Source organism: Pinus tabuliformis, chromosome 3_2 (genome assembly GCF_031772625.1).
Source record: "Pinus tabuliformis cultivar Carrire ecotype Pingquan chromosome 3_2, CPIR1, whole genome shotgun sequence".
Classification (NCBI taxonomy): Eukaryota; Viridiplantae; Streptophyta; class Pinopsida; order Pinales; family Pinaceae; genus Pinus; species Pinus tabuliformis.
This window is the reverse complement of record NC_142302.1, coordinates 455,997,574-456,069,662: the sequence shown is the minus strand read 5'-3', so window position 1 is coordinate 456,069,662 and position 72,089 is coordinate 455,997,574.

The following is a 72,089-nucleotide window of genomic DNA, read 5'->3' as shown; positions in this document are numbered from 1 at the left end:
AAATAATGGTTTTTTCAATCCACAAAATAATTTATATGGTCTTCGTGATTTTTTCACTTCAAATAAAGTTAAAACATAACATCAATTAATGAAGCACATCACTTTCCGGAGGATCATACCAGGGAACCGCATCATACCAAAAGAAAGCAAAGGATTCGCGGTCACTCTCAGATTTGCAGAGAATTGTTTTTTGTATTGACTTTTTAACTTCTTCATGTACATATCTTTGAAAATTCAAATTTCAAGTCATATATCTTTGAATCTTATCCACAACGTGAGCCCATGTTTGATTCACAGTTTGTTTGTATTGGCATGAAGGTATTTAAATAAATTAACCTTTAGCCAAAGAAAATGGGAGTGTCCATGTTATGAGAATTGTCAATAGCTAGAGTGGTGGGGAGTGTCTATGTTATGAGAATTGTCAATAAAAGTTAGAGTGATGGGGAGTGGTGGGGAGTGTCTATGTTATGAGAATTGTCAATAAAAGTTAGAGTGGTGGCGAGTGTTTGGTGGTGGGGAGTGTTTATGTTATGAGAATTGTCGATAGCTAGAGTGGTTAGGTGAATTGATTCTTTTTTTCTAGTTTTATTGGAGAACACGAGTGGGATTATCTTAATTGATTTTAAACACCAAAATTTCAAGGCTGGAGTTGGTGATGGGACATGGAGATGAATTCCTATAACTCATATGTTGACATGTTGTAATAAGGTTCTTGAAAAGATAAACATCAATAAGATAAAAAATCACATAGATGTGTTTTTTAAACATAATATTGTCTTAAAAATTATTTCAATTTCTTCGTTTTATGGCAATTTGATTTTTTTAATATAACACTTAAAAATATTTAATTATTAAAATTAATAAATCTTTACCAAGATAATTCATTACTTAAATTTATATGGTTGGTATAAATAAGAATATAAAGATAATTGTTTATTATTTCATAGATGTATTTATTTTGGAATAATGTTTTTTATATTTTAATTTAATTATTAATAATGGTGAGGTTGAAGGCAAGGTTTTATCTCTAAAGTTTTTAGTAATAATTAAGATAGAATGTTGATATTTATTTGAAAGGAAATTCAATTTAAGTTAAAAAATATAAGAAACATGAGGTATACAAGTGTTATTGAGGTCTTATTGCTTATTATTGTTTAATTATATTTTTCTTGTTAAATATTTTTAAGAAAGAATATAGTTATCGCCTCGCCATCCAAGTCCATTGACCCTCTATTAGTTTGCCGAGTTTTTGTAACTTTAACCAAATTTTCCATAAAATGTTGAATATTTCTATTTTTCCATAAATACAAAAATAATTTTCTAATTTCTAGAAATCTCATTTCTATTTTTCATTGGCTAACTGAGCCTTCATGTGACATAATTCCCTTCGTGGAGGGTGATTAATTTTTGGTATTTTTCCTAACAAATCATTTTTAAAAAAAATACTAATTTTCTAAATGGATAGTATATTGTTGAGTACTCTAACTATGACATTGGCACTATTAACCTGACACTCTCACTGAAACTATTAGCCTAACACTACGCTAATAGTGCTCTTCCTAGGTCCTTTACGTAAGTGAAGGGTGGGGGAAGAGGGGGGATGCAGTGGGGGGCATCCTCAAGTTGTATTATTTCATTTTAAACAATCCCTATGCTCCTAATTTCAAATGTGTGGAAGGAAGTTTACGGTCCTTGCTTTGAAAATGTAGAAGTGCTGAGGTGTGGGAGTGCGAAGAAGTACTTCGTGATATAATTTCATATTTTCCAATGATATTTATTTCTCCTTTTTATTTCACAATACTTGTATAGATATGGTTGGTGTGTCATGTGCAAGTGTGGGTTGTATTATTTATGATGTTCATGTGCCCATTCCATTGTTACAAGAATCTTTCTTATTACAAATGTAGGGCTATGGTTGAAATTTATTAAGTAATCCCTCCATTATATGACACGAATCTATTTTTCGTTGAATAGACTTTAGACTAATATATAAATAGGATTGAAAGGTCTAAACATTTCACTAGTTGAATTCTCGTCTATCATCATGTGTGTAGTTGTTTTGCAGAGACAAATTGTAGTGTAGTCTCTTGTATTCTCTTATGTTCTTCAAAGTATCATAACCTCTGCGGACAATAAGTTACCGTTTCCACATTAGTTTTACTTGTGATGATCACATTTGGTCCAAATAGACATGTTATCTTATGTAAATTAATTCAGTAATGAAGATATGTGTTATGATTATCTTACTATTTCTTGTAGCCCCATTATATTATTTCATTTTAAAGAATCCCATATGCTCCTAATTTCACATGTGAGGAAGGAATTTTGTGTGCCTTGCTCCACAAATCCATTCCCCCACAGACCCTTTCTTCCATACATACACATTTTCTCTTTGGAAGGGTGTTGTTGACACTACTACAACACCCTCCAAAATTTCGCTACATTTGAATTTTCGAGCCTACTATCACTATAGAATCTAGAGTAATTTGATCACCAAATGTTGTTTCATGTTATTTTATATGTTTCAAGTGTCTTTTAATGGTCTCAACTATCATCACATTGATCAAAACATATTTTGATGCATTTCGTACTCATAACATCTTTGTTGTAGTAAAACGACACTTTTGGGTCATAGTCACACACACTACACTCCTTGCACTTGGGGAATGTATAAAAAGTGGTGTTTTGATGTATATTCATAATTGTTCAAGTTTGTTTAAGTTTTCTTGATGAGTTGGTATGTGTTTCACATGGTTCAATTTCTAAACTCATCTTGTTTGCCCCTTGACTCATATTCTAGACTTAGACAAATCTTTGGTTTCAAAGCGAACTCATTAAGGCTAAGAGCACACAAGCACACTTCAAAGCCTTGATGGAGACTAGTTTTTTGATTGGAAGTCTGCCATGTGCCCTCCAAGAGTGCAAGGCACACTCCTTAACCATCTTCCCCCTTCCTTACTCTAAATTGTGCCCTCCTAGAGATTAATCCTTCCTTGAGTGCACTCCTTTGAATCAATGAAATGTGCCCTCCTACAGTGCATAGGCACACCTTGAAGGCCTTAAGCTTCACCCTTCATCCTTCCTTAATTCACCATACACCCTCTTGGACCCTTTGAGTGCATCAGATCACTCTGAAGGCACGAAGCATCAGCCTCTAGGAGTGCACCATGTTCCCTCCTGGGCCTTTTGAGCTCATCAACGCACCTTGAAGGCCTAAAGCCTTCACTCTTCAACCTTTAGGAGTGTGCCATGTGCCCTCCATCTCTCCCTTGAGTGAAAAACGTACTGGGGAAGCCCAAATCCTTCCCCTTCGTACTTCGGACTTGTTCCATGCACCTTGCCTTGACTGTCACCCTCTCTTGAGTGCATGAGTGCATGCTAAAGCCCCAAAGCCTTCCATCTTTAGCCCTTCAACCTTTCAAAGTACACCCATGCACCTTGAAGCCCCTTTTGTCCCTCTTGAGCATGCCCAAAAGGTATGAACAAAAAGTATGCATGAAACATAGTAAAATAGGAGATTTTTAGGCTAATGGTTGCTCGTCATGAGTGATTTGAAAATATAGGCATTCCAAAAACATCGTGGCAAGCACACATGAGGAATATCGAGCAAGGAGAAAAAACAAAGGAAACTCAAAAGAATGAAGAACATGCTTGAATCATGATAATCAAAGCACCTCGAAGACTCCATTTGATCAAAGAACCTTTGGAGTGTAAAGGACATCAATGATTGAAGTTGCATGAAGAATGAAGATACACTTGGCAAGTTGGCAGCCATGTCAACACTAGAGAAATTCCATGTCATTAGTCACTATTAGTCCTAATCATCAAAGATAGTGACATGTCAATTCTCATCACACGATGATGTGGAAGTCATGGTGTATTGTTGTACTCATTTTAAAATACAAATAAGTGGAAGTACAAGAGTCATGTATGAACTAAAGAGTCATGGAAGTCCAAAATACATGTAATACCAAAAGTCACATGTAATTCCAAAGGTCATTTGGAATTCCAAAGTTTGTAGAAGTCCAAAGGTCACTAGAAGTTAGAAAGTCAAGAGTCATGAGGATGTGAAAGGTCATTCCTCAAGTTATAAATAGATCCTCATTTCTCATGTAAAGGAATTTTAACCTCATCTTCTCCCACAAGGCATTAAAGAGACATAGTGAGTACTTTTGGGGAGTAAGAAGTGGCTCTAATGCTCCACTATTGGAGCTAGTGGTGTTCATTGTATTTATGTGCCTTGGGACTTTTTCTTAAAATTGAAGCCTTCTAGGGCAACACATTTCCACACATGGATTGTGAATGTTTCTAATACTATTCTTTGAATGTTTATGGTTCATATTTGCTTTCATTAGTACTGGAGTAATGGAACTATTTTAGTGACTTTGGTGTTTCTTGTTTGAAATGTGTTGTTATGTTTATAATGATCATTGCATCATTCTGAACTATTTTGCTTGATGTTAGACAAACCTTTCTATTTTACGTGTGTTTGTACTATTACTTCTCTCTTAGAGGCTCACTTCTTTTTCCCCTCCATAGTAAGAGAACCTTCATACATCTGCAATTGAACATGCACATGGTGTGCTAGCTTTCTCATTCAAAAGGGAATTTTCACTTTTATCTCGCGCCGATAGCTAAACCCAAGGCATATCTTTAAGTAAATGGAAGTCGGGTTGTATTTCAAATGGGACTCCTACACCAATCAGTGTAAGGTCTAATTAGGACCTTATATCAGGGAGATCCTCTGTATGTTGGCAGTTTCTACCTCCATCAACATTTTGACGCTAGAAAAGGTATCAACATTCCTAGCACCATTCTAAATTTGATTCCTCAAGTAGGGGGATCTTCTTAACCTAACCCAAAATCAACTTTCAAGGTTACCTATGAACAAATTCGGGCAATTCAACCTATAACTTGTTAGTTCACAAAGGCTATTAGATTAATTCTTGGAGGAAAAATCTTCCACATTTTCCAAAAAAGAAAGAAACAACTAGTACCAATATCTTGGTTTATATAGTGGAACATTTCGCCTTTTCCACTCTTGAAGATTTGGCAGAATCTGTGGATGATATAGAACATCAATATCATCTTCCACCTCTCAATGAAGGGTAAAAGTATGATACAATTGTTCTTTCCAATGACCTCTTTGATGGATTAGATGGGAAAAGATTCTTCATATTTTGATAAGGAGGAAGAACACAAAGATGAGAACATGCCTAACCAAGATTTGGATTGGGTGGCCCACTGGCCTCTTGCTCTTTCAGAAAATCTACATAATATGCAATGACATCTGGAAAAGACTCTTTCAAATTATGAACCAGATAAGAATACAAAGGAAGAAAATCAACTCAATTATTTTTACATGCATCTATAGATGTTGGAGGTGAGGTATGATGATGTTGCCTACAATTTTTTCCCTTATACACTAGAAGGAAGAGTAGCAACATGGTACCACAATATGCCCGTCATTTCAATCCACACTTGGAGGGAGTTTAAAATGTTATTTCTCGAGAAGTTTTATGATGAAAATACTCCCGCAATGTTACTCAAAGATCTCAGAAGTATAAATATGGAAGAAAAAGAGAACGTGACAAGAACGTAATCACATGATTCAATCACAATTAATTATTACATATTTTCCTTCCCCACTAGCATTTTCCAATTCATGAAGAGAGCTGCAAAGGTGACATTGACATTAAATTTCACAAAAGCGATTTCCATTGAGAATGACTTGTGCATGGTTGGAGGTATCGTGGACGATGATGAATCAAGGGAATCCAAATAAACTAATAGGAAGTCACAACCTTCTTATACTAAGGCTAAAGAAAAGGAATCATAAAACATCCAAAGATTAACTAGGATGGTGAAGATACTCACCAATGAAATCTCATAGCTAAATAACAAGTCAAGAGATATTTCCATTAGCAGCAAGCCTCCCAAGTCCTTCGCTTTTTGAAGGAGTAATAATAATAGCAACAATTAGCGCACCAAGTCTGCAAAGAGCTCAAATGTTGTGATGAACATAGAAACTATCGACATGGATAATTATTGTTCCTTCCATTAGGAAATGCTCTTAGTGGAATCACAACATCAATTCTCTGGCTACACACATTGTGGATACTTTATTAGTAGATGAGCAGACAAAACAAAGAGAAGAAACATAAGAACCTGTGGTAGCTGAAGAAAGAAAAAGTGTTGGACATGAAGTGAATGCATATCATTGTATCTACAGTGTTGAAAAGAAGAATGTTAACGAACAACCACATAATGAGGCCCCCCCCTTAAAATAAAAATGGTCGATACAATCTGAGTAAAGGGCCTGTCTCTGATAGGAATTAACAATATAAAAAATTAAAGAGAAGTTGCTAAGAATAATCTCACCATCGGTCAATCCTAATCAGAATGCTCAGAGTAAGTCAAGAGATGAAACTAAGTCCAAGAACACTTCCTCCAATAGTAAGGGTAAGTTCAGCACTCTGGAAGTGTTAAATAAAGCCACTCCTCCATACACTTCAACCTTTCCCGTTATAGGTGAAACAATTGATTATAATATATAGAAGATATGAAGAAGACTTGAGCCAACATTTTAATCTATGAGATCACAAATATTGTAGGCCAACATGAACTTATTGTCTAGACATTTGCACAAGTTTTAACAAGTGTTAAAGATTCCTCTTCTCAAAAGGTGTCAGGTAGCCCTTCCAATTCCGTTGAATCTGTAGTGAATGCTTTAACATTAGAAGTTAATACTCTCTTCCCTTTTTTTTTATTATTGTTTGAAATTTTCAATTATAATGTCTATAATTGTTTAGTTGACTCTAGTGCATCTGTAAATATAATTCCATTATCTGTAGCAAAGAAAATAAATGAAAAATGGGAGAAAACCAATGCACAAATTATTTAGCTGGACAGGTCTCTTGTATAGGTTATTGTTGAGCTTAAGAATGTGCTTATTAGACTATCAAAAGAAGATCAAGTCCACCAATGTATAAATATTATAATTTTTGACATACCATAAGCCTATGGTGTTTCCTTAGCAACGAAAAACCTAGTAAATTTCAATGGTAATTTGCAATGAACTAGTCACAGTTGTGGCTTCCGTATAAGGGAAGGAATAATTAGATTTGAGTGAACAATGAGCAGTACATGAAACACACCATGACACCACTTGAGGGTCGTAACAAGCCTCTCGCTTTTGTTGATATGATTTTTGGGAATTGTTTCCTTGAGATCGACCTCGGGTTTTATCAGGTGCAACCATCACTCGTTCCACCAGATACACAGCTGGAGCTCCTTCCTTATTCTCCAGCTAGTGCAAATGAAACATGTAATATAGATGTACATAACAGTAGTAATAATAGCAATAATATTATAGGAAGTACCTTAGTAGCTTATGATATTTAGACTTTATATTTTTATGTTTCAAAGATGTAGGATGGTTCAGGAGTTGGTTGTGTTCTTACAAACCCATGCAATAAGAATCAATATTATTTCATGGTGCCTGGAGTTCGAGTGTTCCAATAATACCATCGAAAATGAAGTGCTAGTACAGGGATTAAATAAATCTATTAACCTTAAGGTAATTGGTGACTCATAGGTACTGGTCACTTGTCAGGTATGAGATAATATACAATGTGTTTCACTGCATCTTAAAAACTATTAGCAAGAGGTATGGTGTTTGATCAATCATTTGAAATATTTCAATCTTTTTTTTGTTCCTAGAGTTAGAAATTCTATAGTAGATGCATTAGCAAATGTAGCTGACAGGATGTTGCCATTGAAAAATGGTTTTTCAATTGAAATTACATATAAACCATATCTGCCAAACAATATCACTAAGTTACATGTTTTCAATGATGACCAACATAAACTGCACTTTATGGCTAATACTAACATATTCAAAGATGCTGCCATAGAGGAGGATGAGCACAATCAGGCTTTACTTGAGGCATATAATGCAACGAAAGGAAACACAATGCCAAAAGGTGTAGTGTCCCTAAATAATTTATATGACCTAAAAAATCGATTTAGAGAGCCAACCAAGATAAGGACTCTGAGTTCAAAGTTATCATCTAAACAAGTCAATTTGGGAACTCCCGAAGATCCAAAATATGTGAACCTCGGTACTTGTTGTTCTCCACAATAATAGTAGGCATTTATCTTCTTATTAAAAAATTATCGTGATTGTGTTCACATGGAAATACGATGATTTAAAGACTTATGACACTCTTATTATCCAGCATGTCATCCCTATAAAATAAGAGGTGAAACCATTCCTATAATGACCTTGGTGAAAATTCCATGTAATAAAGTTAATAAAGTAAAAATAAGACCTTGGTCATGGTAAACGTATTCCAAGCTAAATGTTGCAAAAAAACATAGTGATGGGGATCACTTGTGATTAATTAATGGCTAAGGAAATTGGCAAAGGTAATGGAAATGGATTTGGAAAGGCATGAGGCATTAATTGGCATTTTATTTATGAGAATAAAGAAAATTAGGAGAAAAGGAAGGTGGAAGATCATAGGTTGCATGTGAGGAGGAAAATGAAGGAAACTAATGGAAAATTGAAGAAAATAGAGGCCTCATTAATAAAAAGTCTTATGAGGATTAGTTGATAGAATTTTTTTAGTTCATTTTTGGAGTTCTCTCTATTCTCTCTCTCATACTCTTGGACACTTAGAGTTTTCTTGGAGCACTCTTGGAGGAGTGTGTTATACATGGGATTTGGAGCAAGAAGGCAAAGGAAAATCAGGGAAGCATGAGAGAACATCGGGATGAGCAACTACAATGGATTTTTCATGCAGGTATCGAGTTCCATGTATGATTTCCTTGCTAGTTTTGGCATGCATGTCATATGCATGTGGTTATTTGGTTATGATCTGTCATTGGCTTGGAGGATTGTCTGGATTTACAATGGTTTTTCCTAGCCTTGGCATTTCCTGGATAGCCATGGTGTTGTGCATTTTAATTTTGTTCTCTGGTTGGTTTTCTTGTGCCTTTGGTTGTTGGTTGAGTTATTATTTCTTAGAAGCATTGGTTGGACAAACACTCTGGAATCCCGATGATAGTTGTGGGTTGAGTTACTAGTCCTGGAAGCCTTGGTTGGATAAACGCTCTGGAATCCCGATGACAGTTGTGGGTTGAGTTACTAGTCCTGGAAGCCTTGGTTGGAACAAATGCTATGTAGCCATAGGAAACTTGGGTAGAGACCAATTTGGTGTTGGTTAGTGATGTATGACTGTGAGGTGGAATCACTAGTTGAGGGTTGAGGTGGTTTGCCCTCTGGAAGCCTTGGATGGTTTTGATTGATTTTTTTATGAGATCCCAAATTCATGCTTGGAATATGGTATAGGGGTGAATGATTGAAAAAAATATTTAGTTTAGCCTATTCTATGGTCGAGTGGTTCATGGAAGTCTCATACCTGGTCAGCTTATGCAATCATCAATAAGATCACTTCCTCCTTGGTATTTTATCGATAAATATACTTGTTTATATGTGGTTTATATGGTTATTTATATTGGTTATATGTTGGTTATGAGTGAGTTTTATGGCAGGGAAAATGTATGGCTCTCAACATATTTTGGTAAATAACTGAATGTATAATGAATATATGGCTTAATAGATGGTAATGTAGTTATTGTGATGAGGCAACAATGCTTCTTAGTGATTCTTAGATAAGCTTGAGACTCCTATGCTCAGATATGTTGTTTAAACCTATAGAATGCATATTTGTGACATGTTTGACAAAATTTCTATCATGGCTAGTAGGGCTCTAGTCAAGTCCTTGTTCAAGTATTTGCATTTGTATCATTGTTTTGATGTTACTTTTCATTTCTTGAAGTTTCACGGAGTTATGGAAAATGGCCTGAGTCCTGGCTCTGAAAAAGTGGCACAAAATCCAAAGTCACTGGCACGAAACTACTTGGAAAATTCTTCAATTGTAGGCATGCCTTGCTTTGGGAGCGACTCGAGGTTCCTAGTTGCATGCATGCCCATGTCAAGGGAGTGACTGAAGCTTTAATGCAACAAAACGTCATTTTGTCTTAGGGGATGGTCACCTGGATGGGTTGGATGGCTCCTACAGGTTTTGTTGCATGTGTAGAAGGTCATGTTGGTTATGTTCTATTGGTTCCACTTCCTTAACTGATACATAGGGAGCTGAATCATATCATAGTAACTCTTCGTCACATGTTTGCCCCAATTTTCCAGTTACTTGGGTAGATGTGGGAGGAGGGTGTTATAGTTCCAGCAGAAACTATGGAAATTTCATTCAACACTAGAACCCCTTATACAAAAGGAATTGAGAAATATGTTTGATGCTCAGACCATCCTTAAATTCAAACATTCCATGTGGGTTTCCAATCTGGTCCCTATCAAAAAGAAGTCTGGAGAGTTAATATTATGTGTAGATTTCAACAACCTTAATTGGGCTTCTCAGAAATATAATTAACCAGTGCCATCCATGGAGCAGATATTCGAGACATTATTTGGGTATGAAATGTTTTCACAACTAGATGGTTTCTCTAGTTATAATTAAGTGCTAGTAGTGGAATTAGACATATTAAAAACTACCAACTGGACCAAATGGGGGAACTTTTATTTCAAGAGGATTACATTTTATTGTCTATTTGGATGATGTTACTTTGTTCTCCAAGAAAATATCATATCATGTTTGTCATCTGAAACATATTTTCAAGTAGTGTCGAAAGTATGGGATTTTTATAAATATAAAGAATATCATCTTCAGTGTGTCCAAAGAGATTCTACTAGGGCACATCATCACAAAGAGTAGAAATAAGATTGATCCCGAGAGGGTGAAAGCCATCATGCAAATCCCATTCTTAGTGAATAAGAAAGATATGCAGTCTTTCTTAGGAAAAAAAATCCTGAGAAATTTCATCTCTTATTATGCTCTGATAGTCAAACCCATACAGGAGATGATCATGTAATATGCAGCATGTAAATGGGATAAATGGGAAAGGGATGTTTTCTCTCAGATTAAGCAAGCTATTTCCGATGCAACCATGTTTTTCAGTCCAAACTGTGAAAAATATTTCTTGCTCTATATGTTTGCTTTAGATTCGTCAATTGCGGCCATATTGACTGAGAAAGATGTTCAAGGAAATGATCGACCTATCTCTTTTATGAGTGCTAGTTTACAAGGGCTCCAGTTAAATTATCCTGTCGTTGACAAAAAAAAAACATATGCAATATATAAGCCATTTAATTACTTCATTCCCTACATATTAAAATCTCACACAATCATATTTTTACCTCATCCAAAAGTAAGAACATTGTTCATGCAACAAGAGTTGGGTGAGAAGAGGGCTAACTGGATGACCTATCTTCAAGAATATGACCTGGAATTCAAACCAGTTCATACCATAAAAGGTCATGGCCTATGTAATCTACTCATTGAAGCAAGAGATGCTCCCAAACAATATCTTTCAGGATGGGAGCATGTTAAAATTATGCAATTGCTATCAAAATCCACTTTGGAAAAATTAGATTATGAAGATAATAATCGCAATATATTCCTCTTTTTGAGAGGACCAAAATTGGCCTAAATATCACCTCATTTGGACAAGAAGAAGTTGGTTTCTGAATTTATTTTATCCACTCATGTATATTGGAATAGGTCAGCCCTAAGTACATGTACAATTGGACAGGTCAGCCTCAACATCAAGTGGAATCTAATGGAAGCCTATAAATAGAAGAGAGCTCAAGCTCATTTGAAAAAGTTGACCAAGCCATATTATATTCTCTTCTATTATCTTGGTTTACACAGGTTTGACAGAGAAAGTTCACACAAGGGTCCGAAACTACAAGGTTGAAGCTCACATGAATCTAGGGTTTCTATTTTTTCTCAGTCGCGCGCACATAATTGAGGATTTTTTTCCCCAAAACCATACATAGAGTAGTCAAGGGTGCATCTGGGATGTCTCAGACACTTGCACATAAGCCTGAAGGGAGAGTTTGGGGTTTCAGAAACAGATTGGGGAGTTTCATCCACAGACGCATGCACAAAGTGGTCAAGGGTGCATTTGGGATGTCTTAGGGACTCATACATAAACATGAAGGGAGTGTCTAGCATTTCTAAAGTATATCAGACTTTTTTGTCCCCAGACACACACAGAGTGGTCAAGGGTGCATCTTGGCAGCCTCAGGGGCTCACACAATGTCCTGAAGGGTGTGTCTGGGGGTTTGAGGTAGATCTGGGTGTATTTGTCCCCAATCACATGCATATGGTTCACCAGGGAGAGTCTAGGATTGCCATAGTTGCTTGTACAACTCCTCCACGCATCTGGGACTAAAAGATTAAATTTATGCATTTCAAAGATTTCACTCAGTGACAACAATGTTCAACAGTTGACTACAAAAAATGATAGTACATTACAATCCTTTTGAGTATAAGCATGATTAGGTTCATTTCATGGATGCCATAGTTGTTTTACTGGTTAGTTTCTTAGATGAAGATATGGATCATTGTACTCTCTTTTATTGGATCATTTGATGATGATCTAATAAGAAGAATTTGCAATGGTTTTCCCCATAGTGGGTTTTGCCCTAGTCTCGGACCAATCCCAGTGTCTCTATGTGTGCATGCTTTTCTTCTATTATTCCTTTATGTTCTACTACATTGATGATAAATATGTTGTTCTTTCAACATAGTTGCATATGCTGATGAATAATGATTAAAATATGAATAATGTAATGATGATATGGGATGAACTTAATGTGTTAATGAAGAAATGCAATTATCTAAACAAAGAACAATGTAGTTCTCAGAAAAATTAACAGAGTAGGAGATCGAAATGTATAATATTGAACATGTTCCTTAGTCATTCCATGGTATGAAAATCGATGGCAATTTCTAGAGCATGGCACATTTCTCTCACACTTATCAAACAAGAAGAAAAGGGAAATCCGACTAAAAGCTCTATCTTACCAATTGATTCATGGAGTGAATTTTTGGAAGCACCACAATGATGTCCTACTGAGGTTCCTTGAGCCATAAGATACAGATAAAGTCTTGAAATATTTATATGATGGTCCATTCAGTGGCCACTATGCAAGCGACAATACAACACATAAGGTTATAAGGGTCGGATATTATTGGCCCACTCTATTTAAGGATGCTCACGCTTATGTGTACAAGTGCTAAGCATGTCAGATATGCATCAATCGTGATCAGAGTTCAGCCAGCTCACTACTAATAGTAGCAGTTGACAAACCATTCCAACCATGGTGCCTTGGTGATATTAGAGATATTTTTTCTCATTCGTTAAAGAAACAATGGTATATCTTAACAACGAAAAGTTACTTCACTCAATGATTAGAATAAATTCCTCTCAAATAAGTAAATGACCAATACATCATCCACTTCTTGCAACAAAATATTATAACTAGGTTTGGAGTTCCTACCTTACTAGTCTTCGATAATGCGACATATTTTTCATCATTAAAACTTTATGAATTTGCATTATAAAATGGAATTGTATTGAAACATGCATATAATTATTATCTATAAGGAAATGGTTTGGTTGAATCCATGAATAATAATATTATCCACATAATAAAGAAAACCATCTCCTGTGAAGAAAGGAATTGGCATAAATCTTTGACCAATGCTCTTTGGGCTGACCGTGTAACTCCAAAGCCTTCCCTAGGAACCTCACCATACTTTCTTGTTTACGATAAAGAATTTGTCTTGCCCTCGAACCTGTATCTTCCAAATTGGAAACTCTCTTAAGAGTCAAGAGGTAGACCTTACCTTCTAATTCAGAGCAGGATAAATATTCTACTTAAAAATTGAGGAAGAAAGGTGCAAGGGCAAAGACCGATTTGCTATACATCAAAACCATGTAAAGTGATAAGAAGTACACAGGGGAAAAGAAGTTTGATGTGGGTGACCTAGTCCTAAAGTGGGATAAACACCATGAAGAAAAGGGGAAACACATAAAGTTCTAACCTTTGTGGATTCGACCATTTATTGTTAATGAAAATCTCAACAACAATTATTTCCAGCTGAAATCATTAGATAGGAGGATTTATCCTCTCCCCATAAGTGGGAGAGATCTAAAGCATTACTTTCGATAGAAACTGCAAGCTGCACTTCCTATACAATTTGTTATTTCTCTTTGTTTTATTTTTATTCATTATTTGTATGTGATGCAAATCATGTCTTGTTGTTAGGTCAGTGTACATAAATAAGAACCTTGTGTAAAGTGCATGGGTCAAAAGGCTTTGTAGTGTAAGAAAAAAGGAGTGTGACAACCATAACGCTTGGATTTCTATTGTTCTCCTTCTTCATTTGGGAAACTTCCATAGGTTGAGCTAAGTTTAGATGGAAAATATGACTTTTCCAATAGGATAACCTTCAGGCAACCTATTAGATTCATGCCTATGGTGGTATCTACAATGCTCAACTTGGTGTAAATCTACTTGTGTGTTAACCCATTTCCAATCTAGTAGAGAAGGAATAAGTGGAAAATCTAAAGTAAGAAAATCAATATCAAAGGTCTTAAAAATAATTCTCTAAAGGGGAAACCTCCTCTGCTCTCTATAAGTTGGGATCCCTCTTCTGCCCATTGAAAATAATAAGTGTGAATGCACAATTTTATTAAATAAATAAATAAACTGTGATAGAAGAGAAAGGCTTCTTATGCAAGGAGGTGAAGCAATCGACTTCATCGGGGTACTGACTAGGCTTGCTAATAGCAAAGAAACATTTATGCTTCTGAGGTGACTCCACAAGGGTACTTTCCAAGACTACTGGTAGCGGAGCAATACTAGAGATGAAAACTACTATGAATATCATAAACTTGTCATGCACATTACCCTTTCCTATATTGAAACAATTGTGATATGGTGTATCTTTTGTGTGTGTTTTATACAATTTGAGAAAAGTGAGATGTTATGTGTAAAATTGGGTTGAAAAAGGGAAATCGAGGTAATTAATACTTCTTGAAGGTATAACCCTTAACTAAAAGTTATTCCTAGACAGAGAAGTTGAAGTCCACCCAGTGTGTCACCAAGTGTTATCGTTGCTACAACACCCTCCAAAATTTCGCTACATTTGAATTTTGGAGCCTACTATCACTGTCAAATCTAGAGTCGCTTTGATCACAAAATGTTGTTTCATGTTATTTTATGTGTTTCAAGTGGCATTGAATGGTATCAAGTGTTGTTGCATTGATCAATACATATTTTGAAACTTTTTGTGGTCGTAACATCTTTGTTGTCATAAAATGATAATGTTGGGTCTTAGTCACACTCACTACACTCGTTGCACTTGGGGGATATGTATAAAGTAGCGTTTTAACATATATTCGTCATTGTTCAACTTTTTACAAGTTTTCTTAATGAGTTGGTATGTGTATCACATGGTTCTATGTCTAAACTCATCTTGTTTTCCCCTCGCCTCATATTCTAGACTTAGACAAATCTTTGGTTTCAAAGAAAACTCATTAAGGATAAGAGCACAAAAGCCAAATCTGAAGTATTAATGGAGAATCTTTTCTTGATCGAAAGTGCACCATGCGCTCTCCAATGGTGCAAGGCACACTCAACCCTCCTCCCCCTTCCTTATTGTGAATTGTGCCCTCCTAGAGACTAAGCCTTCCTTTAGCACACTCCTTTGAATCAGAGAAGTGTGCCATCCTGGAGAGTGTTGGTGCACCCTAAAGGCCTTAATATTCTCCCTTCAGCCTTCCCTAATGCACCACGCACCCTATTGGACCCATTGAGAGCATGAGTGCACTCTGAAGGCATGAAGCAACAACCTTCAACCTTCATGAGTGCGCCCTGTGTCCTCCTAGGCCTCTTGAGTGCATGAGTGCACCATAAAGGACTGCATCCTTCACTCTTAAACCTTCAAGAGTGTGCCTTTCACCTTCCATCTCTTCCTTGACAATGAACTTGGAAGGTCGGAAGGCTTCCCCTTTGTCCTTCGGACTTGTGCCATGTGCCTTGCCTTGATTGTCTCCCTCTCTTAAGCACATGAGCACATGTTGAAGCCTCAAAGATTTCTCTCTTCAGCTGTTTAGCCTTTTAAAGTGTGCCTTGATTGTCTCCCTCTCTTGAGCACATGAGCACATGTTGAAGCCCTTTTTATCCCTCTTGAACGTGCCCGAAAGGCATGAATAGAAAATATGCATCAAACATATTAGAATAGGAATTTTTAGGATGATGGTTTCTCATCATGAGTGATTTACAGATACAAGTATTCTAGAAACATTGTTGCAAGCGCACATGAGGAATATTGGGCAAGGAGAAAACACAAAGGAAGCTCGAAAGAATGAATAACATGCTTGAACCTTTATGATAAAATCAACACGAAGACTCCATTTGATTAGAGACCATTTGGAGGGTAAAGGACATCAATGATTGAAGCTACGTGAATGATGAAAATACACTTGGAAGCCATGTCACCACTGAAGAAATTCCATGTCATCAATCATTATCAATCCACGTCACAAAGATAGTCACATGTCAAGTCTCATCACATGATGATGTGGAAGTCATGGTGTATTTTTGTACTCATTTTAAAATAAAAATATGTTGAAGTCCAAGAGTCATGTATGAAATAAAGTGTCATGGAAGTCCAAAAGACATGTAATACCAAAAGTCACATGTAATTCCAAAGGTCATTTGGAATTAACAAGGTTGTAGAAGTCCAAAGTTCACTAGAAGTTAGAAACTCAAGAGTCACGAAGAAGTGAAAGGTCGTTTCTCAAGTTATAATAGATCCTCATTTCTCATGTAAAGGAGTTTTAACCTTGGCTTCTCCCACAAGGAATTAGAGAGACATAGTGAGTGCTTTTGGGGAGTAAGTATTCGCTCTAACACTCCACTATTGGAGCTATTGGTGTTCATTGTATTTATGTATCTTGGGACCTTTGCTTAAAATTGAAGCCTTCCAAGCCAACACATTTCCACACATGGATTGTGAATGTTTCTAAGACTATTCTTTGAATTCTTATGGTTCATGTTTGCTTTGATTAGTACTGGAGTAATTGAACTATTTCAGTGGCTTCGATGTTTCTTGTTGGAAATGTGTTGTTATGTTTATAATGATCGTCACATCCTTGTGAACTATTTTTCTTGATGTGATACAAACCTTTCTCTTTTCTGTGTGTCTCCATTAGGGTAGTATTATTAATTATCCATTAGAGGCTTACCTCACTTTCCCTTTTGCAGTAAGAGAACCTTGATACATCTACAATCGAGCATCCACAAGGTGCACTAACTTGCTCATTCGAAAGGACATTTACACTTCTCTCTTGCGCTAACAGCTAAATCCAAGGCATATCTTTAAGTAAACGACAGTCGGGTCGTATTCTAGATGGGACTCCTTATACTGGGGAGATCCCTTGTATGTTGGTGGTTTCCAACACTATCAATATGTGTGCAAGGGAATAGGTATGTTGAGAAAAGAATATAAAATTCAAAACAAACCTTAAAAGTGTATTAAGTTTGAAAGGAAATTGAACCATCCAAACCAACCTCTAGTTTAACATTTCATGTGAAAATTGCCATCTAGAACCAATTCAATGAGATTTTGCATTTCACGATATTTTCTCCCATACACTGAAAAATAAGGCATAACCATATAACCTTTCATAAAAACTTTGTTCACTTTCTACAGAGGGAATATATCAAAACAAATAATCAAATTATGCCTATCTTAAAATTTCTCATAATAATCAATATTATCCAAGCAAATTAATTCTTAAAATCAAATTACTAAAATCTTATTCTTCTAAAAATTACGCTAATTTTTCATAATCTTTCACAAACACACTTCATCAAAAAAATTCAAACCATGATATTTTTTAATATTTTATTAAATTTAAAAAAAAATTATTAATTTTTCTTCATTAATAATTATTTAAAAAAACTATAACCATTAAAATTTAAAAAATTAATTAGTAAAAAAAACTTCCTTTTATGACTTCCAAAAACAACACACGTGCGAAATCATCCACTCACAAAAGTTCTTACTCTTGTTCTTCGTCTTACACCATAGAAGATACGAAGAGGCCCAAATTTTCTACCACAATTACTAAACACATAATTCAAAATGCATGGCTATTGACTTGTTCGTTAAATCTTCTTCGTTATCACTTTCAATATACAATTATTCATGATATTTAACGTGTAAGTTTTGTCATTATCATGCATTACTTCCAACTTCCCACTAACTTCTCCAATTCTTACTATGTACGTTGTCAAATTCATTCCTACTCCTCACTTGTCTGTGTTTTATGTGTACCATTTAACTCATTGACATCATCACCACATGATTCCTTTAACTTGTTTTTCACTCATGAATCTTCTTTATGAACATAGCATTCTTCACAATGCAGATCAGTATATCTATGTTTAGTTCATAACATATGGAAAAGCCATTGATTCTAGATTAGTATATCTATGTTTAGTTCAAAATATATGGACAAGCCATTGATTCTAGAAAGTGATGCCATTGATTCTAGAAAGTGATGACATCGTTTTTAAACAAAAGTCAAGCCAAAGGGAGGGTGAACTATAACTATCCTAGGCTTTGATGGTTATGCACATTGATACAAATTTTGAATAAATTTAATTCATCAACTGTTTGTTTCTTGTAGATTTCAACGCACTCCCACACCTCTACACTTTTGCATTTTCAAAAATGTGTAAGTGTGGAGGTGCAAGAGTGCCGAGAAGTGTTTCATCATATAATTTCAAATTTTACTTATTTTGATCTTTTACTTGTGTACATATAGCCAGTGTGTCGTGCACAAGTGTGGGTTGTATTAATTTATTATGTTTGTGTGCCCATTCCATCTTTACAAGAATCTATCTTATTCTAAATGTAAGGTTATGGTTGAAACTTACCAAATAATTCCTCCCTTGCATGAAAGTGATCTATTTTTGACGAATTTGACCTTAGAGCTAAAAAATAAATAATTTCAAATTTTACAATGATATTATTTTGAATTTTTATTTCGTAATACTTGTGTACATATGGTCAGTGTGTCGTGCACAAGTGTGGGTTGTATTAATTTGTGATGTTTATGTGCCCACTCCATCTTTACAAGAATATATCTTATTCTAAATGTAAGGTTATGGTTGAAATTTATTAAATAATTCCTCCATTGCATGAAAGTGATCTATTTTTGACGATTTCATCTTAGAGCTAAAAAATAAATAATTTCAAAATTTACAATGATATTATTTTCACTTTTTATTTCGCAATACTTGTGTACATATGGTCAGCGTGTCGTGAACAAGCGTGGGTTCAGGGAAAATTTTAAGAACCCCCCCTAAATTTATAAATATAATAAATGGGCGAATCTCCATGGTATATAGGAAAAATGGAAGGCGATTTTATCAATAATATAATATGTATATATAATTTTTTGGCAAATCTCTCACCAGGCATGGCGGATATTTTACTCAATTATAAAATCTTGTAAGATCTTGGCGAGTCTTTCACTAAATAATAAAACTTTGTAAAGTCCTAGTGAATCTTACCATAGGGTATATGTTGGTTTAATTCCCCCATTTAAATAGGCTACATTCCAGGTGAATACCATGGGTCAATACCATGTGTCATTTTGGTGAATACCATGGGTCAATACCATGTGCCATTTTTATTTTTATTAATTCTAATATTAGGGTTAATAATGGTTTTTTGCATGGTATTAATAACAATCTAGTCCATGGTATTTGTCCCATAGTATTTTGGCCATAGGTTTCACCTAAATATAACCCATTTTTTGAGTGTTCGTAAATATAAGGTGACTTATGGAGTAAATATAAAAAATGTTTTATTTGTTTACCATACCTCTCGTTTATTTATATTTTTATTAATTTACCATACCTCTTTTACAAATATGGTATTTGGCCCATAGGATTCACTTAAATAAAACCTCTTTCTTGAGCCTTCATAAATAGAACGAGGGTTATGGACTAAATATAAAAAGAGGTTTTATTTATTTACGATACGTCTAGTTTATTTATATTTTTATTTATTTACCATACCTTTTGAGTAAGTATAAAAAGACGTTTTATTTATTTACCATACCTCCACTTTACTTATATTTTTATTTGTTTACATCCTTACATGTATATAAGGTGACTTATGGAGTAAATATAAAAAATGTTTTATTTATTTACCATACCTCTCATTTATTTATATTTTTATTAATTTACCATACCTCTTTTATAAATATGGTATTTGGCCCATAGGATTCACTTAAATAAAACCTATTCTTGAAAATGGGCGAATGGAAGGTTGTAAGTCCTAATTTCAAGGGCTAAATTTACTTTTTTTACCCTCTCCCTTAAAATAAGGTGGGCTATTTGAGGTGATTTGTAAAAATGTACTATGATACAAAATATTCGCCCACTAAAAATTTAAAACCCCTTAATTTCGCCAAAGGGCGAACATTCGCCCCTAAAATTATCCTTGCGTGGGTTGTATTAATTTATGATGTTTGTGTGCCCACTCCATCTTTACAAGAATATATCTTATTTTAAATGTAAGGTTACGATTGAACTCATTAAATATTCCCCATTGCATGAAAGTAATCTATTTTTGACGGATTTGACCTTAGAGCTAAAAAATAAATAGGATGACAAGGTCTAAACATTTCACTAGTTGAATCCTCATCTATGGCCACGTGTGTAGTTATTTTACATATACACATCTCAATGTAGTCTGTTGTATTCTCTTTTGTACTTCTGAGTATCATAACCTCCGTGGAAAATACACCATTCCCTCATTTGTTTGCTTGTGATAATTACATTCGATCTAGATAGACAACTTAAATTAATTCAGCGATGAAGAGCTATGTTATGATTATCATATTGTTGCTTATAGCCTCGTTAGGCTAGGCTGCTCAAATTATCTTCTTCAAGCCATTATCTCTCAATAGAAATTATTAGGTTAAAGCTACCCCTACAAGTAGATTCTGATTATGGCCATATCAGTTGTTGCGAATCGGTTTTCACTATTGTCGATTTTGTTACCATGTAAATATGACCCAAAGCTAGTAGAGCTAATATATGATCACAAAAATGAATCTATTCATACTCATATCAACTTCAAAGGTTTCATGACAACTATCATTGTTATACATCTCAATTCTTAGGTTACAAATAGTCGTGCTCATCATTTTACAATAAATTACTCAAATTTCTCCTAAACTAGCTAAAACAAATTGTTAGAATTTTTACGATTTGCACACCATAGAATATTTTCCCATGCAAAAGTCATGATCAAAGATTATATTTATATAAAAATCATAAATACATTAATTAACGTCATAAACCCTCCTAAAATGGAAACAACCACTTGAAACCTTGTCCCCGTCCTCCAATTTGGCAATCCAAAAGCACAAAAGTAATACATAAAATCTACACACGGAAAGGGGCTAGTGTAAACTTGATACTCATATGGAGTTTTTATCATTTCAATGTAACTGATTAAAGATCCCATGCACAAATCCCTCTATGAGTTAGATTTGGCCTCTTTTATTCTTAATTAATAGATCAATTGAACTAGTTGAAGTTTTGTTCACTTTGACAATGTTTTGTTCTATGCAAAGCCGAACATGTTTTAGCCCAATGATGGGTGGCTAAATAGCAGTGTGTGGTGTCTGGATGAGGTTAGGCCAAAGTAAACTATATTTGTGTGGGGCTTGATTGAGGCCAGGACTGTACAAGAAGAAATCTGGAGGTTTTTGGCATTATGGCTAATGTGTTGTCCTTAATGGAAACTTACTTGATAAAGATGTCAACATGATAGTAGAATGAGTATGTAGGCTAGTACGGATGTGACAGAGAGATTGGACAAGGGAACATAATTTCAAAGATAGAGGAAGGATAAAGGTGATTTTTTAAGAAGCATATGTGGGTCCTATGAATAAATGCCACATACAAATGCGGGTATCATGAAGCAAAGTTGCATACAGTTTCCACAGCAGAGTATTCTCAATACTAGGGGTCCTTACCATGGTATTGGCCCATAGTAATGAGCGCAACAATGGATATTTGATTCCATCAAAGAATACCATCGACATAACTATGGAAATGTCATAAGGTACTGGCTAAGGCCTAAGCTATACAAGGAGATGGAGTTCAAAGCGATAAGTGTGCATGTATTGGGTTATTAATGATTGGTTTTATATGAAATAAGCACGCACCTAGGAGTATGATAATGGATCAGATCTATTAGATATGAAATGACTAAATATATTGAATAATCTGTTTATGGTTTGATATAAATGTGATGATGATTTTATGGTTTGTATTTGTTATGGTGTATGCCGAGATTTAGGTTTGACAGGTGTTCTGGTGTGCATCGAAGCTTTGACTCAGTAATTACATATTTGTACATTACTTTGTTTCACAAAGTTCATGTACATATGTGAATCTTCTTCTGGGTAGTCGTGTATTTATTCTGCAGTATGGACATATTTGTACGTTGGTGTCAAGTATGAAAGGTGAGTATATATGTGGAAGTATTTTTACAAGGGTTGCATGATAATTTGTGTTTAATAGTTCTCGTTGGGTTTAACTGATGATGCTACTATGTGATTATCTGTATGTGGTTTAGAGATGTGTGATGGGGTCAATATGTGTTTCAGTGATTATTTCAATAGTTCAATAATTCAAATTTAGATTTCAATGTTTTGAGATTTGTACACAGGTCATCCTATGGGAAGGTGAGTATATACACGGTATACTTCTAAATAGTAGCATATATATTCTAACATGTGTTTAATTAGGCTTTTCTGTGACATGATATGGTTTATGTGATGAACAATATGTATTCTGGTATTCTGATGAATGGTTATATAATGATATAAGGTTGTCTGGTTGCTTGAATAAGTTATTTCAATATTTGATTTGGTAATCCATTTGTTTCAGTGACTTGACACAATGTTGATTTTAGTATTGCTATATGATATTTGGAATGGATCCATCTTGAAATATCCTGAAAAGTGATACACAAAGAACAAAGGATAAGGGGGTTGTAGCTCCCTTCCAATAGAAATTGGAAAATGAGAGAAGGTTGTAGCCTTTTGTAGGTGGGTGCACGCATACTAGTATGAGTCTGCACTAGTACAATATTGTAAGAAATTTCTATTTATAATAAAAGAAGAAGATAGAGACAAAATCATCGGTGGTTTTTTCCCACATTGGGTTTCCACCTAAAAAATCTTGGTGTTCATGAGTGTTGATGTGTTGCTTATGTGTAATGGTTTATTCTATTCTTATTGCACATGGTTCCTATTTAGTTAATGTCTAACGAAGTACTGATACATTGGTTCAAGTTAAATAATTGATGAATTAAATAAAAGTTAATTAACTGGATATATGCTACTTGTCTTCATTAAAGTCACCTACATATGTAGGTTTACTTCACAGCAGTAGCGTACATAAATCTAAATGTGAAAATAAAATGTTAAGTAGTTTAAAAATACTGATTCACCCCGCCGCTCCCCCCCCCCCCCCCACCCCCCACTATTTTTCCTAATAATTGGGATCAGAGCAATTCCTTTAGAAGAAGCTTGATCGCTTGAAGGAATATTCATCAAGATGAGAAACCAAGAGGGAGTAGCATCTATCATGCCACCATTGCTTAATGGATCCAATTTGTTTTTCTAGAAAATCAGAACAAGAGCTTACCTACAGTCACTTGCAGTGCATGTTTTAGGAATCATTAAAGGAGGCTATCAACATCCATCCTCCATTCTCAAAGATGAGGTAGAAAAGAAAAAGTTTGAGATCAATGAAAACGTTGTCAATTATCTGTTAGGAATCTTGGCAAAATAAAAAAAATTCAAAGTCATGCAATTGAATACCGTAAAGGATATACAGGACAAGATCATCGAAAGTTATGAAGGTGACACAAAGGTAAAAAGTGCCAAAATTCAAACTCTTAGAATTCAATATGAAACTATCAGAATGCATAATCATGAAATTATTGCAAGTTTCTTTCTTAGGGTAGATGAGATTGTTAATTCATGATAAATATTGGTGATGAAATAAAATAATCATCACTGGTTGAGAAAAGTGTAAGATATCTAACCATAAAATTCGATTCAAAAGTCTCTGCCATTGAAGAAATCTAGGATTTGAAGAACCTTACTATTGAACAGCTTCATGGGATTTTAGCAGCCTATGCAATGAGAAAAGCAGGTCCGTTAGATACCAGAGAAGTTTTGTTCAAAGCTACTTCTAAAGGAAAGGAAAATGAGGAGCTCAAGGAATTAGGGTATGTATCAGATGAAGAACGAGCAAACTTCGTAAAGAAACTCCAAGTAGGCACTGTTAGATTTAGAGGTAAGCTTATTTTCAGATGTTTTTCTTGTGGAAGAGTTGCTCACTATGTTTATAAATTCCCTTATAAATAAAACAATGAGAAAGGGAAGAATTAAGAAAAAGGTAATTTTAGAGGAAGGTTCGAAAAAAAGAGGAGATTATACACACACGAAGATAATGATGGTATTTCAAATGGCGAAGAAGGTGAGTCTGATCAAGAATATCAATTACTTATGGAATTTGAAGATAGATGTATTGATGAGTCTGAGGATGTTTTTAAGGATGCCCTTGAAGAAAAGGATAATATCATAGAAGAAATAACTCAACTTAAAATTCATTTAGAAGAAACTAAATTAGCAAAGGAAGATTTGAAGAAACAAATCCTAGAAAAAGAGAGGCATAATGAAACGTTAGATCTAGAAGTTATAAGTCTAAGGAAGGAACTTGAGAAAGAAAAAAGTCTAAACCTTAGATTTGCTAAAGGATCTGAGAACTTAGAAGAAATCATCAAAGTACAACACTCTCCTCTTATAAATTCAGGTCTTAGATACAATGGAGAATCATCAAAGACTAAAATATTCTGAAACAAGTACAAGAATCTATCTCAATGTAGTAAAAGGAAGAATTCAATGAAATTCCATCTCTCAGCAAAGGAATAAGGGATCAAATGTTTATCAGGTGAATCCCCCTTATCAAAATCAAAGGGAAAGCTATACAAGAAGGTACTACACTCCCAAGAACTCTTACTTTAATGGTAATTACTTCATTTCTCATATTTTTGGTCATAAGGTTGCTTAGTGTGTTGATTATAAAACTATCATGACTAGAGAAGAAATAAAACAAAAGAATCAAATTTGGTTAAAGAAATGCTCTTACAATACCTTCTCACCTCTTCAAGATGAGTCTGAATGTTCCTTTTGAAATAATTTTGGGCATAGAGAAACTGAATACAGAAGCGAAATATGATCAACTCTTCAGAATGAACAAAAATAAACAACATCTAAGGTATGGAAAAAGAAAACCATAGAATCTGATAATTGTGGTATAGCTTCATATGTACTTGATCAAGAAAATTTATGGTACACTGAAAGTGGATGTTCAAAACTTATGACAGGTGATAAAGATAAATTTATGTCCTTTAATTAAATAAAGAAAGAAAAGAATATAACATTTAGAAATAATTCACCTACTTCTATCAAAGGAAAAGGAACTATTTTGCTGAAAGAAAAGCTTAAAGTTGGAAATGTTTTCTTTGTTGATGGATTAAAACATAACTTGTTGAGTGCTAGTCAAATGTGTGATCAAGGGCATCAGGTCACTTTTAGATCAGAGAATTGTGTGGTATGAAATCGCAATACAAGTAAGATCATACTAAAGAGAACGAGAACTCTAAGTGATGTCTATGTCTTGGAAGGCGGTTTAGAACATTGTTAGTTGAGAAAATAAGAAGAAATTTGGACCTGGCATAAAATATTGGGACATCTAAGCTTCAGTCAATTACTTAAGTCAAGCAGAATGGGAGTAGTTCGTGACTTGCCTAACATCTCTCTACTAGAAAATACCATATGAAAATCATGTCAATTTGGTAAGAAAACTAGGGTACAGTTTAATGCCAAAGAAGGTACTTCAAGTAACCCACTTGAACTTATTCATATTGATTTGTGTGGGCCTATGACAAAGAAGTATCCTTTCGAGGAACAATAATTCATATTATTCATTGATGATTTTACTCATATGTGTTGGATTAGCTTATTAAAACATAAAGATGAAGCATTCGATAAATTTAAAGTATTCAAAGCTCTAGCAGAGAATGAGTTAGATTTGAAAATCAAAAGTCTTAGATTTGATAGAGGAGGAGAATTTATATCATGTGATTTTTTCTACTTTTGTGAACAACATGGCATCAAGAGGAAGTTTTCTATAGCTAAAACTCCTTAACAAAATGGAGTGGAAGAAAAAATGAACAAAAAATTCTAGCAAATGGCACGTTCCATGCTTGATGGGTCTAGAACACCTCATACCTTTTGGGGGGAAGCAACACATACAATAGTAAATATCCTCAACAAAGCTCATAGCTAGGTAAACAATGACAAAACTCCTGATGAACTATGGTTTGGTAAGCCTCCAATTCTCAAGCATTTTAGATTCTTTGGAAGAAAATGTTACATAAAGAATAATGATGATAAAATTGGAAAGTTTGAAGCTAGAGATGATGAAGGAATTTTCCTTGGATACTCATCTAGAAGAAAAGGATATAAATGCTACAATAAAAGACTTCAAAAGATTGTGGAATGCATTGATAAATCATCCACATGTACCAAAAAGGAAGCACCAACAGATGACGAAGATACTCCTACAACAAGCCAAAAGGATTTAGGAGAGGGAATCAATAAAGCATCAGAAGAAGGAATTGACAATACAAAAGCATAAAAATACTCCATCAAGGTATGTTCAGAAATTATCTAGAATCTCAAATTCTAGGTGATAAGGAAGCTAGAATACAAACTAGAAGAACTATTGTTGGAACTTCTATTTATTAGCCTTACTATCCACAATTGAACCACAAAATGTAAATCAAGATAGAAAAGACAAATGTTGGGTTAAGGCTATGGATGAAGAACTTGACCAAATAGAAAAGAACCATACATGGGAATTAGTCCCAAGAACTCATGATAAAAATGTTATTGGGACAAAATGGGTATTCAAAAATAAACTAAGTGAAAATGGAGAGGTAATTATAAACAAAGAAAGGCTTGTATGCAAAGGCTATGCACAACAAGATGGAATAGAATTTGAAGAAACATTTGCACTTATAGGCAAAGTTGAAGCCATAAGAATGCTCACATTTTCAAGATTTCATAACTTTAAACTATATCAAATGGATGTTAACTCTACATTTCTGAATGTGGACCTAGAAGAAGAAGTTTATATTGAACAACCTGAAGGGTTTATTCTAGGAAATGATAAAATATTGTTTGAAAGCTCAAAAATATATTATATGGGATAAAACAAGCTCCTTGTGCATGGTATTATCACCTTGAAAAGTATCTTCAACAACAAGGTTTCACTAAGGGATCTGCAAATAGAAATATGTATATAAATATGGTTGATGTTAAACTTTTGATAGTTTTTGTTTACGTATATGACCTCATATTTTGAAGCAATGAAGATTCTATGAGTCAAATGTTTTCCTCAGTCATGCAGCAAGAATTTGAAATGTTATTACTTGGTGAACTAACATAATTTCTTGGTCTTCAAGTTCAAAAAGTAAAGAATGGTATATTTTTCTCATAGACTAAGTACCTCAAGCAAATTTTAAAGAAATATGGAACATAAAACTACAATTCTGTATGCACACCAATGGTAACAAGATGTAACCTCAATTCACATGATGATTCTCCCTTAGTAAATCAACGAGAATACAAATCTATGATTCTACCTTACAAGCACAAGGCCAGACATCATGCATGCAGTTGGGATTGTTGGACGATTTCAAGCAAATTATAAAGGAACTCAGCTCCATGTAGTCAAGAGAATATCCAAGCGCTTGCAAGGAACTCACGATTATGGTCTATGGTATCCAAAAGATGTATATTTTTCTCTTCATGCTTACATAGATGCAGATTGGGCTGGTAACATTGATGATTGAAAGAGTACTAGTGGAGGATAATTCTATTTGGGACCTCACTTGGTATCAAGGTTCAACAACAAAAAATTTCCATTACTTTATCTACTGTTGAGGCATAATACGTTGTTGTTGCATCTTGTTGTACTAAACTTCTATGGATAATGCAAACATTACAATATATTCAAATAAATTGTGCTCAACCTATACCTATTTTGTGTGATAATACTAGTGCCATAAGTATTTCTAAAAATCTTGTCATGCACTAAAAAACTAAGCATATTCCAATCAAATATCATTCTCTAAGAGAACAAGTGCTTGAACAAAAGTTCCAACTAGAATATGTTCCCTCAAAGGAACAAGTTGCAGACATATTTACTAAACCACTTCCACGTGATTCCTTTGAATATCTTAGATAGAAACTAGGAGTGGTCTCTGCTTCATCACTTTGTTAATTATTCTGACAAATATTTCATGTTCAGGAGGAGCTGATTCTGAAATTACTACAGTTTACTTTCTGTACGTAGATCCCATGAAGGACAATCACGTATACACACAATTTTGGTTCTTGATAGTAGTGTATGTTTCTTTATGAATAAGAAACTATGAGATAGACTCAAGGAGAGGTTCTGGTATACTTCAGTTAGTGGTTCTTTGGCGCTCTACTTCTGATATTGACTAGTTATGGTTTGTTGCTGCTCAAATGAAACTTAGAAGAGATATTGGCTTATGTTGATTGCTGAAATTGTTTCTTTGATGAATTTATTGATTGATGAAGTTGCTTTGATGACTTTATTGGTGAATATGATTAGTCCTGATAGTGAAGAGATGGCACAGGTTCAGGGGGAGCATTTTCTATATCTATAATAGTTAACATTGTTGACATTTGATTTCTTGAGAATTCCTTGTTGCATAATGATGCTCATATTGATGCTAATAAATGGTCAGTATTATATGCTAAATGATTGTTACTAATGAGTCTCATAGCCTTGCTACCTCATTATTGAGGTATTTCATTTTGGTTATAAATGTCATATTTTTCTCTTGGTGTAAATGCCATATAAAGACTCATGATGTAAAATTACAATATTTAGTCATAATTGAACTACTGGAGTCAGGTTCATTATGCATGTAATCCCATTATTTTGGGCATTGATGTAATGTTGTCTCAAATATGTAACCCCACTATGTTGGGTAATTGATGTAAGCATGAGTCCTTGGTGATAGGAAATGTATGATTTGGTTAAGTCATAGCATCATGTACTTCTTTTTATATCTTCTATAAGTTTCAACATGTGCTCAGGGGGAGCATGGTTAGTGCTCATATTCAGTAGCATCATATCTAATATTCTCATCTCTACACATGAGACCTTCATTCAACATTGGTCATTCCCTTGCCCTTGATGTCAAAGGGGGAGAGAATATTGGTGTTTGGGAATTCTTTGTAACTTGGGAGAGAAGCTTGGTATTTCTACAGATGTGGTTATAGGTATCTGCAGGTGATGGTGACCAAACACCAAAGTCATTGCCATCAAGTCCAAAGGGGGAGATTGTTGGCATTATGACTAATGTGTTATCCTTGATGGAAACCTACTTGATAAATATGTCAACATGATAACAGAATGAGTATACATCCTAATACATATGTGACAGAGAGATTGGACAAAGGAATACCAGTTCAAAGACAGAGGAAGGATAAAGGTGATGCTTTAAGAAGTATACGCGGGTCCTGTGAAAAAACACTGCATACATACATGGGTATGGGGAAGCAAAGTCGCGTATAGCTTCCACACCATAGTATTCTCAATACCAAGGGTCTTTAACATGGTATTGGCCCATATTAATGAGCGCAAAAACAAATATTTGATCCTGTCAAAGAATACCATCGACATAACTACGAAATTGGCCTAAGGTATTGGCTAAGCCATAAGCTATATAAGGAGATGGAGATCAAAGTGCTAAGTGTGCATGTATTAGGTTATTAATGATTGGTTTAATATGAAATTAGTGTGAAGAAGGTAAATCCAATGAATAAGATAACAAAATCACATATAAGTATCTATGTTTTGATTGGTATAAAAATAGTGTCCATTATTTATTATTTATTAGCTGTTTGTCACATCTTGATAGAGTGAAATATAAGGCCCTAATAATGAAAGCGCAAAAATATGTTATAGTAAATGGTTAGCTATACTGGAGGGATCTTGTCGATGTTTTTATGTTGTGTCTAATAGAGGAAGGAATGATTGAAATTTTTAATTAATATCATGGTTGTGCATGTGGGGGTCATTACAGTTGGAGAGTTACAACACACAAAATCCTCAAGGTTGGGTTTTACTAGCCTACTATGTTTTATGATGTATATAAGTTAGTCAAAATTTTCAAATAATGTCATGATTTTGTTTAAAAGAAGAAGTTTGCACCATTACAATCAATTACAGTATTTATAGCAGATCCTTTTAGGAAATGGGGGTTGGATTTCATAGGTGAAATCAATCCACCTTCTAGTGGGCAACACAAATGGATTTTAATAGTCACTAATTATTTTACAAAGTAGGTGGAAGCCATTCTAACCCAGAATGAAGTAGATTCAGTGGTTATCAAATTTCTAGAAGAAGATATATTTGCTAGATTTGGTTGTCCTAAGAAGTTGGTCACAGATAATTCTCAGGTATTTAAATATGTAGGGCTAATGAACTTTTTCTAGAAATATAATTTGATTCTCAATCACTCTACCACCTATTATCTACAAGGGAATGGGTTGGATGAGTCCTCAAATAAAACTATGGTAAGAATTTTGAAGAAGACTATTGCAGTAAACAAAAAGAACTGGGATTTGCAACTTAAGTTTCTTTATGGGAAAACAGGGTGACAACCAAAAGGTCCACTGGGAATTCACCTCTTGAACTGGTATATGGAATGGAAGATTTATTTACTAGTTAATTAGCTAAGCCAGTAGCTACATTGATTCAATATGTTGAAGAAGAACCTAATGCATTAACTAGGAGAATAAACTAGTTGGTGGAATTGAATGAAAGCAGAGAATAAGTGATTGAAAATTTGATCAATTATCAGGAAAAGATGAAAGTTGTTTTTGATAGAAAGGCCAAGGATATATTTTTTTAGGCTAGAGACCTTATTCTGAGGTGGGATGTTAGAAAATAGGACAAGGGGAAGCATGGAAAGTTCAACCCCTTATGGTTTTGGCCTTTCAAAATAGGATAGGTCTGAGGTAACAACACCTTTATTTTAGAAAATCTTGATGGAGAATTACTGTAGTTTCCCATCAGTGGGAAGTATCTGAAACATTACTTCCAATATTGGGCATCATCTATTTTATCATTGTAAATATATTTTTTCCTACTGTAAGTATCTGGTGTGCTTATTCATTGGAATTCCACATCTACAAGATGACTCCATGCCCGAGGCGAAGGCACTAATATGTGGTTATTAGTGTTTTGTTCCAAAAAACTATCCCCAGGTGGAGCCAGTATTGTAGTCAGTTTCTTTTATTAAAAAAAAATGTGTGTGTATATATAGATATATATATATATATATATATATATATATATATATATATATATATATAGAGAGAGAGAGAGAGAGAGAGAGAGAGAGAGAGAGAGAGAGAGAGAAGAAGAAGAAAAAATCAAGGGACTCTTTGTGCAATATTTTTGAATTTCTAATGTTTTTTTTGAAATATGGCACAATACCAGTACATTGGAGAGAACGTTTGGATTGTTAATATGTTTTAGTTGTAAGATGGGCCAGCCTACCATGGTCAGATGGAGTAAGGATTAAATAGTGTACAACTCGTCTAGTACAGTTTCGTTGCATGTATCTAGGATTTTCACACAACGAGCCTGTCAACACAAAGGGATCGACTATTATGCGAGAGAGTTTTGCCACGGGAAGTCTTGGGAAAACCACTTTCAGGGTGATCAATGGTTGTGTTCAAACTTGACATCACTCCTTAGTGAAGTGACTTACCACTAAGTGTGTCCTTGAGAGCAGTATGTCGTTTCTACCATACCACAAATATGCAACAAGCATGCAGGATCATCCAAGTGAGCATCCTTCTCATTGTTCCATGTCACGCCACCTCACACACAATTTTCATATCATCTTCCATGTTGTTTGCCAAGTCATTCATCTGTACTCCTTTGTCCACATTATCATAAATCTGTTTTTCCTTCTCTTTATCTATAAAACCCCATTTTTTCCCAATTTAATAATTTCAGCTATTTTTTCATGGGCAATTAATGTCATCCACAATAAATTTAACTCAGTCACCACATTCCTTGAAAATTCACCGGTATTTAAATAGCCTCAATTAATTTGTATATTTTAAAACAAGTTCAAAATGAATAAGAAAGTTGTTCTCTCTATTTATTGAACTCACATTCCTCTCATGGACATAGAACGTGACATATTGGACCTTGTCTATCCATTTAATTTGATGGAAATTTGTTAGAGTGTCTTTGCTAACCAGACTGAGTCAGAAATATCATCCAAAATGGTTAAGTTAGGTCTACTCTCTACAATTATTCCTCAAACATATATTTTCACATATTTGTCACCTAGTTGAATTTGTCCCTGTATCCATAGAGGTGTTATTTCATGAACTCCCTGGGAGAAAACATTTTGAAATTTTCCTCATTGTTAATTCGATGAGCTCTTGATTTTCCGTAGTCACATAGCTATGCTCCTTTCTCTGATGAAACCCACTTATCATTTTATCAAAACTTGTCAGAAGAGAAAAGAAACAAATTGTATAGCTATATTATGCTTCCAAATACAATCCTACCTTCATAATCAACCCAATCTCTTGTAGCTTGTTTTGCTGAGAGTGCTAGGTCTATTTTGCAAATAATTATGAGAATTTTGAGAAGAGATGAAACTTTAGTAATAGATTGTCAAGCCATAGGGATGTTTCATTTGATGATGCAACCTAATGTGGTGATGGACATCCTGTTATGAAACCAACTCAGAAAAAGATAGAAAAGAGAGATAAACGCCTTAGAATTTAGCCTCTTCGAGGGGGCAACCTCCTTTACATTACACAAATTAACAATTCTTTTATGATACAAATGACAAGACCTCCTTTCTATATATAGGAGTCTAAGGGGTCCTAATATAATCAGAGCTGACGTAACAATAATAATGTAAGGGCACAATAATAACAATAGTGGGCTTCTATGGGGCATGGTAATAACAATATGGGGACTACATGGGCACAACAATATAATAAGGGGGATGCACTAATAACAATAAGGGGTTACACTAGTAGTATAGGGACCTAACATACCCCTCTCCTTCAAAAAGTGTTGTCTTCAATGCTTGAGTAGTTATGGATGCTATTGTATAAAATTCTTGTCCTCCCATGTGGAATCTTCAGTGGGTAAGTTCTTCCACTTGATGAGATACTCTAAAATTGATCGATTTCGTAGCTATCTGGTTCTTGTTTCTATGACTGCTCTAGCTTCCAATATGATTTTTCCTTCCTCGTCAACTTTTGGCAATATTTTTTGAACTAGGATCTTCTCATTATGTAAGTTCACGATTTCTTAAGTGCATGTAGTCTTGCCAACATTTCCTTCTCATAAAGAGCTTTGTGTAAATACTTTCCTTTGATTGGATGAATTTCGAAAGAAATGGGTCTTTCTTCCTACATTAAAACATCACCAATTCCATTTCCTAATGCATCATATTCCACAATAAAGGTTTTTGTGAAGTCTGGCATAGCTAAGATTAGTGCTTCGCACATTACCTCTTTAAGATGTTCAAAGGCCTTCGTTGCTTCTGGAGTCCATGAAAATGCATCTTTATTCAATAATTGTTTTTTTGGAATGTCTTCAGTCTTCATTCTTATTTGATGATATCCTGAATGAAGATCCAACTTGGTGAACTAAATTAATCCATGCAATTCATCAAATACTTCATCAATGATGGGAATGGGAAATTTAACTTTAATAATGAGTTTATTGAGCTCTCTATAATCTGGACACATGCGTCATGACCCATCCTTCTTGTGCATCAATATTACTGGAGCAGAGAAAGAACTTTGACTAGGTTGAATTATACCATCCCCTAGCATTTCTGCAACCGTATGTTCAATTTCACTCTTTTGGGCATAGGGATATCTGCAAGGCCTGATGTTTGGAGGAACACTTCTTGGAATCAAATGAATAGAATGATCATGATCAAAAATAGGTGGGAGGCCTTTGGAAGTCTCTAATACCTTGGCATTATTGTCCAAGACTTTTTGGAGATATGGATAAATAGATGATTTCGACGTGGGAACCTTTAGCAAACATAATTGTGAAATTACACCTCATTTTTCTTTCTTTAGAAGCTCTGTCAATCCATTAGAGCTTATTATCTTTCCCGATTTCCCTGTGATACCCCTTAATTCAAATTCCTTTCCTTCTAAAGAAAATTTCATGAGAATTTCTTGAAAATTAAAAGCTATTGTACCCAAGGATTGTAGCCATTGGACACCTAGTACAACATCAACACCACGCATTGGAATGGAAAGCATTGGGATATTCAATACATATTCTCCCATGGATAACTTGATATTATGGCACTTTCTAGAGCAATTTATGGTTCCTCCACTTGCAACCATCACTTGACACGCTGATGCTAGATATAGGAAGAAATTCAATTCCTTCGCTATCTTACAATGAATAAAATTATGGGTACTGCTCGAATTAATCAACACTATTACCTTTTTCTTCTTGATATGTCCTTCCATCTTGATAGTTTGAGGAGTGGTAATTCTAGCCATTACATTACAAGATATGGTTGGATTCATTTCTTCTTTCTCTGGGGTTGGTTCCTAGTGTATATCCTCTTCTTTTGATGTTTATTGATCCTTTTCTTCCTCCTCTTCATAATCTATGTAAAATAATTTCTTCTTAGCACACTTATGACCTTTAATTTATTTGTTATCACAATTGTAACAAAGCCCTTTTGCTCTTTTTTGTTCCAGTTTTTGCGGTGCCAATCTTGTAGGTTGTGGAAGGCTATGAGAAACAACACTTCCATATTTATAGTTGTGAGGGGTAGACTTCCTTGTTTCCATAATTTTTCTTTCCACTTTTCTTGCCAACTTGAATGCCTTCTCCAATGAATCAAGTTCCCAAAGATGAACCTCATGTTGAATGTTATCCTTTAAAGTCCCTATGGAGACATCAATCCTCTACTTCTCTGGAATATCATTTTCCCTTATATTCAATTTTTGAAATTCCTCAATGTGCTCTTCCATTGAACACTTTTGTTTGAGATTTAGCAATTGGCTAAAGAAGGTGTTGCTCTTTGTATCCTCATAATGTGCTATCATTTCCTCCATGAAAATTGACCATGTAACAAGTGGTTTATGAGAACAAAGCCCTTTATACCATAAAAATTGATTCGATTCTAAATATGAAGATGCAATACGTACCTTTTGTAACAATTTCACCTCATGTAGATCAAAATATTGCTCCATTTGTAGTATCCAATTTACCAGATCCTTGCCATCAAACTTCCTCATATCTCCTTTTCTTGATTTTAGGCACTCGATCTTGAAATGATTATAACTCTATAATTTCAGATCACCAAGTTTTGGAATTACATCCTGCAGTAGCCCTCTGAGCGCTCTTTCTAACCCCACAAGTATGATCAATATTGGATTCTACAAGGAAGTGTTATGTCAAATCTCCCACAATGACTTTATTATAGACTGGTTCAGTAGAGTGCACTTGTACGAAGTTCCACATGTCACAATTTCAACCTTAGGACCTGAAACCGATACATAGAAAGCTCAGTCCATCTCTTTCCGTAACTTCTTATGAAATTTCAATCTGAGGCTCAGAGAGAAAGTTATGACAAGTGTCCCAAGGTCACCTGTTTAGGATGTAATTCGGGAGCCTGTAGAAACCCTAAATGTCTTGGACTGTATCTCCGAAATTACAGTGAAACAAGATCAGAAATTGGGGCCCGAGGTTCAGTAAAAATGCGTATCAAAGGGGTTTTAATTTGAGAGTCTGAACCTTTGCAGAAAAACAATTAGAGCAAAAATTCCACAAGGGCCTCTTTTGAGATGGAAATATGGAGTTTTCCAAAACTCTAACTTCCTCAGATCATATCTCCAAAAATATAGTGAGAGAATATTTGTAATTTTGACTCAAGGTGAAGAGCTATAGCGGCTCAAATGGAATTTTTTTTTTAGCTTCTGAAACTTCCTAGCAAAAACGTTATAGCAAAAATTCCACAATGACCTATTTAGAGCAGCAAAACCCTAGAATCCAAAGCTCTAATACCAAATGTTATGAAACTAGCTCACAAAAATATAGAAAGGAGAGATAAACACCTTGGAATTCAACCTCTTCAAGGGGAAAACCTCCTTTACACTACACAAATTAGCAATTATTTTATGATACAAATGACAAGACCTCCTTTCTAGATATAGGAGTCTAAGGGGTCCTAATATAATCAAAGCTGACATAACAGTAAGAATGTAAGGGCATAATAATAACAATAGTGGGCTTCTATGGGGCATGATAATAACAATATGGGGACTACATGGGCACAAGAATATAATAATGGGGGTGCACTAATAATAATAAGGGGTTACACTAGTAGTATAGGGACCTAACACATCCTAGCCTTTTTGGAGCATTCAATTAATTCACAACTCCTCAATTTCAGTATTACTGGGTGTTTTAGGTTTCCTTCATTGTTAGTATACCTCTTCCTATATGTTCATGTTGAGAATTTTATGGATTGAGGCCTAAATGTTGTTCATGTTAATAGGTAGAAACAAACAGTGGTCAATTGGATTGACCTAATTAGGAGTAAACTAAACAATGAAGGTTTTTCTTATTACATTGCTTCCTTCATGTCCATTGTGTATAGAATTATCAATAATTCTGCCCCTCCTAGGATTTTACGAAAGGTTAAATATTTGTTATGAATGAGAAAGGATTTTAAGGTTGGAGATTGTTTTTTATTTGAAGATTATGTGGAAATAATATTGTACGAGGTAGAGATTCTTGCTTATATTAGGCTCCCTTATTTCATGCCTATGAGGATATTTGCATTGGATTTCATCAAGCAAATCTTGAATGTGGATCAAATACACTTTGTCCCAGCTAAAAAGGGATTTTTATTCAAATTACCTAGGACTATTGGTCCATTCATTGTTAATAATAGACAAGAAACTAAGGAGGCTAAAAAGATTCTACAAGCAATGAATTTCTAGTAAGGAGAAAAATGGTGTTATGATCCACATCAGATCATTTCAAAGAGGAGAGTAGATATTTCTTATGCCCCTTATGTACATGAATCAAATCTTGAATTGGAGAAATTAGCAAATGGTGGCTTGGTTGAAACACAAAGAAGCATGGAAGTGGAAACTCCTCTCCCCATTGAAAAGGGATTGAAAAGAGGGGTTATATATGTCATTGATCTTGAGGGAGAAAGCTCCCATAGTAGAAAAGAGCCAAGAACACAAGAACGAGAATTATAAATGGAACATCTCATAGAGATACCTTCCAGTGAAGTTGGTTTTCAGTTGTGGATAGGAGGAGTGAAGTGTGCACCATCATTTGAGGAAGAACATAGTTCCTTTATTGTTTTGAAGAATTATTATAAGAATATTGAAGAAAGAAATAATAAAATCAAGGAAAATTTTATTACACAGTTGGAAGCTCAATCCATCCCTAGTTATCAAACCAAACTTCTTTTAGTGATGGATTTGGAGAGAAATCAATTGAAACTCTCCTTTATTCATCCTATTTTATAACCAAATTCTTCTTGAGCTAATTTCAGGACAGTCATTTTGTCTATGAATATAAAAGATATTTCATTGCCTGACAAGATAAATTTGCATAGGTAGAGTAAAGAATTAATATACAATGATCTCTTTAAATAATCATTAGCAACAAGAAAAATAGAGACCTTATTGGGAAAGGTAATAAATTAGTTGAAGTTACAGACAACTAATTCCTGAGCTCTTATCTAACAGCCCTGGTGAAAATTCCATGTAATAAAAGTTAATAAAGTCAAAATAATAACCACGGTTTTGGGATACTTGTTCCAAGTTGGATGTTGGGAAAAAACATCCTAGTGTGGGTGTTCATTTGGTTTATTATGGCTAAGGAAACTTACAAAGGCTTTTGAAAGGCTTGAGACATTAATTGGCATTTTATTTATGAAAATAATGGAAATTAGGAGAAAAGGAAGGTGAAAGGTCATAGGTTGCATGTCAGGAGGAAAACGAAGGAAAATAATGGAAAATGAAGAAAATAGAGGACTCATTGATAAAAAGGCTTATAAGGATCAATTGGTAACCTTTTATCAATTTAGTTTTGGAGTGCTCTCTCTCTTTTCTCTCTCTCACACACTCTTGGAAACTATGAGTTTTGTTTTCTGGGAGAACTTCAACATTGGATCACGAAAAGAAAAGAAGGAAAAGAGGAAGAAAATATGAGGCAAGGAAGAGTAGGATCAAGTGGCTATAGCGAGATTTTGTTCAAGTATCGAGTTGCATGTATGATTTCCTTACTGTTTTTGGCAGGCCTGGTTATGCATGTGTGTTCTTAGTTCTCTTTCTATCATTAGAAAGGGTTTTTGTAAGTGTGATAGTGTTATTCAGCCTAGCCTTTCCATTTCTGGATAACCATGGTGTGATGAGGTTATCATGTTTTGGTTGAGTTAGATTGTCGGATGGATTCGAAACTGAGTGAGGTGGGCTCTGAAAGAAAGAATGCATGACCCAGTGATCCTTGAATCAAACTATGGACTCTGGTAAAGCCTTGGCCTAGAGACCCCTAAACCAGACTATGGGTTGCGTAAATATGGATTTTGTGTTACCTTGATGGGCCTTGGAATCCTCGACTTGTGAATGGCGGGATATACGGTAAAGTCTAGAGATGGGTTCCCTCAATCAGGCCTAAGAATCCTTGGTCGGTTATTGGAAGGATATACGGTAAATCTTGGAGGGTGGTGTCTCGATTAGGCCTAGGAATCACGACCGTTGAATGGTGGGATATATGGTAAAGCCTAGAGACTAGGAGACAAGAAAATTCCTCACAGTGTAGGTGGAGAAATATAGTGGCATCCATGATTTTTTAGGGCCTAGTGATCCGGTGGGGATTATGGTAAAGCATGGTTCTATTGATGAGGATGAGGTGGTTTAACCTCGGGAAGCCCTAGTTGATTTTTGTTATGAGTCCCACATTCATGCTTGGAATATGGCACGGGGGTGATTGGCTGAAAGAAATATTTGGTTCAGCTAGTATATGGTCGAATGATTCATGGAAGTCCCATACCTAGTTGGCTTTTGCATTCATTAATGAGAGCTTCTTTTCCTTGGTATTTCATGTGTAAATGTATTGGCTTATATGTGGTTTTTATGGATATTATATCCTTGTTATTTTTGTTGGTTATATGTTGGTTATGATTATGCTTTATGACAGTGATGATGTATGGCTCCCATCATGTTTTAATTAGTAAATGAATGTACAATGAATACATGACCTAATAGATGACAATGCAGCTATTTTGATAAGACAACAATGCTTCTTAGTGATTCTCAGAAAGTATGAGACCCCTATGCTTAGATATGTTATTATGACCTATAGATTACATAACTGTGACATGTTTAACGAAATGTCTGTCATGGTTGGGCTTGGTTAGGTCAAGTCCTTGATCAAGTTTTATGTTAGAAGCTTTTTATTCGTATCATTTGGTCTTTTGGAAAGTCTCATTGAGTTCTGGGCAATGGTCAGAATCCTAGCCCTAAAAATGTGGCTTAAATCTCTCGGTCTCTTGCACAAAACTGGTTAAAAAAGACTGTAGTCTCTCCCTTGTAGGATTATGGGCACAACTAGAGGCCTTTAGTATCATGCATGTATACTTGTGCATGTGACTAGTATTTTTTTTAATGAAAGGGAAATTTGACTCAGGGCTTGGCCACTTGGAAGGGTGGTTTAGATCATGTGGGTCATGTAGCTCTTGAGGAAGGTCAATCAGTTTTTTTGGTGTCGATTCCACTTCCTTAAGGTGATCTAGGAGGTTGAATAATATCTTAGTAACTCTTCATCACATGTTTACCCTGGTAGGCCATAACTTGGGTAAATTTGGGAGGAGGGTGTAGCACTTGGACTAGATGGGTGTAACGTGTTTTTTATTCATGCATGTAGGTTGTATATGTTCTTGTTATATATTCATGGTAGTGGCCATTGTTACAGTTGTGTTTCCATGTAGAATTTGGTGATTTTGTTGTTGGGATGTGTTTGTCATGAATGCATGTCAGATTTATATGCATTTGTTATGTATGCCAGTGTTTGTATTTTGTTATGCATGCATTTTCAAGGTTATAGTTAGGCATGTATAGTTGGATAAACATGAATTGTGAGGTGATTTTATGTAGTTTGTTTCATCATGATGTTGTTAGTTGTTATGATGTTGATGTGTTGGCTGAGCTAGAATAGGAGATGTAGACCACTAGAGCAAGATTGCAACACTAGACTTCAGGGTAAGAGCCAATTGTCATATAGGTTTGTATATTCGGCATGCAAGTATATGGTTGAGGGTTGTTATAAGAATTAGGGTTACTTATATACTTTTCATTTTATTGTTGTTATGGTTACATGTATAATAAATTCTAGTTGATTAGTGTAGTCATATGCACATGTGTCATATAATAATGAATGATAGTAACCTATTTTCGTATGCATTTTGGTCATATGCTTGATGATTATGGTCATTTCCTTTAAGTTCTTGATTTTATATGTATTGTACTAACCTACGTGGGCCTATGCAGATGGTTATGGTTATGGTATTCAGGTATTAACCAACATATTTGTGATATTGTGTTGTATCAATCTAGGCTGATTGTGCATATGTGATTGTTATGCATGAATGACAATTGTTCATGAGCTTATGATATGAACATGTTAGCTAGTTACTGTTGTGGATATAATGACCTTATTTATGTTTGAGTTGATGTGTTGTGAATTTTTATTGTGCTAATATAGATTGATTGTATAGACAGGATAGCCTCCCCTAAGATAGATTAAGGTATGAGTTTTCTTATGTTGTCTACTTAGTGCTTGAATGTTTGATTATGTTGTCTATCTAATGTTTCAATGTTTGGCGAATCTTATGGCATCTCTTTGTTGTTTGAATGTTTTTTTAGTTGCATGATATGAGTATGTGTCTATAATGCTGCATGAATAAATGATCTTGTTTTAAGATGGTTGTACTAACACATATGTGTTGAGACAAGTGATATGCACTTGAGTGTAAGTAGGTCATAGCTACAAAATTATGTATTATGACCAATGAATGTGACTTGATTGTTGATTATGACATCACTGTTCATCTTGGTAAAGGTTGATTTCAAATTAATATACATGATGTATTGATCTTTGGAACATGTGGCTAACATATGTGAATAGTTGCTGGGAAACATGCCTAGTATTAGCATGACAAGATAATATTTGATGTCTTTATATAGCTAATAGATGGGCTATATGACAAAAAATAGTAAGACTCAATCACAACAAGATAAAAGAAAGGAATTGGGTAAGAATTCCTTTGGCAATGTTTGGGAACCACAATTCCAAATGAATGAGAACTTAGATGAATAAAGGAAGTCTTCTTAACCTCAATTTTGTTTGACATTTGTGGATATGTGCTAAATTCATAAACATGTATTTAATAGGTATAACAAATGATTTCCAACAATGGCCATATTCAACAAGGAATTGGAGTTCCTTGAGATGTGTACATGCTCAGTTACAAGGCAGTGTGCTTGGCACAACAAGATACAGTTGTTGGAAAAAGTAATTATGTTCGGTCTTTAATAATATACTTGAGTCATTATGTAATGTACTTGTCAAAAGAATAAAGAAAATAATTTTTATTATTATTGTTGTGACTTATTAAAGCATGGGTTTCATGACTGGGTCACCATGGTTTAGGTCAAATTCCACATTGAGGACTTCTAGGATTTATTCTGAGTCTATATAATTATTGTACATTTAAAGAGACCCTTCTTGGGCTATTGAATCATGTAAAAAGTTTAAGTATTGAGTCAAATATGAATTATGTAACCTCCAACCCATGTCAGACTAAGGAACCATTCAACCCCACAAGAAGCCTACAAAAGGAAGGACTTTGAATTCATTTGTAGCATGACTTCTCATTCTCTCTCTACTGGGTAGAAGTGTGAAAATCTATTTGAAAATTTGTTTGATGGGCAGAAGTGTTAAGTAGGAAGCTGGGAAAATTTATTGTCGGTAAGCTGAAGTGAATGCGAATATGGGGGAGTCTAAGGAGTCAAGGAAAATTGAAATTTTGGTGGTGGTCTCTCTTTATTTCGTGTTCTAGATTGGGAAAATGAAGTAGTCCATGTTGGAGTGCTGCCAGAAGCTCTTAGCTATTGCATGTTTCTGCATAGTCGAAGTTGTTACGAAGAGGTCAATACTTTAGAGGCTGACTTGGTGTGGAGGGAAGTTTTGGTCTTGGTATAGGGTGAAGAGTCTCAAAGGATACTATTGAAAGGAATAATTACTTACTAGGTTTTCCCCTTGTTAGGTTGCTATACCAATAGGAGTCATAATTTTAAATGACCAAGGTTAGGCCTTGTAATATTGTACATACCTTTGCTTTCTACAAATGTTTTCCATAAAATGTAAAGAGGGTATGTCCTAAAAGAAATATCAAAGGACAAAAAGAATAAGAGAATGTCAAAAAATGAATATATATGAACCCCAAAAACAAAAAGAGACCATGAAAGTGTGTAGGTCTAAATGCCACTACTATTTACTTTTATGCATAATAATGATTGTGTGCATCTTGTTATTCATGCCACAATCCATGGTAATCAAACTATTTAATCTCAGTTATTTCATGCTTTTAATTTTATGTTTATAGTTAGAGAATAAAATATGACCAAACAGTTTAATCTTGGCAGATCATTAGATAGGTAGAGAAAATAAAGGAGCTCATCAGTTTAATCTGAGCCCTTGGATGATATAAGGTTAGAATTAGCTTGATTAATTTTCAAAAGAAAAATGATGATAAGGGTTTTCTAGCCTAAATGCACCCAAATAAATGAAGAAAAAATGTTAGGATAAGTAAATGGGTAAGTAGAAGAAAGGTTTCTGAAGTATAAAGCTGGTTGGACCGAAACATATGCATCATGCTTAGGCATGTATTTCTATATGTATGATCAATTGTGGGAGAAAAAACAAAGGTTTGCAAGTTAATATGATTAACTCCCCCTCATTTATTTTTCCCCTTACTTACTAATTTCCTATCCACAAGTATGTTTAGATACTTTAAATCCTTCAAGTCAAAGAGGCTCAGAGTCTAACTTTTGGTGGGACCGGACCCTTGGCTTAATGACTTATCAACATCAAGTGTTAGAATCCCCTTCATAAAGTTCATTTCCCCCTCATTACCCTAATAAAACCCCTTTTCCTAAGGATAAACTTCACTTGCCTAGGAAAAGTAAATAAACCCCATGTAAATCCTATTTCACTCAAAAAACTCATAAAAAGTGTTTTATCCTAAGTGTCAAATGTATGAAATAAAATGCGCATATTTTACATTTATGCTAAGTGTATGCCCACTCTGCTCATTTCATATTAATTTTTTATTTTATTATATAAATCCTCATATACCTTTTCCCGTATGTTAATTAAATACCTAATAAATATCCCAACCTTTAGTTTTAACTATAAACTATAAATTACCCCATATCCTGACAAAACCAATTAATCACGTCTTTAAGCCCCACCCGATTGTTTTAACCCATCATTAACCTATAATTAATCCCATACCACCAAAGTTTAAAGCATTGCCCCCCCCCGAAAACCCATGCTCTTATCGCCCATGCACATCCCTCTCCCGACTGTCGTTCAATCACCATCCCCCTCATCTGAGGATCCACACCCATATCGGTTGCACCAGACAGCCAACCTTTACCCATCCGATAAAGCGGTTTTCCTCCCCCCCCCCGACTGCTACATGTCGATCTCTGAAGTAGATCATGTGACCCCTCCTCAATACCGCCTCCTCCTCATAAGCGGTGTGATGGCTTGGGAAACCACCTCCCTGCTCAACCTGATAAACCATCTACTATTCATTCATAAAATCACCCACCAAAAAATACCATTGCTCCATAAAAAGCCCAAGAAGCCCTTTTCCACTAGTTTTCACTCGTTTTCTCTGTGAACCTCTGCGAACTAGTGCGATACCTACAAACCTGAAAACTACCATTTAACCCCTTTTAGTCCTCAAAGAAGCTGCAGAGACCATCGTCAAAGCTCTCAGAGCCCTTTCAACCTTCCGCCGTCATCCAGAACACTAGTTTGAAGTCAATTCACCCAAAGTATAGGTATTTGTGGACAAATTATCAGCCACCCTTCGAATTTGAAAACGTTCTGTATTTAAAAGTATTTTAATTAAGTAAAATTAATTGGAATTACTTTAAATTCAAACCACATACCCAATCCCTTCTCAAAGTTTCTGAATTTCCTTCCAACCCTTTGATGCAACCCTACACTACCAAATTCAAATCCACAAGAACTGAATTATCGCTGCCCCTGTCGCCATGGATGTCAGAACTGTCACAAATCCCCATTTGGACCTAGAGCACCTTCCCCTGGCAGATAGGGATTTTCAAATCAGAGATACTAGTGCATATGAGGTCCTTCTCAAACTTCATTGTTTGAGTACGGACAAATATTTGAACCATTCTTATGACATTGGTCTTTGGGAATCCAATTTGCCCAAATACCAATTTCCCTAAGTACATGTTTTTCTAGAAATTTTCCATATGTGCCATGCCTGTTACATTCCCAGCCAGAGAGCTATAATGTCCCCTGACCAGAAAGTCATGTTTACCATCATAGCTGAATCAATCAAAGAGATTTTATAGCTCCAACTAGGTCCAAACCTAAATCCACTCTCAATTGGTGATTTTCTAGACCAGTATACCAAGTTGAGTCCATCAAAACTGGCCCAATTGTTTGAAACTTTCATTGTTGAAGACATGCACATACCTAAAGATGTCCCTCCATATGTTTCTACCATTTTCTTTGAAAGGGGAAAGCACATAGTGACTATGATATCATGTGTTTTGGGCTGCACCATTGATGAATTTGTCGATGAGCTTATTCTGACCTTCATGTCCATTTTGACCCTGGGGAAGCCTACTACTACTATATACAATTATTCCCAGTTCATAGCTGAGAGGATGCATGAACAATTTACCAGAATGCACAATGAGATAGTATTCAAATACTCATCTGTATTGAACCACATGTTTCTATATTACCAGTCAGACAGATTTCCCTTTACCCTCCAGAAGCTTGATACCAAAGGCCAGCCTAGGTCTGTCATATTTTGGACACCACTTTTCCACAAGTTTCAATCACCATATACCTATACAAATTTCATTGATTCGTTTGTCCATCTAGTCATGACCATGTTGACAGGAAGCCCTCCACTCAATATAAGTCAGGATATCAAAAGGGTCCTCCAGTTGTCCAAGAAAAGTAAAGTGGGAGATTGGTACCTTTACCAAAACCACATAGAAATAATAATCTATGGGTGCCAACTTGCCCCATACAAACTCCCCAAATACCTCCCCATGAGGTTATTTTCTCTAGAGTAGTATAGGAAAATAATGAATTTTGATGAAGTAATTTTTCTATCAGCCAAGCAAAGAACATAGTTTAGAGTCAAAAACTAGTTAGCCCTTTCATTTATAACTCTAGAGAAGCAGGGCAGTAGGCAGATCTGATTCTGCAACAAATGAAATTTCCAAATAGCTTCATATGGAGATATGACCCTCAAGGGTTTATGACTAGACTTAGACAAAAGGGAAAATTTGGGCCTTACATTCATCATCCCATACCAAAGATTAAAAGATATGCAAATCAATCTAAGTGGCTGGAGAACACTCTTGTAGACAGGGATAGCACAAAGGTAGATGTTGAGAATGCCTTGATTGATTTAGAAAGACAACGTGATGAAAGCTCATTTTTGCAGGTACCTGAACAACAAGAAAGAACCATGAGCACCCCTTCTATTATGCAGACTCCTCAGAATGAGGAAAAGAATCCTAAAAGGAGTAGAGAGGAAGCCTCCAGCTCACCTATAGACACTTCAAATATGCAATATGAAGTTAGTTAGAGCAAGAGACCAAGGCTCAATCCTGTTTCAGAACAGGAAGACACAGAGGACTCAGCACAAGTAACTGATACTCAGCTAGGCAGAACCAAAGGCACAGATCCATCTGAGGAAACATAGGAGCCATCCACATCTCAGACTCAGATGTTGGAAAGACAACTCAGTGTAGAAGTTTCATCCTTCAGTAGGCCTACTGATAAAGACAAAGACATTAAGGATAGATTTAAAGAAATCAAGATGAGGAATGAAAAACTGAAAGAACAGGCTTATGCACAATATTTTAAGATTACACCTACCAATCAAACCAGGTTGATGTCAGATTTTGACATCAAGGAGGGGAAGATGCAAATGTATTTCATAAAGCCAACTATGCAACCACCAAGGACATCAACAGATTACAAGCAAATTGATTTTGAGGTATTGGCAAGGGATATTCATCCCATAGACCAAATTGAATTTCATAAACAGACTGGAGAATTTATTTACTCCACCCTTATAGGTAAAGCCATAGCTGCCCATCAACTGCAAAATTCATTGACCAATATCTCAGCTCAGTATCAGTTGGAGAAGGCCTCCTCACAGGCCAAGGATACCATAATTAAGTCTTTCGAAGACTTAGTGATTGAATTAGGGCATGATCCCAATGACATCAAAGCCACTAAGCAACTAATCAAGAAAAAGAATGATGACATTGCATCACTTAAAAAACAATTGAAGATACCTCAGCTACGACATCCCTACACATAAGAAGTTTTGAAAACTAAACCAAGCATGAAGAGTTGATGGACTTAGTCCTCAAACTCAATGATCAATTAAGGGAAACAAAGAAGGAATTGGACACTTTAATTCAATTGAAGTAAAGTGATATTGCCACTACATCTGTAAATGTCATCCCAACAGTCTCAACAGTTGTTCCTTCTACATTGGCAACCTCATTGGTTCCCACAGCTCCTATGGCCACAACAGAATAGGTTTCAACATAGTCTACATCAACAACATATAAATCAGGGGAAGAAGTAGCAAAGTTAGTCAAGGCTATGGAAGAGATGTCCATACAGGCCACAGAGATGGATAAGTTGAAAGAAAAGGTGAGAAGCTTGGAAACTTATTACAAGCTTAGCAAAATCATCCACAAGGAAGAAGTGCAGAAAGCTGCCAGAATGAATGAGAGAGAAGGACCTAACACTAAAAGAACCTCTTGGGCAAGCTAAGAAACTATTATGGGCCAATGTCATTGACTCTGTCAATGATATTTGGCCATCTATTCAGGAATTTTTTGAGCAGATGGATCTAATAAAGATGGATACAGAAGCCATCCAAAAGGTAAAAGAGGAATTATGAGAGATGCCTGAAGATGCCACCAGAATCATCCAATTCATTAACAGTAAAAACATATATGAGCTTCAGGAATTGGATATAGAGGATAGAACAAAAATAATTTTGGAGGTAAGGAAGGTCCTTTCCAAGATAAACTTGATGTTAAACTTGGAGGACAGATGTCAGAATATGCAGGTAGCCATTGATATATTTATGGCTAAGTTTCAAATTTTTAGGGAGAAATGGTTACTAAGTCCCTTAGTAATAAATGACAAGCTCATGACTTAGCAGGATTACAACAACAAAATCAGAAAACTAGCAAAAGAGCAGGCTAGTACATCTTCAATGAAGGCATTGCCAACAGGAAAAGTATTATACCACATGTTTGAAAACTTGTTTTACCTCCAGCATGAGGTAAAACACTTATTTGTCAATAAGCCTACTTTTTCCAAGTACACTGAGGCAAATGAAATATACAAAAGGATGTTGAAGATCCAATTACCTGATGCTGAAATGTGGGAAAAATTGACTGATTTACTGTAAGAGAAATGCAGTAAAAAGGTAAAAGAAAAACAACCAAGTGAAAAGATGAAGAGAGGTCAGCAGGGTCAAAGAGTATCAGTGTCAACGAGTATCAGATGAAAGCCAAAAGTAAATGAAGATTTCAGCGTAAAAGGTCAAACAACAAAGCATCATAAAGGGCTAAAATCAAACCATAAAGGCCAACAGTACCATAATAAAAGGGACAACATGAAAGCAGTTCAAATACTTAAGTTAGTTTGAGATATTTTGTAATAATTTTTATATAAATACTTCAAAATTCGAAGTATGAAGTGTGGATTCTTAGACATTTCTATAGAATTTTGATCAAAAAGACTATAAAGCTATTGTATCATTGACTGAGCCAGCAAGCTGGATTGATGAATAAAGACAAGATATTTCACAAGATTCATTTGTTGAGCGAAGTGTAGACAAGTATTTTCTTATGTTATCGTTATCTTTCTTAAAGTTTTTCCATAATCTTTGATGTATTTCTGAATCTAAATGCTATAACTAGAACAATATCTCAAAATTTGTTTAGTTACACTCTGTTTTAGTAGTTATGCATATAAATGTTTTCAACTGATATCTAAGTTAAGGAATTCTTAATTGCTCCTTAGTTTAGGTTGTTGATTGATAATCTAGATCAAAGGATTCTTAATTTACCTTTGCTTTCGATTACCCTCTATTCCTCATTTATACTTCGGTCTGAGAACCCTTAATTGCTCTCTCACCCTGATTAAAGCCATTTCACCCCCTTGTTCCAAAGGCCTGCACTTTACTCTGCTAGCTTGCCCTTTCAACATTCCCTTTAGTGAGTTGATCTAGTTATGTTGCCTTTCGGTTGACTCCATAGCCCAATGGTCTGAAGACATTATTCTATCCATCTATTCCAAGGATCCCACCATCCAATCTTGAATACAAATAAAAAACCCCCTGAACATTCATAACTAGCCTAAAATCCCAAAAAATAAATCATATAGAGAGAGCCCTCTTTGAGCCTAGGATGGCTAGAGCCTATGCTCCAAAGTTGGTTTGTGGTTACCTCGATCATTTTCTTTCTTCTAATAACTTCTAGAGAAATTTCTGAGTGATAACATAGTGGCAACAATACTGGGGACCAATGAATCCTCAGTCCTAATAAAGCTTTAAGAAAATTCTAAATCTACATTCTAAGCCTCTTAAAGTCATTTGTTAGAAGTTATTTTGAAAAAAAATCTCACAAAAACAATTAAAAAAATTGAAATTATGGCTTCTATGAAGACTCATTTTACTAGGGTTAATCTAGATCCAAACCCTGCACCAGTAGTTGATAATTCCAACCTGATTTCAAGAAAATCTAAAAAATAAGAAAGTTTAGTTAGCCAAATACCATTATTCAAAGCTAATTCATGTCCTGGTGAGGTTATTTTTAGAAGAACTTCCCTTTGATGTGCCATTTGATCTTTCATTATTTAGAACAAAATCTGAAAATGCAATCAATGAAGTTGTTCTAGATCATGATATTATTGCATACCTTGAAGTTCAAAAGTCCAACAAATCAATTGATGAATACATTCTGAAATCTCCACAATCATCCATTAATACTGCCACGACCCCTGAGGTTTCTAAAAAATTGTCCACTACTTTGAGTTCACCATTATTCCCTTCAACATCAACAATAATACCTTCTGAAGTCCATTCTTCACCACCATTTATAGCTACACCTCCTCACCAACCTATCATTATTCATTCATCATATACTAGTCCTAGTTCTTCATCCACTGATGCAACATCTCCTAGTACCTCAACCCCACATCTCCGCCCCTCCCAACTTACAACAATGGCAAACAGATATGCTCCTCTCATTTTACTTGCCCAACTTCATGCTATGCTTGCAGATTATCAAAGTAAAATTTTTATGTTTGATGCTACTGGTCATTACACTACCCAGCAACATGTAAACAAGATGTCTAACGTTTTTGAATTACATGAAATAGATGAAGCAGATGTCCAGATGAGACTCTTTGCCCAAACATTGACTGGTGATGTCAAGACGTGGTTTAAAGCCTTTCCTTCCAACCACATTGCATACCTAGAAAATTTTCAAAGATTATTTATTGATAGGTGGGAAAAGAAAAAGAATCCCCTACAAATCCTTTCAGAATATGAGAATATTAGAAGGGGGCCTAATGAAATTGTTCAAGATTACTTCACTAGATTCAATAATATATATAATGCAATCCTAGTTAACCTTAGACCCCCACCTGATTTAGCATTAAGAAATTTCCTTGATGGTTTTGACATAGATATGGAATACCAACTTAGGGAAAGAAACCCTCCAACATTATAAGAAATGCAAAGTGTAGCAGTTAGTGTAGAAGCTAATTTGTTAGCTAAAAGGGCTAGAGTTAGAAACGAAAGGAGAGGAACTGCTAAGGATGAAACTTCACCATCTGACATTAAAATAGATAGTTTAACCAAAGGTATGGAAAGATTAATGGACATAATAGAGAACATGGAAAGGAAACCCCAATGGGATAACCAACAAGCACCTCCAATTAGAGACCCAAATTTAAAAAAAAAACCAAGACATTGGGAAAAACGGACCAGATTAGAACATTAGGCCTCCTTTTCAAGAAAATTTTGCAGAGACATCCCATCCAGAAGATCCATAACAAGATACACAAATTAACGTAATGGGAATAAATGATGAGGACACTATTTTTCTAACCCAAGATGAGCAGGAACTGTATATGCTGTAGAAATTACAGGTACAGTCTACGGAATCATTTGATTACAAACATGGATATGATTTTTCCATCTTCGAAGTTTATAAACAGTATAACCTAAGAAGCAAAAAGAATGTTGATTTCCCTGACCAAACTAAGAGAACAGTACAAAATCAACCCAAGAAAATAAAAGAAGCCCTTGTTTCAAAAATCCTCCAAATTCTCCCTAGGGAAAACCCTAAACCTTCTAGCCCCACAATTGTAGACATAACCCTTGATCAACCTTATGTTGATCAACCATCCACTTCAATTCCACCTAAGGAACCAGTGGACAAAGCTCAAAACATCATATTTGAAAATCCACATAAGGAGGTCCCCAATAAAGGGAAAGAAGACAAGCCTACTCAAATCCCTGTTGCAAAAATTCAAAACCTTCAAATAGAAAAATTCTCTTTGCCATTTAGTTTGGGAGCAGAGATAGCAAAGCTAAAGATTTCAATTCCTTTAACAAAACTAATTAAGAATGAAACTTATAAATCACAAATAACCCATACCTTAAACATTGCTGAAAATGAGGATTCACTCAACTTGTTTGATGACCAACCAAAACTCATATTTGGTCCAGATGTTAATGGAAAACCATTACAAGGAGGAGTTCCGCCTTTTTACATTAGCCTTAGTATCCATGACAAAATTCTACACAATGCAATGTTGGATTTTGGGGCCTCTCACAACTTAATGACCAAATCAGTGATGGATAAATTAAACCTAGACATTAGAAGGCCTTATAAAGACTTATTCTCATTTGACTCAAGTCAAGTAAAGTGTCTAAGATTGATTAAAGACCCGTGTGTCACTTTAGTCCAATATCCTACCAAAAGCATCCTTATGGATATTGTAGTTGCTAACATCCGACCAAAGTATGGCATGCTGTTATCGAGATCATGGGGAGCCAAACTTCAGGGATCCTTACAACTAGATATGTCATATGCAACAATCTCTGTTTTTGAACAACCTAAGAAACTATATCGAGAAACCTTAACGAAATATATGGTAAGTAGCCAGGATCGGCCTCAAAACTTTCCCATCTACTCCATACACTTAGATATCGATTCTTTTATCCTGTATAACGTTGATCAAACACAAGAAAAAATTTCAGATAGTACTAATACAAAACCAAAAGAAATTGCAATTTCTACACAAAATGAAACTGACCGGACTACAAAACTATTCAATGAACAAGACAGTCAAATCGCTATAAATGATGAAAAGTTTGTTGCACCAGATAGTGTAAATATAGATCATGAGATGTTATAGCATTTAGAATTTGATGGATCAATCAATAGGTTAGGAGCAGGAGCAAGAGTGTGGATATATAATTTGGAAAATGATTACTTAGAAGGCCATGCATATAGATTGAATTTTAAATGTACCAATAATATGGCTGAGTATGAAGCATTAATTTTAGGTATTAAGTTAGTTAGGAATCTAGGAACTAAAAGAGTTTCTATAATGGGAGACTTTGAACTAATTGTAAAACAGACTGATGGTGTATATATGGCAAAGGACCCTAGATTAAGTTGTTAGAGGGGAACTATTGTAGAAATACTTAACACTTTCCTAGAAACAAGGCTTTCAGTAATTCCTAGAAAACATAACATGCAAGCCCATAGTTTAGCAATGTTTGCCAGCACCTGCAAATTACCATTCAAACCTAACCATCAGTACACTACTAAAGTTAGGCATAGACCTGAAATTCCAGATAATTTGAAGAATTGGAAAATATTTTCTGATGATAAACAGATAAATAACTTTTTAATTTCAAAAGAAGAGTTTACCGATAACAATATAGATACTGATACGTCAATAGTTCCTGACACTAAGGATAAGATACAAATAAATGAGATAGAAGGTGATGAAATAGATAGGCTCAACCCAATTAAATTTACCAAATTAGATGTAGATAACTTAGAGCAAATTGAGATTGATGACATAATCAGTGAAGAAACCGAAGCAATTAATCTCAAAGATAACTTCTTACCAAGGGATTAACCCCTCTGGAAGATTTATTTGATTCAAATGATGTTCCTAGGAAACCTAAAATGGAACCTTTAAGGTCTGATACAAAGGAATGTACTATAGGCACCAATGAAGGTCCTAAACGATCAAACTTACAAAATCATTACCCCCAACTAAAAAAGTGAAATACATTGAGTTGCTGAAAGAATTTCGGGATGTATTTGCTTGGAGTTATGAGGACCTCAAATCCTATGACACCAACATCATCCAACACACAATTCCTATTAAAGAAAATCAAAAGCCTTTCAAACAAAAACATAGAAGGATTAATCATGTCTTATTACCTGCAATTGAAAAAGAAATTCAGAGGATGTATGATGCCAAAATAATTGCACCAATCAAATTTTCTGATTAGGTCTCAAACTTGGTGCCAACTAGAAAGAAAATTGGTGAGGTTAGACTCTGTGAGGATCTCAGAAACCTCAACGAAGTGTCACTAAAATAAAATTACCCTCTCCCAAAAATGAACTACATTTTATTGAGGGTAGTTGGATCAACTAGAATATCATTGTTGGATGGGTTTTCTGGTTACAATCAAATCTTGGTTCATCCAGATGACCAACCCAAAACTACCTTTACTACTTCTTGGGGCACATTTATGTATGTGAAAATGGCTTTTGGGCTAATGAATGCAGGAGCCACATTCCATAGAGCTGTTGAGTCCCAAACTTGCATCTTTCCTATACACCTTTCTAGACTTTTTCCACTTATCTGGACCTCCCAAGCTGTCAACATCATTGCATATTAGTTTAAAAGAGCATATAAAGTGGTTTCATAACTATGTTTTGTGTCTGCTATTTGAATTAGATTTTTGCTCATAGAGCTGCGGAATCTTGTCACTTTCGGCAACCAGTTCAACTTTCTGCAGCCTTTTTGTTAAAGTCTATGTTGCAGGTGTCTTCAGGAAAATCGAGCCACATGGCCAAGTTGGAAACGATGTGGACATGGACCGAGTCCTATTTGCTCAGTCGAATTCACCAAAGAAGGTCGTGGTCAAAGGTAGTCAAGTGGTGGTCAACATAAGAGTCCTACGGTGACAAAACTCTATTTTTCACCACGTGAAGACTTGCGTGGCTGTTCCTAAATCTCAGGGGACATATCAACAGCTGTGGACTGCTCCATAAGCTGAATCCAACAGCCACCCTCCATAGATTTAATCTTCACGACAGCCATAATGCTAGATTCTTGGACGTGGTTGTTCACGTGTCTTTTATCAGCGTAGATTTTAGGAAAGTAGTTATGTCATCCTCTGTTATAAATAATGCGTTCTCATACGCATGGAAACTAGCTTTTGTAATGTAATTTTAACTATTAACAAGCCCACTGTGCGGTGACATTATTTCTGTTATGACTGCATTTGAATACATGAGAAGTCTGTTTATAAGCTCAATTTGTGGTTGATTGCTCATTGCCCGAGGTTGTGCAGAGGGCCCCTGTACACACTGAGGTTTTGTTTATTGCTGTATAGTTTCATGCTTTATTTCCTTACGTTCCTTATGCCATAATCATTCACGTGTATATATTGCATTGTTTATGGTATTAACGTTTTATTTTTGTCCATAATTTCTCATGCTTTTATATTGCAGTTAACTAATCAATGTGTTTGTTCCATATTATAGTAGGCAGCCCGGGCATTTGCACCTAGTTTTACAATGACTAATGACATGGAATTATTCTTGTCCTTCTACTGATTTATTTTTCTTAGTTCTTGGTTCTAGCACTGTTTTATTTATTTCAGTTTTGCTCATTTACTTTTCTGCAAGATAGATATTAAATTGCTCATATCATTTTCAGTTGCCTCCGAAAGCCATAGCGAGACTAATGGTGAGGGATTGAAGTATGAGTGTGTAGTTTGATATTAGTTTATTTTCTGCAAGTTAGTTATTGAATTACTCATGTCATTTTTAGTTACCTCTGAAAGCCATAGCGAGACTAATGGTGAGGGCTTGAAGTATGAGTGTGTAGTTTGATATTAGTTTATTTTCTGCAAGTTAGTTACTGAATTTCTCATGTCTATTTTCAGTTACCTCCGAAAGCCATAGTGAGACTAATGGTGAGGGATTGAAGTATGAGTGTGTAGTTTGATATTAGTTTTATTTTCTGCAAATTAGATATTAGATTGCTCAAGTTGTTTATGATTACCTCCGAAAGCCAGAGCGAGACGAATGGTGAGGGGTCAGAATATGAGTTGATGTAATTTGATCTTAGCTTTACTTTGCTTGCAATTTTTGGATTTCTTTGAGTTTAGTTTCTTTTATATTTAGACAGTAGCAAGGATACTGGGTTTCATTATCAATATCTCACTGTTTGTTTAATTAGAATAGTGGCACATTTTCATTCTCTTTTAGGAATTAATTTCATCATTGCATGTTTTAAAACCTTTTTGAAAAGTTTGAAGTTTTGGAAATCGTCTTAAAGGACACCATTTCCTTGAACACTTATATCCATACTTGTCTTTTAGGATTTCCATCTCACATTAGGGAATCAACGAAGATAAACCCAAAAACAAACTAAAAATCAAAAACGACAAAAAACTAAGAAATCAGTTATCTTGCATATATAGCGCACCTCACTTCAGCAGTTTACGACTCCTGGATTGACAATTAATATAGCAATTTAGGACACTCTAAATTGACCAAGCATTTTTGTGCCATTGTCGGGGAAGTGAAACTAGGTAGCCAATTTCTTAAAAAAAAAAACAGGAAAATTTCAAGCAAGGTGAAAATTGATAACTTCTCAAAGTATTTTCTCCTCTTGCACCTAGTGTAATCTGGAGGATCGGAAAAGAGAGTTATTGGTTCAATAATTTCTTGAGTATGCTCTCTTCTTGCACCTAGTGTGACCTGGAAGATCAAAAAGAGAATTATTAGCCCGACTTGAAGAAAAATAAATAAAAATGACATGCATAGAGCAGGATAGGGGAAGGTTTATAGCTAGGGCGAAGAGTTTAATTTTTACAACTCCATATACTTTAAAGCATAAACAAGATACACCTCCATCATCTCCAACTCACACTCCCAGCCTTAGGATTCCTGGAATTCAAGGGGCAGCAGCTGAATTAGGAGACTCTCCCACACTATCCACCGAATCAGACTTAGGAAAAGAACCTTTCTTTACTTCTACAGGAGAACAAATTGTAATCAAAGAAGTAGAATCACTTGAAGAAGAAGAGGGAGAAATTCCTCCTCGTTCGCCATTAGTAGAAGAACCAAAGGACTCTGAAATCTTTGAGGAAACAATCATGACAGAGGAAGTAGTCAACGGATTTGGAGGAGGAGGTAGAGGTAGAGGTAGAGGAGGAGGAAACAATGGAGGAGGTATAGGTAACAATGGGGGAAATAGGGATGGAGATAACTCATTTGGATTTCCTATAGTTGATGAGGAATCTCGTACAACAATGAAAAACATCTCACCATCTGTGCTCCCAAACCTTTATGGGTTGCGAAGTGAGGATCCTGAAACATTTCTATTTGAGTTTGAAGTCGTGTGCTGAACTTATGATTATATGGAAGACTCTAAAAAACTCAAATTGTTTCCTTCAACATTGAAGGCAGCTGCTTTGAAATGGTTCATGGGATTAGTCACTCAATCTATTAGGACTTGGAATGATATGAAACAAACATTTTTGGATAGATACCTGGACTATTGCATTCCCACCAACCACAAAGATGAGGTATTCAAAATGGTGTAAAAAGAAGATGAAAACTTGGAGGATTTACTTGAAAGATTTCAATACAACCTGAAAAGAGAAAAAATGAGTAACCTATATGAGGAGACCTTGAAAGCCCTTCTATTAAAAGCCATTAGAGATGAATGGATAGATATTTTAAACATGATGGGAAAGGGAGATATTTCTCAACTTCCACTTCATGATATAGCAGAACTATGTGTCCATCTCTCATGGGGAAAATCTAAAACCGGAAAAGGGCCTAGAGATCCTTCTCTCATTAGAGCAAACAAATCTGCAACTGGATCAGTAAGTAGGGCTGAGATTGGTGTTACACAAAATATTGTCACCATGACTATTTGCAGTTAGTGTGGGTCTATCATCACTCATATTGTCCTCCTTTGCAAGTCTCAAACCTCAGCTCTTCATGTCAAGCCTTAAAAATGAGAGAAAATCTTTGAAAATCAATAAAGCTCTGGTTCCACACTTTCTCTTTCCAGTACGTGCGATCCCGCACCCCTTGGTCATGTTACCTGCGGACCTGCCCGCACTGTCTCTAAGGGAGTGGGTGCGGACCCCTGTGAAAGTAAAAAAGGCGCAAGTTTATTCTTAAAAACTCACTTTGGGTTAATTCTAGACTCTTCTAGAAGGAATCTTGACGTGGTTGGTTCGCTCCTAGGTGGTTCATGCATCCCATAACTAAAGGAGCTAACCCCTTGATAGGAGGAGCTTATCCCTTTGAAGGAGGGCTTTATCCCTTTGAAGATGGACCTAGTAACTTCCCTCCATTTCACTATAAATTAAGGCATTGGGCCGGTTGCTAGGGAGGTTAAAAAGCTGAACATTTTTTAGGGTAAATGTTGTTGGAATTGAGACTTCCTAGTTAAGCTTGAGAGGAGAGATTACATACCTTTTGGCTTCTTTGGGAAGAGAGTGAAACTTGTCAAAGTAGAGAAGATTCTTGCTGGACCCTGCGAGGAGCTTGTACAACATCAAGGCACCAAGGTTGTAAAGTTCTTCTTTGATTAAAGTTAATACAATCAGATTCATTTTTCTCAATAAATTGTCTTCTATGGTTTGTTTCATGAATTCCTTGATCATCATGATAAATACGCTTTATTATATTGGCTTTTCAGGTGCTATTTAATGTGTGTTCTTGTTTGTGATTGCAGATTCTTTTAAAGCGGAGCTCATTTGGATCAACGAAGTGTGGCTTCCACAAACTTGCACTGGACCCGAGGTAGGCCTAAAACACTTGTTTGCCTTTATTTATAAATTGCATATTCAGAGAAAGATAGAATTTGTTTGGTTTTCTTGTTGCTAGATATCATTAGATACTAGGGAGGTCGGTCTTGTCCGTAAGAACGACTTATCCGGCCGAAAAAATGGCGACTCTGGTGGGGACTTGAATTTTTGGTTTTTGCCTTTGCTTTTGCTTTGACTTGAGAAACTGTGTCTCTGTTTCTGGTTTTTAACTTGATGTGTGTGGGATTGGGTAGGTTCTGTAGATCTTGAATTATTTTTTGTTTTTCGTACTTTTGGTTCAGGACCGCACCCTCTGCTTGTAACATAGTGCGGACATCCCCGCACTTTTGCTTTACACACAGAGCAGTACCGCACCTGGTTGTACTGGGGGCCTGCAGACCTTGTCAAAATTTTGAAAACTTAAAATTTTCTCATTCAGTCAGCTTAGGATTTGTTTATATGTTTTAGCCTCTACCCATCTACATGTGTCTTGTCAGAAACTTTTCATAGGTTAATTCCTTTAGCATTTAGGTTTTAGGTGAAATTTCTAGAAGTTTTGTGTGCCTAGCTTGATTTTTGTTTGGTCTTTGTAGTAACTCAGAGCTTAGAAGCCTTAGAAACCTCAGATCACCCTGGTTTTTACTGGTCTTCTTATGAGTCTGACCGATCTTTAAAAATCTACCTTTGTTGAGGAATACATCTTGTTTTTCTCTTTGCAAAGCTTCGAAAAGAACTTGTGTTGAAAGTTTTGGATTTCATTTTTAACAAAGAAAACACAAAGCTGGTTGTTTTTTGATTAATTTGCGATTCTGGATAAATTAGTCCTTAGTTTGCTCATAACTAAGTAAAACATCCTTGAAAAGAAATCTTGTAAGCTTTTACTTCAATTAGCTTTCTAGAATTTATAGATCTCAAGATTAGACTTTTTAATAGTTTTAGTGTTTTATAAAATTAAAAAAAAGAAATCTCTTTTGAAAAAGTTTGTTTTAGTAGTATTTGAGTGTTTGAAAAGGGAGGGAAATTTTCATGAGCATAACTAGTTGTCTCGTTTTTGAGTGTATTGAAAAAGACAAAAAGCTCTTCTTTTTATTTGTTTGTTAAGGAAAGATTTGTTTTTTCAAGAATTTGCATTCTCAACTCTTTCTTTAGCTATAAGTTCATTGAAGAGAAAGGATTGTTTTTCGTCTTAAGTGCATTTTTAGTGATTTGGAGTCGATTCTTCACACCATAAAGTTTCATCTCCACACCTTTTGATTTAAGAAAAACCAATAAAAATAACGCTTAAAGTAAAATCTATCTAGCAATCTTTTTATTTTCTATGGCTCTTTATCACCAACATAGCTTAGGCTAGTATCTTGGAGTAGGGAGTAATTAACTCTCCAAGATAGTAAAACAAACAAGTAGCTGTATCTTGCGGTAGGAGATAAATTCCAATTGTTACATCTATGCTCTAGAAAGCTCCTCTTAAAGGAGTCAAGCACGAGATCATGTCCGTACCAGTGGAGTAGTCAATCCTTCCTCATTGGGAACGATACAAGATATACACATATTAAAAACGTAAACCTCGGATTAACCATTGTCGAGGAGCCTGGGGTCACTTGTTGGTAAACCTTGGATTATGTCAAGGAGCCTTCAAGGGGATTGAGCTTGCTACTCTGCCCTTGCGTGTGTATCGAATCACAGACTGTTCCCCCAGGTATATTTGTTTCCGTTGGTAACCATAGTGACCATATTCTATAGGATTCTTTCCTAAGGTGACAATGGAGGGAAGATCCCACTGTACCTGGAGTAGACATCGACTAGACTCAATTGGATTTTCTAGGGGGTTCTCTTCACTCGAGACGGTTTAGTGGAGAAACTTGTGCCAGTCTATTCATTAAGCAGGTTGCCAGGGTAAGTGTTCCAACCGCCATTTCTATATTGAATTCTGTGACGTTGGATTTCATCACCAACTAGTGTTTTCAGTATGGAAAGTTACTATTTGTGTGTGGTTTGACCTCCTAGATTCTTTAGGCGTGTGATTCAAAATTGTTTGGTTCTTTAGAGAGTTTAGGTGGTTTTCATTGAGATTTTTCTTTTTTTGCGTGTGAAGTAGTTAAAGTATTTAATCGTGGCTGAATTACCGAGGAAGTCCCGTAGACTTCGGGGCCAACCTCTCGAGTTTTCACCGAGCCAGCTTGAAGGGCTACGAGCCCTTGTAACTCCTAGTGACAGTAGAGTTGGGTCACCTGAAGAAGGAGAGTCTTCTTTGGTTGTACATCCTGATTACCAAGTGCAAGCACCAGAGTATATTTTAGAACCTGTTTCATTTTCCGAAGTTACTGGTAGTTTTTCTTCTACTAGTGAATTAGCCGAGGAACCTAAAATATCTGAACTTGAAACTGAACCTGCTGCTACTCCAACATCAGGGTTTGCCTCTCCAACTTCCAGTGGTCCTAGTTCACCCAAGGTAGAAAGAGTCATTACCCAAAATATTCCTTCTAGATTTATTGCTATTGAAGAACTTGTTACTCAGGAAGAAGGTATACCTATCCCTAAAAATCAACCAGCTATAGAACTTAGGGAGCGTGAATCGATCTTTTACAGTCCACCTAGGAGGAACGCTTGGTATCTTTCATTGACCAATTTTTTGGAAAACCCGGGACTAAGTTTTTCACCACCTCGCATTCCTTTTCACCCAACACCTAGGGGTTATTATCCTCCTTTGAATATGTTGAGACAGTCGTCCATGTTTTCTCAATCTCCAGAAAACTTTTTATATGGTGGTCCTTCTATTCCCTCTGGGTGTCAGTCACTTACAAGTACTTTTTCGAGAGCATCTCCTCAACCTATTGAACAGGGGTTATTAACTGGTAATAACGGAACTAAGCCGTTGACTGTAGAAGATATTCTTATGATGTCAAGTAATATTCCAAATCCGCAGCCTCAAGGTGGCCAGTTACCGCCTGGGGGGCAGCCTCAAGGTCCTCAATTATCGCCTGGGGGGCAACCTCAAAGTACCCAATTACTGCTTGGGGGGCAACCTCAAGGATCGTACATACCTACGGGACAGTATATTCCTCAAGGTCAACCCCAGACTCAGTATGTACCTCAAGGTCAACCCCAAACTCAGTATGTACCTCAAGGTCAACCCCAGTATCAATATGTACCTCAAGGTAAACCCTAGTATCAGTACGTGCCTCAAGGTTATCAACCTCAAGGTCAGTACCCAACCCAAGGTTTCCAACCACCTTTCAGTCAGTCATTTGTCCAAGGAACTAGAAATGTACCTTTGAATTATCAACCCTACCCTCAACTCGGTTATGGTCGTCAATATGCTCAACCTCCTATTGGTCCATACCCCATAATGAACTTAGTGTGGGATCCATCTCAATCTCAACAGATCTTGCAACCGAATGTGCAGTTGTCATCTCAATCTGGACAACTCTTGGTTTCTGGTTCAACCCAACAACCTGTCCAGCCTACTATTCAAACTTCTGCACCTTCTGTAGTTTCTCAGCTTGGGCCTAGTTCCCCTCAAACTCCGCCTCAAATGACTGCTGCAACTACTGCAACATCTGTTCCATCTACCCCACCTACTTCTGGAGTATCGATAGCTCCAGTTTCTACTGTTCCTGCATCAACTCCTCAAGCATCTTTACCTCAGTCTGGACCCACAATTCAAACTTCGGTTCAAATGCCTATAGGACAACCTGGTCCAAGTACGGTTGTCACAAGTCAAACTCAATTTACTTATCAACCGTACCAGGGACAGTACCAATTCGGTCCTGCTGTGCAGCAGCCAGTCTATCAGTATCAACCGTACCCTGGATATACTTATCAACAACTTCAACAACCCCAGTACGGTCCGGTTAATCCTAGTTTTCCGTGAGGATTTAATATCCCAAATGCAATTCCAATTCCTAGTTATCCTGGATATCCTCCTCCTGGGGCTGGTCTTATGACCCAGGGTTTCAAGGACCCTAATCGTCAGTTACTGTTCGTTGCAACTTTGGAATTGCCTAATTTGTCGTGCCTTATGAACGATCCGATAAATTATCTTCCGTTTTGGCTGCAAATGCCGAATAAGTTGCCTAGTGATATTCCTAAGTTTGAAGGTAAATCAAGAGAGGATCTGTCGAACCATGTGATGACTTATCACCTCTGATGTGCGTCTAACTCCGTTTCAGATGATTCAATCCATTTAAGGCTTTTTCAATGCACTCTAATTGATCTTGCGGCCAAGTGGTACATTGAGTTACCGCGAGCCACTTTTTATAATTTCAGTCAGTTAGCTACTTCATTTTAAACTCATTTTCAGTTGCTAGTCAGATATGACAATGGCACAGAATTATTGACTTCATTAAAACAGTCAACGTCCACTTACATTTCAGATCACATTCATGAATGGAGACGTCGACGACGTTTAGTGAAAGTTTTTATTCCAGATCAGATCTTAGCAGAATGGTTTGTCAAATCTTTATTACCGAAAATCATTGAGGATGTAGCTAAGGCAGGAGTCGTTACTGAAGAGCAAGTAATTGCTCAAGCTCGGTACCTTGACCTAGTTTATACGCAGTCAGGTACGCTACATGAGAAAATCCCCGACCCTCCTAAACAAAATCAAATAACTACAGCTCCTTCAGGGTCTCATGCCACTGATGGTATGATTGGTACAATTAATACCAAAAGTAAGAAGAAATCTTCCAAGAATTCTTCTCCTATCATAACTTTACCAGATTCCCCGACAGGAGATTCTTCCACGGAAATTTCTACCGATATTCATGTTGTAGAGTCATCTACGGCCAAACCAAAATCTAGTGGTAAAAAGAAAGGGAAGAAGAAAAATAAAACAGATAAAAAAATCAAAAGAGAAACCAGAAAAAATGGAATCTACTGACGAGAAACACAAACCTCGTCATCCTTGTCTCAATTGTGATGAAGAGCATTTTACAAGAGACTGCCCTCATTGCATTGAGGTTGCGAAAATCATCAAAGGTTCTCAAGCGCCTGCTATTTTGAAGGATCCTTTTCCTAGTCAAGACAGTAAGATGATAGGTTCTTCCTCAAATACCTAAGAAGAACCCATAATGATGATGTCGCATGTTAGGATTGCGACACGATTGTAAGATTATGGAAGTAAAAGTCCTGTTGGTGGTAAGGAAGCAAAATCTTCTAATTCAAACCCATCAACTTTAACTCCCGGTTCCGATCCACTACAGATCGAGAAACCTAACCCAGACTTAGTAATCAAACCGCCCGCCAAGGGTATATTTCGAAAGTCAGCTTTCAATCCACATGCGAGAGCTGCTCAGAACTATAACATTATCGAAGATTTGTCTATTTCACCTTCAGTAATGTCGGCTTTGGAGGTGCTGCAATCATGTCCAGCACAACGTAAATTGCTATTGTCGGCTATAGGAGCTGTTGATATTCAGGATTCGAACCTTATAATTTTTGATCTAGAAAATAGTACACCTCGCTTACCTCATCAAATGGCTTTCCAGATTCCAGTGTTGGTCAAAAATAGACCTTGCTATAGGACTATGATTGATGAGGGAGCCTCAACATGTATTATGTCGATCGAGTGTTGGAGATCGCTTGGTTCTCCTACACTTAATCAATCCCCGATGATTCTAAAGGCTTTTGATGGCCATGGGTTTCATCCTTTTGGCATTCTACAGGATTTACCTATAGGGGTTGAAGGAAAAACTGTTAATCTATATGTGGAGGTGGTTGATGCCCCTCTAGATTACAACCTTCTCTTGGGTCGTAGTTAGTCTTACGCTATGATTGTTGTTGTTTCATCGGTCTTTCAGCTTATAAAGTTTCCTCATAATGGAAAGATCGTAACTATAGACCAACTAAATTACTTTTCATCCGACCCAGCCTCTTCTGAAAGTATCCAGCATGTCAGTAAAACAACTATCCCTTATAAGGATGTTGGAGTAGGACTAGTTAAAGATTCTGGTTTACTAGGAACTTTCCCTTTTCTCCTCTCAACGTATCGCCTTCTAGCAACCATTCATATGATTTCATCAGACACTATTGTTTATGATGATCCTTGGATCGTACCTTCCGAATCTGAGATAGATTCATTTGGTGATGCTATGCCTTTGAGTCCATATGAAATTGAGTATCAGGCTGTACAGTCGTTTTCCAACCCTTCTTCAACCAAAATTAACTTAATGAATGTAGTCCATGAAGAATCACTTTCAACATCAAACTAAGATTCAACAACTTTTTCCGAACTTGTTCACACTGATGAGAAAATTTGTGAAATCCTGTGTGTTGATGATTTACCATGGGAAGATCTTCATCATAGATCTTCGTTTTTACTTGAGATTGATCTCTTTGAAAATGATTTTTCGTCTATTTTTACCACTGATTATGTCAAGGAACCTCAGAATCCATTGAAAAATCCTGATTCTGAATTAAATTTGGGAAATATTTCTCGAACTATTCCTATTGACATTTCGGTTAAGCCTGGGATTATTGAAAACATTCATATAGGTGCCTCTTGTACGGAAGATGAAATTCAAACATATAAGGCCCTATTTCAAGACTTCCGCGACGTGTTTGCCTGGTCATATGAGGAAATGCCAGGAATTGACCCAGCAATTGTTGTTCATGAAATCAAAACTTACCCGGATGCTAAACCCGTCTGGCAACGTTTGCATCAGATCCACCCACGAAAAGCTACTGCTATTAAAGCAGAAGTTGAAAAATTACTTAAAGCAAGTTTCATTTATCCAATTCCTTTAACGGATTGGGTATTGAATATTGTTCCTGTTAACAAAAAGCAAGGAACAATAAGAATATGTATCGATTATAGGGATATTAATCGAGCCTGTCCAAAAGGCAATTACCCAACTCCCTATATCGATCAAATCATTGATGATTGTGTCGGCAGTGAAATATTCTCCTTCATGGATGGTTTTTCCGGATACAATCAAATAAATATTCTACCTGCTGATCAACCAAAAACGGCTTTCATTTTTCCATGGGAGACATTTTCTTATTGCAAATTACCTTTTGGGCTGAAGAACGCCAGTGCAACTTTTTAAAGAGCCATGCCTTACGCGTTTCATGACATCAAGCACATTGTACAACCCTATCTCGATGATTTACCTACTCATTCATTACATCGAGCCGATCATCTCATCCATTTACAAGCAATCTTTATGAGGTGTAGGCATTATCGAATTAGGTTGAATCCACACAAGTGTGTTTTTTGTATAGAAAAGGGTCGGTTACTGGGGTTTGCTGTTTCCAAAGGTGGCATTCGCGTCGACCCCTCGAAGGTTGAAGCTATTGTCAAATTGCCTCCTCCTTCGAGTCTGCGCCAACTCCAAAGCTTGCAAGGGAAAGCAAACTTTTTACGTCGATTCATTCCTAACTATGCCGAGATAACAAAGGGTTTTACCCAGTTGTTTAAATAGAATACTCCATTCTTTTGGGATGAGATAGCTGAAAAATATTTTAATGCACTAAAACACGTGTTGACCCATGCCCCATTATTGCATCCTCCCAACTACAACCAGAACTACTTCTTATATCTCATCGCTTCGCATTCCACCATTCAAATGGTGTTAGTTCAGGAAGATGAATTCGGTAGTGAACATGTGATATATTACCATAGTCGAACCTTAAATCCAACTGAGATAAAATATTCACATGTGGAGAAATTGGCTCCGGCAGCTGTTCAAGCTGTCCAACGTTTTCGTCATTACATTTTACTACGCAAAACCACAAAAATTTTCGGTTGCAACCCTATGATCTATATTTTGACCTAACAATTGCTGGGGGCAAGTACTCCAAATGCATTTTTATCCTGCAGGAGTTTGACTTGGAATTTGAAAAGTCTAAGTTAAAGAAATCTTTAGTTTTTGCAGAGTTAATGTGTGACTTCCCGTGTGCTAATACTGACACTGTGGCGGAAGAGCCCATTGCGGACAAATCCTTGTTTCTAATCAACACTTTAGATCCATGGTATGGGGATATCATAGTTTATCTCCAAACCCAATCCTTTCGGCCTGAAATTTCAAGATCTCACCATCGGAAAATACGATTCCAGTCCCAAAAATTCAAAATTATTGGAGATACACTTTATCGTCGTGGGGCGGACTCTGTTTTCTGACGCTGTTTAACTCATGAGGAAGCTGAAAGGGTTCTAAATGACTGTCACTCTGGAGCATGTGGCGGTCATATGTCTGGGTTTTCCAAACCCCAAAAGATACTGCGCGCTGGCTATTTCTAGCCGTCTTTGTTTAAAGATTGTATTAACGTGGTCCAAAAATGCCACAACTGCCAAATTTTTGATCAAAAGATGCACGCTCCACTTGCTCCTCTCCACCCTATAATTGTCGTCGGTCCTTTTGCGAAATGGGGTATCTATTTTATTACATGTAACCCTCACTCAGCCAGGGGGCATGCGTATATCATCCTTGCAGTAGATTATTTTACCAAGTGGGCCGAGGCGATGCCTACGTTTGAGGAAGACGGCAAAATTGCTGTGATTTTCATTTTCAATCATATAATTGCTAGGTTTGGTGTTCCACAAGCGATTATCACTGATCATGGGCATCATTTTCGAAATATTATGATGATTGAACTAACAGACCAACTTGGCTTGCGTCACGATAGTTCAACTCCATATTATCCACAGGCTAATGGTCTCGTTGAAGCCATCAACAAAGTTCTAGTCATTATGATTTGACGAATCATTGGGATTCATAGGTCGAATTGGCATAACATGTTATTTTCAGCGCTTTGGGTGTATCGAACCTCAGTAAAAACGTCAACCGGTTTCACTCCTTTCCAACTAGTTTACGGTTTGGAAGTTGTGTTACCCATTGAATGTGAAATCCCGTCATTGCAAATGGCCATAGAATTACTTCCAGCCACTTCCGAAGAGGAGAAACGTTTGTTGTACTTGGCTCAGCTAGATGAGAATCGACGTAATGCTACACTAGCAATTGAAGCTCATTCCAAACGTATCAAAGCTCAGTATGATCGAAATGTTACACCTTGTAATTTTTCGGAAGGAGACCTAGTCTTACTGTACGATCAAGCAAATGATAAATTAGGCGCTGGAGAATTTGTACCCATGTGGCATGGTCCTTATGTTGTTAAGCGAAAGATGGAAAAGGGGCCTATGAATTGGTAGACTTTGACGGGGTCTCTTTAGGAAAGCCCATAAATGGTCTTTACCTGAAGAGATATTATGCTTGAATTTGGGTGTGGAGATTTCTTAGTTAGGTTAGTTTTTCTTTATAGCTGGTGTGTTTTAGATTAAAAGGTGTTCTTAGCTTAGAGAGTTTTTTGTCATTATTCTTGCTTATCTTGATTTTACTCTTGATATTGTAGATGTCGACGTCTCTCCAAACATACATTGGTTTTGCTAATGGTGCTTGTCGTAATACACGGAATATTTCTTCCGCAGCTTGGGTTATCTATTTGCCCTCTGATGAGTTGGTATTTATGCATGGGGTAAGCCTCGGTCAAACAACAAACAACATTGCAGAGTATAGCGTAGTGATTGAGTTATTATCTGAATCCATTTCATTTGGGATTGGGAGTTTGATTGTGAGGTTATATTCTAAACTCGTTGTGTTACATCTTAATAGAGTATATGCCATTAGAAATCCAGTGTTATTGAGATTATTTTTGAGAGTTCATCTCTTGGAACGTGAATTTGACTATATTGAATATCAGCATATTCCAAGATATTTAAATACGTTAACAGATGCAATTTCTTCTCGAATGTTAAGTAGACATTTACAGTAATCAAGCAAGTAAATTTAAAACATTCCATAACATGTTTTACAAGATGAGCCAGTAATAGTGATATAGCATAGCATAGAAGTGTGTCAAATATACATCATCTTCGATCATAGGTTGAAAAACACCTTATGATTGGAAAAATGATAGTACAAAAAGCAAAAATGTCATATGAGTCTACAACTGGCGATCGTCCTATCACTGGTGATGATCACGATAAGAAACCACTGTACGGGCCACCATACAAAGGAACCTCCTGAATGGTCCCGGGACCCCAATCACATAGCGTTGTAGCCTAAGAGGAATGTCATCTATGTTGGTCTCTGGAATGTCTGCTGTCAAATGCTCTAGATGGTTTTGCAATTCGGCCAGGGTCTCTATAGATTCGTCCTGTGGGGCTGGTGCTGCTGCAGCTGGATGTTTCCTCTCATAAGGCCAGAGAGTGGCTAGTCGCCATGGACTTACATCTGCATTTGAAACTTTTTACTATCAATTTTGGGATGGTTTAAAAAAAAAAAAAAAAAAAAAAAATTAGAAAATGTTGAAAATGATTTTACCTGAGTCATCCAATTGCTCTCCTGGTGGAAGAGTCATGTCTGGGTCACCACGATAATCCATCTCAGCATAAGGAAAATCCTGAATAGCAAAAACTTGGTTCTCCAAGCAATGAAAATACTCAGGAGGAAATCGAACAACCCATGAACCCTCCTCAGTTTGGGCTCTCGGGGAATTCCAGCTCCGACAGAAAGATGTTGTGGGACCAACATTGGGACCCTCTCTAGACCAAAGCTCACAACTAAAGCACCATATCCAAAGTTCTTCAGTTGTCCGTTATTTACTCTAGTTAGTTGGCCTTTTACATTAGCCAACACAGCTTTGCACCAGTTGAAGATGGTGCCCCGAAAGCAGTCTACTGCCATCCGCATTTGGGATCCAGTGGCCACATGTAGTGTTGTGCTTCCGTAGAGCCTGGTAACTGTAAATGCAATCAATTTGAGTTTAGAACGGGAGATGGTTTTGATATCAATCCCTTTGTCTCTAGTTTGGTCGTTACAAAACTCTAGCGGGAGGCTATCGACAGACTGGCCACCTGGCCTAGTCCCGAATAGAGTCAAATGTTCACCTCTCTTAGGAAAACCAGTCAAAAAGTAAATGTCTTCCAGCTCCATTTCGAGCTGGTGGCCACCAATAAAGAAACACTGGTCCTGTACATTCCACCTGTCTACCAGCCACTGCAAAAAGTCCACCTGGGCCCCCATGCCAGGTATGGCCCAGAATTTGAATAAACCACATCCCTTCAATGCATCAATCGAAGGTTGATGATTAATCGTGGTGAGATCCACATCCTCGTTCTCACATTCCCGCCAGTCAAGCATGATGCATACCCTACATTCAATAAAAAGGCGGATTAGAATATTTAAAATCAAAGTTTTTGGGCGGAATTTGGAAAATTTAAGTTTAAAAACCTATGCTGCGGGGATCACACCCTCTATGTTAAAGACAGTGTGTAGGTCCGCACTCTGCCTTATCAGAAAGTGTGGGCCCTTGACGTTTTTCCTTTTACGAAAAAGTCGGGGTCCGCAGGTTTCCTATACTGTGCTTACGGACCCCTGCGCGCGGGTTTTTAACCTAAATATTTCCTAAAAATGAAAATAAAACCCTAAAAATAAATTTTAAACGGATAAAATGCAAGTGTAAGATGATGTGGATTACCTAGAGGTGACGGTTTTCAATTCCAACGGATGGATTTTCTGCAATAATCATGGGAAGTTTCTTACCAAAAGCTCTCTTTTCTCACTCTAAAGTCAAACGGTAAAAATGAATTTACAAAAGCCCTTTTTATAAGCTTTCTTGAATAAATGAATTTTCAATTTGTTTATTTTTCACTTTAAAGAGGTAACGTTTGAAGCAATTTTGTTTATTTTAAACAGGTATGAGTAATGTTTGAGTTTTTGTGCAAGATAACAGATTTTTCAGGCAAAATTGGTCATTTTTGACAAAAAACATTAGAGTCACCTTTAAGCTCTTTTTTGACTCCTAAAATATGAAAAGATTGCCGAGTTTTTCTTTTTAAGCTCGTTAAAACGGAATTAAAAAGACAGTCCACTTACATCCCTTTTCTGACCATAAAAGCATGAAAAGATTGCCGGATTTTTGTCGTTTCAAATTCGATATTGGTTATAAAATGACGTGTCATTGATCATTTTTTTTACTTTTTCAGATCAGAGGCACTAATTATGAAAAGTACTCCTTGATCATAATGGTCAAGCAGTTCTCTCAAGTATTATTTTATACTTTTTTGGGCTTGGGAGACACAAATTTATGAAAAAGGACAACCATGGAGTTTTCTTAAGTTTTTTTTTTCAGACTCCCTAAAATTGAAAAACGCCAAGTTTCTCCTATACTGGACTCGTTAAAATTTAACAGTAAAGGACCTGTTCAATTACAAACAGGAACAGACCACTCCTTCTTGGGGTTCGAATTTAAACTAAGTTGGACTCATCTGAAGGATGAGCTTATAATCAAGCAAATGTTATCCTCCTCAAGCTTGTCAAAAAATAAAAAGGTACTTGCCAGAAATGGTGGGGGAAAAGAGAGAAAAATGAACCTATTTTTCATACTTTGCATCTCAGAAAAACATTTAACCACTCTTCAACATGACACTTTTATTCACCTCGGTTGGGAAATCCTTTGCCTAACAGTTGATCAAACCATATTGAAAGTCTTCAGCCGGTTTCTGGGTATTAACTTTGGGTCAATTGTCACCAAACCATCTGTTGTTTCGTTATGTGTTCAAGAGGTCAGTGCAAGTAAACCATTCATCTGCAAAATATGTGTCATCCATCTTGACCATCCCTGAGTCAGTCCTTGCAACTATATTTCTTCAAACTTGATCTATGATTTCGTGTTGTGGGCTTGCCTACAACAGATCGCTTTCTATTGACTTCAGCTCATTATCTAGAAAGATGATCTAGAAATCGTCAGTACCTTGGGATCTGCATGCCTCAATGGCAGGTTTCTCACCTTCGACGATAGGTTGCATCATTGACCTTCGATCAAAGTATTTTGTGACATGTTTGACATCAACACATCTATTCACATTTCATGGATTGTACTGAGTACTTTGAGAACCATTGACATTAATGGTGGTTTCTCTCACACTTGTTAAAAGTTTACATCATTGATTGGTAATCAAGTGGTTTCTACCATGTTTGACTTCGACACGTTCATTCACATGGATAGAATCGTACTATTTCGGGAAGTAGAAATCAAGACCCTGGATCTAGTTTCCACCATCCAGGCTACGAGGAATTTTGTATTCATTATACAGTGGACTATTCAAAAACAAATGGCTGCATCCATACTGTGTCTACATGTGTCTATACTTGTGATGTATTGCAAGATAATTCCTTTACCAGAGCAGTTTAGTTATTTTTCTAGTTAGTTTTGATCTGAGTATGGGAATTCCTACCTCAGCGATGATATGATCTCATATATATATTTTGTATTGAATGTTTTTACAGGTTCCAACCAGGCTCTCCACAAGATGATCCTCGAAATGATAAAGTACTTCGCTCTTCTTAGATTATAAATGAAATCCTCATCTACTAGAGACTTCGCACTTTAGGGGGCAATCGGTTACACAAAATATTGTCACCATGACTAGGTGCAGTCAGTGTGGGTCTATCATCACTCATACTGTTCTCCTTTGCAAGTCTCAAACCTCATCTCTTCATGTCAAGCCTTAAAAATGAGAGAAAGTCTTTGAAAATCAATAAAGCTCCGATTCTACACTTTCTCTTACCAGTACCTACGGTCCCGCACCCCTTGGTCATGTTACCTGCGGACATGCCCACTCTGTCTCGAAGGGAGTGGGTGCGGACCCCTGTGAAAGTAAAAAAGGTGCAAGTTTATTCTTAAAAACTCACTTTGGGTTAATTCTAGACTCTTCTAGAAGGAATCTTGACATGGTTGGTTCTCTCCTAGGTGGTTCATGCATCCCATAACTAAAGGAGCTAACCCCTTGATAGGAGGAGCTTATCCCTTTGAAGGTGGACCTAGTAACTTCCCTCCATTACACTATAAATTAAGGCATTGGGCTGGTTGCTAGAGAGGTTAAAAAGATGAACATTTTTTAGGGTAAATGCTGTTGGAATTGAGACTTCCTAGATAAGCTTGAGAGGAGAGATTACATACCTTTTGGCTTCTTTGGGAAGAGAGTGAAACTTGTCAAAGTAGAGAAGATTCTTTCTGGACCCTGGGAGGAGCTTGTACAGCATGAAGGCACCAAGGTTGTAAAGTTATTCTTTGATTAAAGTTAATACAATTAGATTCATTTTTCTCAATAAATTGTCTTCTATGGTTTGTTTCATGAATTCCTTGATCATCATGATAAATATGCTTTATTATATTGGCTTTTCAGGTGCTATTTAATGTGTGTTCTTGTTCGTGTTTGTAGATTCTTTTAAAGCAGAGCTCATTTGGATCAACGGAGTGTGGCTTCCAAAAACTTGCACTGGACCCGAGGTAGGCCTAAAACACTTCTTTGCCTTTATTTATAAATTGCATATTTAGAGAAAGATAGAATTTGTTTGGTTTGCTTTTCACTAGATATCATTA